General features: G+C 35.3%; 8 protein-coding genes and 1 pseudogene across 9 annotated transcripts in view; 4 read left to right on the plus strand and 5 right to left on the minus strand.

Annotated features, from left to right (window-relative positions):
- The window catches only part of LOC136807146 (homeodomain-interacting protein kinase 1-like), an 8,116-nt gene extending 405 nt beyond the window's left edge, over positions 1 to 7,711 (plus strand). The window contains exons 1-9 of the mRNA XM_067063722.1: positions 1 to 481; positions 2,310 to 2,433; positions 2,631 to 2,759; positions 2,955 to 3,047; positions 3,179 to 3,234; positions 3,877 to 4,005; positions 4,387 to 4,564; positions 5,000 to 5,022; positions 5,812 to 7,711. The exon at positions 1 to 481 is cut by the window's left edge and continues 405 nt beyond it. Coding sequence (XP_066919823.1) covers positions 1 to 481; positions 2,310 to 2,433; positions 2,631 to 2,759; positions 2,955 to 3,047; positions 3,179 to 3,234; positions 3,877 to 4,005; positions 4,387 to 4,564; positions 5,000 to 5,022; positions 5,812 to 6,982 — 2,384 coding nt within the window. The 3' untranslated portion in view covers positions 6,983 to 7,711. The remainder of the gene's footprint in view (positions 482 to 2,309; positions 2,434 to 2,630; positions 2,760 to 2,954; positions 3,048 to 3,178; positions 3,235 to 3,876; positions 4,006 to 4,386; positions 4,565 to 4,999; positions 5,023 to 5,811) is intronic.
- Positions 7,712 to 10,638: 2,927 nt separating this feature from the next.
- On the minus strand, positions 10,639 to 13,203 carry LOC136807147 (mitochondrial chaperone BCS1-like). The gene is made up of 4 exons (XM_067063723.1): positions 12,534 to 13,203; positions 12,189 to 12,252; positions 11,668 to 11,875; positions 10,639 to 11,012 (listed from the first exon to the last, which is right to left on the minus strand). Exons 1-4 carry the CDS (start codon positions 13,189 to 13,191, stop codon positions 10,671 to 10,673), a joined length of 1,272 nt encoding a protein of 423 aa, XP_066919824.1. The 5' UTR covers positions 13,192 to 13,203; the 3' UTR covers positions 10,639 to 10,670.
- A 12,964-nt stretch (positions 13,204 to 26,167) lies between these two features.
- LOC136807149 (uncharacterized) lies at positions 26,168 to 29,561 on the minus strand. The gene is made up of 6 exons (XM_067063724.1): positions 29,331 to 29,561; positions 28,959 to 29,063; positions 28,382 to 28,591; positions 27,873 to 28,175; positions 26,915 to 27,055; positions 26,168 to 26,530 (listed from the first exon to the last, which is right to left on the minus strand). The coding sequence occupies exons 1-6, from the start codon at positions 29,520 to 29,522 to the stop codon at positions 26,219 to 26,221; spliced, it is 1,263 nt and encodes a 420-aa protein (XP_066919825.1). The 5' UTR covers positions 29,523 to 29,561; the 3' UTR covers positions 26,168 to 26,218.
- A 663-nt stretch (positions 29,562 to 30,224) lies between these two features.
- On the minus strand, positions 30,225 to 33,767 carry LOC136807150 (uncharacterized). The gene is made up of 6 exons (XM_067063725.1): positions 33,498 to 33,767; positions 32,797 to 32,901; positions 32,223 to 32,432; positions 31,367 to 31,669; positions 30,997 to 31,137; positions 30,225 to 30,848 (listed from the first exon to the last, which is right to left on the minus strand). The coding sequence occupies exons 1-6, from the start codon at positions 33,687 to 33,689 to the stop codon at positions 30,564 to 30,566; spliced, it is 1,236 nt and encodes a 411-aa protein (XP_066919826.1). The 5' UTR covers positions 33,690 to 33,767; the 3' UTR covers positions 30,225 to 30,563.
- A 2,072-nt stretch (positions 33,768 to 35,839) lies between these two features.
- Positions 35,840 to 38,992, plus strand: LOC136807151 (uncharacterized). Its single transcript, XM_067063726.1, has 7 exons — positions 35,840 to 35,954; positions 36,540 to 36,566; positions 36,747 to 36,836; positions 37,218 to 37,318; positions 37,698 to 37,950; positions 38,175 to 38,335; positions 38,821 to 38,992. The coding sequence occupies exons 1-7, from the start codon at positions 35,849 to 35,851 to the stop codon at positions 38,917 to 38,919; spliced, it is 837 nt and encodes a 278-aa protein (XP_066919827.1). The 5' UTR covers positions 35,840 to 35,848; the 3' UTR covers positions 38,920 to 38,992.
- Positions 38,993 to 41,606: 2,614 nt separating this feature from the next.
- Positions 41,607 to 44,237, plus strand: LOC136807310 (uncharacterized; annotated as a pseudogene).
- A 1,490-nt stretch (positions 44,238 to 45,727) lies between these two features.
- LOC136807171 (uncharacterized) lies at positions 45,728 to 49,587 on the plus strand. The gene is made up of 7 exons (XM_067063751.1): positions 45,728 to 45,841; positions 46,283 to 46,309; positions 46,486 to 46,575; positions 47,024 to 47,118; positions 47,882 to 48,128; positions 48,441 to 48,601; positions 49,458 to 49,587. Exons 1-7 carry the CDS (start codon positions 45,778 to 45,780, stop codon positions 49,554 to 49,556), a joined length of 783 nt encoding a protein of 260 aa, XP_066919852.1. The 5' UTR covers positions 45,728 to 45,777; the 3' UTR covers positions 49,557 to 49,587.
- Positions 49,588 to 50,047: 460 nt separating this feature from the next.
- On the minus strand, positions 50,048 to 51,845 carry LOC136807172 (BTB and MATH domain-containing protein 38-like). The gene is made up of 2 exons (XM_067063752.1): positions 51,549 to 51,845; positions 50,048 to 50,625 (listed from the first exon to the last, which is right to left on the minus strand). The coding sequence occupies exons 1-2, from the start codon at positions 51,781 to 51,783 to the stop codon at positions 50,114 to 50,116; spliced, it is 747 nt and encodes a 248-aa protein (XP_066919853.1). The 5' UTR covers positions 51,784 to 51,845; the 3' UTR covers positions 50,048 to 50,113.
- Positions 51,846 to 54,987: 3,142 nt separating this feature from the next.
- Positions 54,988 to 57,478, minus strand: LOC136807152 (zinc finger protein ZIC 4-like). Of its 2 annotated transcripts, XM_067063728.1 has the most exons (2): positions 55,910 to 57,477; positions 54,988 to 55,642 (listed from the first exon to the last, which is right to left on the minus strand). In XM_067063728.1, exons 1-2 carry the CDS (start codon positions 56,958 to 56,960, stop codon positions 55,602 to 55,604), a joined length of 1,092 nt encoding a protein of 363 aa, XP_066919829.1. In that variant the 5' UTR covers positions 56,961 to 57,477; the 3' UTR covers positions 54,988 to 55,601. The 2 variants fall into 2 exon arrangements, with proteins under 2 accessions (XP_066919829.1, XP_066919828.1); XM_067063727.1 differs by having other exon boundaries at positions 54,988 to 57,478.
- Positions 57,479 to 62,419: the final 4,941 nt, after the last annotated feature.

Raw genomic sequence — 62,419 nt, forward strand, 5'->3', positions numbered from 1 at the left:
GAACATTTGGACAAGTTGTTAAGTGTTGGAAGAGACATACAAATGAATTGGTTGCTGTCAAAATTTCAAAGGATCATCCTTCATATAAAAAACAAGCAGAGATTGAAGTTAAAATTTTGAGTTTGCTGATGCAAGAAGATTCAGAGGAATTCAATTTTGTTCGAGCTATAGAATGTTTTTCTCACCACAATCACACTTGTGTTGTCTTTGAAATGCTCCAACAAAACTTGTATGATTTCCTAAGAAGTTCAAAATTCAAGCCTTTGAGTTTAAAATATGTGAGACCAATTTTATACCAAGTTGCAACAACCCTTTTAAAGTTGAAGCAGATGAATCTTATTCATTCTGACTTGAAGCCTGAGAATATTATGTTAGTTGAACAAGAGCGACAGCCATTCCGAGTAAAAGTTGTTGATTTTGGTAGTGCAACTCACACATCTAAGGCTGTCACATCAAGCTATCTTCAAAGCCGTTATTATCGGTAAGATTTTATTATCATAAATTTTCTTTTTGAAAGGGCCATTCCAGGAAATTTGTGTTCCCCCCTCGGACGAAATACATTTTTTATTTTTTTAGTTTCGCAAAAGACGTTGCTGTTTTTATTTTGATTGTCTTGTAAATTTTGAATTTTTGTTTAAAACTTTTTCCCTTAGAAATTCTGTATCGTCCGCCCCTCTGTTACAGACAAATTTTGGAATGGTCCAAAGGGAACTAATTTTTGCAGAATAGACCTTTTTTCAAAGAGGCCACCCTGTTGAATAATTATGTAGTCCAGCAGAAAAACAATGATAAAACCATGCATAATTATTACAATATGCATGATACAGTAATTATGGATGGCTCTATCATTGTTTTTATGGCTGGACTATTTAATTATTCAACAGGACGTCCTCTTTGAAAAAAGGTCTATTCTTTTGGTGCAAGAGATTGAAAAAGGACCTAACTTTTTGCAGAGCTTTTTTATGCCATTGGAAGCCACTTTTGTCAAAATTCTTTTTTTTTTCCTTAGGGTTAATTTAGGAAATTTAAGCAAAATTTATTTTGTGGGAAACTTAGTTTTTTTTGTTGCATACAGTACAGGGGAAAAATCCTGGGAAAGTGACAAGAATATAAGTGCGGTAATTGGAATCTTATGCAAAAGGATAGTACTTAAGTAGTGGTTTCGGTTAAAATTTGAATTTCTGTAAGGACTAGTTTTTGCAATAAATGGCCAAAATTTACAGAAATCATGAAAATTAATCCCAGCTTAATATGTAAAGCAAATTTGCAGATTCAAAGTATGATATTTTTAAGCTAATCCTGATTGTGTTAAAGAAGCCTAAAGACGTAATGTATAAATTTTGTGAAAAAACCTTGAAAACTTTTTGAAATTGTGACTTTCAAAGTAAATGTTTGTGGAGTACTTTTTGAGAAATTCAAGATTTCAAATTTTGTGATTTCACAAACCCTTTTTATTTCAATTTATTTAAAAAGGCAAGAAATTGAATTTGCTACACGCTTTTTTTTATAAGAAATATGTAAATCTATTTCATCATGAATATTCTTATTTTTTTGGTCCAAATCATCATATAATGTTAACATATTCTTAAGGTAAATTTTTGGATTTTACAAGTCATAGTCTCAAAACATTGAAAAGTAATGTAAAAACTGAAGACTTATGCATGAAAAAACAAAAGAATAAATGCAATATATTTTTAAATAGTACAAATTAAATGAAATAGAAAATTACAAATACAGAAATATATAAGTTCATAAAAAAAGAATTAAAAATTTTCATGATGACAATATTCTTACAATATTCTTAATTTTTGGCCATTTTCATCATGGACATTTTGATAAAGTTTATTCTTATTAAAAAAAAGCGTGTAACAGTGATTTCTAAAATCTACCTTCGAATACGATTCTTTTGACAATACTGTAAATGATCATGCAAAAGGCTCCCAATGTTTTATCCTAAACTTACGGCATTTGGGACATGCAATAAGTTACAACAAGAAGTGACAAAGTAATGTAACTTTATTTCTGGGGTTTGAATGCTAAAATTAAAATATCACTCTACTTCAGATTCAACAAGACATTAGCGAAAACAATGCCTGAGACAAAAAAAATGTGACAGACCTAGCTAAAAGTAACAAACCATATTGATTAACATGAAATGATGCTTAAAGCATTATACTTGACTTGTTCAATGATTTTTAGTCTGAATTTGGTCACGTTCTCACAAAAATATTCAAATGAAAAGTGATAAATTTTGGGAATTATCTTTTATTAGAAAAGCATGACAATGAAACTTTTCAATATTTCTTCAGTGCACCAGAGATTATCCTTGGGCTACCATTTGATGAATCAATTGACATGTGGTCTTTGGGTTGTGTTGCTGCTGAGTTGTTCCTTGGATGGCCTCTCTACCCTGGTCCAAGTGAATATGATCAGGTAATCGGTCTTTGGATGTTGTAACATCCTGTGAATTTGATTAAGAACTTTAAAAACAAGATACTTGAAGAAAAGTGAAAGCCTTGATTTCTCAGGCTTCAAAGGAACATTTGATTTTATAAATTCTTTCAGATTCTTTATCACTAGCATAGAAAAAGACTTAAAAATACCAACCCAAAATTTTGTTTCTTTTCTAGATTTCATACATTATCCAGACAGAAGGAATGCCATCACAATCATTGCTGCATATGGCAGCTGCAAGTAAAAGGAACCGATATTTCAAGAGAAGCGTCAACGCATTTGGTCATGAAGAGTGGAACTTGAAGGTAGCTTTTTTAAATATCTCCAATAGTTAGCCTCCTGAGAGCTGTCCTGAATTCTAGGAAAATAAAGGAGATTAAGTATTTCGAAATAAACATGTTTTGGTTATTCTTCTTCTTGTAAACCTGATATATCTAGTATTCACTTATGTTTCTAGGTAATACATGTTATTTGATTTTGATGTTTTCCATTAATTTCAGTCTGCACAGGAATATGAACAGGAATCAGGACGACCTCGTAAAGATGAAGGAAGTCGAAGATACATCTTCAATAGACTTGATGATATTGCTGAGGTATGAAATTATATTATTTGTCTTCTATTGATTGTCCCGCTTCGCTTTTTTTTCGTCTCTTTGATCTATAGAATTGATCTCCTTTTTACTGATTTCTTGAATTTCTTTTTCACATAACTTTACTATTTTAGCGAAACTTTCCAACAAATTTGACTGGGACTGATTTGATGGCAGAAAGAGTTGACAGGTAACATATTATCATGTCTTGATAAAAATGTTTGCAGGACGCAAATAACCTGTTGTTTTATGTTATGAATAGGTATTTATAATAATAGTTCTTTTTGGACCTACCCCGGTGGGGTTGGGGTGGAGGTCCTATAAATTAACCTCTGTCCGTTCGTTCGTTCGTTAGTTACCAACTTTTCTCGAGATTGGCACATTAGTTTTTTTGGCACAAAGATGCATAACTATAAACCCTCGAATGCGACGATGATTTTTTTGCATGAAAGTAGGTAAAAGATGGCTCAAGCATATTTTTATTAAAAAAGAATTTTTCAGCTCAAAAAACGCATCTTTATTTAAAAGAATCACTATTAATAAGCATACATCAATGTTCTTAGCCAAATTACTCAATTTTTTGATGAGATAGATATTTTTTTTGCTCACGAAGTCTTGAATATGAAAGAATATTTCAAGAGCATGAAATTTTGGTTTCTAAACGTTTTTTTTATAAGAAACAAACGACTAATTTTAATAGATCGTCACTATTTGTGTTCTAAATGATTGTTTAACGGTCATTTCATGCTCACGTAGATATCAATTATATATGTGTTAAATGCATAACTAGGTAGGTCCATAAAAGTATCACTTGTTAACTTCATTTTTTTAGACAAGTGTTCATCGAGTTATTGAAAAGGATGTTGGATCTAGACGGATACACGAGGATCAAACCAGCTGATGTTTTGGGTCACCCTTTCTTCACTTTCACTCACCTTTCACAATTCTATTACTCAAGAAAGTAAGCAATTTAGCGTTACCAGTTTTGGCCTAGAATGTTTGATTCGCCGAATCTTTGTTTTTTTTTATATGAAATGTATCGCTCGTTAAATGACGGTATTTCAAAGTAGGAATTTCTTTTTTATCATTGAACATTTTGTCCATTAAAATTCTTGTTTCAATATATTTGATTGTTTTTGACGACCACTGTTATCCTGATGGTCAATTAGAAAGTTCGATTGTAGACCAAAATATGTGACAACTGACTCCTTGTAAGGGAGCTCTCTCTTTCTAAATTACTCGAATAACATTGTTTAACCTTGTTTACAAGCCCTTTAAGTCAAATTTTGTTCATTTTTCGTCCAGGTAGGTCCAATAAATCACCAATAATTTCTTTTCTCAGTGTTCAATCATCTATTCACGTCATGGACACCATTGCATATTATAAAGCGCAAGCCCTTTCTCAACGGAACGCTACTACCATGGCAACGGCTAATTGTCGTGTTCAAGCCAGCTCTAGGAATGGTCACACCTCCTATTCCACTGTTCCCATGCCCAATAACAAGAATAATGTATATCAGGTGCGAACTTATTTAGTTTTGAAACCTACCGTCGACCCACTTAAGGTTGCACTTCCTGAACTAAGATTCCTCTGACTTTTTCAGAAACGTGTCCACTCTTTTTTAGGGTTATCCCAAATTAGTGCAAGGTTGCATCCAGGGGTGCAGAAAAATCAACTCCGTCCGGCTGAAAAACTGGATAGTTTTTTTATGCTCATTTTTCATCTATCCGGCTTTTTGGTCTTTTCCTGTCGAAGAGAAGCCAGCAAAATCTTCGGTCTAGGGGTGTTTCGACGAAAGCCCGAGTTCTTCTTGAAGATTTTTCAAGATTTTTATCTTGTAGTATCTGGGTATACTGTATTTTATCAAACATCAAGTGCCATACTCCTTTCATCCATTTGTGTCTCTAATTTTCATGGTATATCTAACGGTGGCCATTTCTTTATTCATTTATAGGGGCAGTCTTCAAAATATTTTGTGTAAGTAAATTCAACCTTATTTTTCGTAAAATGCTGTTTGATAGCATTGTTATTTGCTCGTTAAGACTGAAATTTTCTCTCGATATGATAAAACTCAACTACTAATCGGATTAAAAAGTTTTCCATTAAACGAATTACAGGATATTGTTAGTTTTTGTTAACGACATACTTGATATTCTAATAATAGAACACTGACATATTGACTTTTTGAAACGTGATAAGCCGTTACTGAACTAAATATAGCTCAAAGTTGTTGTTGACTGCCATTTTTAGATTGGAAGACATTTTCTTTTTAAGGAATTTATCTAAAAATAGATTTTCCCTTTCACCTCTTATAATTTGGAAAAGTAATTTAAAATTCTCAATTCACCAAATTGTCATTCCTCAAAGTTAAGAAAATATCTCTCCAAGACACACTGAGATGCCGATTTTTGGAATGCGAAAAGAGGCTTGTAAAATTTCCTCTACAATTCATTTCTACGACGATTTTGCATATCAATTTAATAGTCAGTTTCATATAGTAAAAAGCCACTCAAAAATGGTTTGATATCAGATTTCACCCCTATTCAATCGTTTACTAAATCGCTTTAATCGATTCAGATGAGAAGGAGTTTTTATAGGATACTTTAATCTGCTTTAATAATTGGTCATTTGAAGTAATAAAAATGACGCGTTCTTTAGAAAAAGTAACAAAGTTGTTTTATTACTGGTTAACGACCAATCAAATCAAATAAGAGCTTGTAAAAGCTCCATCTCATCCCAATCGATTATTCAACTCCGACTTTTCAGGCAACAGGCTCCGCCACCTTCATCCATTCCAATGCCACCACTAGCATGGCAGAACGTCCCCGATGATGTCGGCTACGTTTCTGAAGAACGTTCTCCTATGTACCGTAGCCCCTGTATGGACCCGTGGAACAAACAAGTTCCAAAACCGAAAGACGCCTTCGATCAAAACCGATACTGGAACCCAATTCCTTTCCCGAAATGGCAATTCCACTTGAACACTTCATCCAGCCCGAACGAATATCGAGGAAATCCTGGGAAAGATCCCTTGATTCCGTCCGGTAAAAGTGGAGTTATTTTCATTGACGATAGTCCGGTTGGATCTTGTAGCGTGATCAGTATATCAAGTTCCAGTGATGGCGAAAACGATTTGGAACAAAGTGATGTAAAAGACGTTAGTATGCTCGATTTGAAAAATAATCACTCTTTCACTGCGAACACACCAAGTCCTTTGACGCAAGATTTGGAATCCAAGAAATTTGTACCGTGCGAAGAGGCGCACAATAACGACCCTGCTCATTGCTTTACGTCATCACGCCCGAAACGAAGCCGTATCATTCCGCTTATGCATGATCCACCGGGTGTTCCGGTCGAACCTAATCATGTTTTCACTGTTCCGGCTCCTTTGCAAAATCTCGGACACCCGCTGCAAGCACCGTTTAAAAACTCCAGCAACGCCCGAATTCCACCACCGGCAGATGTTTATTCAGCAGGGCGAGAACACCGACATAATAGTCCAACATCAAACGTACCACATACGAATACGGTACATCACCCTTCTCAAAGGTTCCATCATAACTATTATTCGCAGGGCGCTGCTATCCCACCCCCGCCCAACCGAAGACCTTTTGAGGAGATGCAACAATCGCGATTTTTCGACCAACAACACAATAGCATGAAAAGACATAACAGTTCGTGTTGTTTTAATCCTATGATGACGTCAGAACAAACAAATGGATGTGGGCGTTGTTTTCCAGGTGCCCCTTCTTTCGAGGGCGTTCCACCCCACTTACGCACGGGTACTGACTATATTCCGTTTTCTGCGCCCCAGCCTCAGGTCGCACTACCGATTGGGCACGCACAACAGGCACCGGCTAGTCACCATAATGTAAGCGCTTCCTCCGCAGCATGTAATGTAACGAATTATTCATCTTTCACTTATTTCAGCAAGTAATATTTCTTCCTTCACTCGTTTCTTTTCGTTCTGCTCCTTTTACCTGTGGATTAAATCATTTCAAAAATTTTACTTAATTGATTATATACCTGATTTTACGATTTTATTGTTTTTATAAATATTTTTATTTTTTTGTTATGCCCTTCGAAATCAGATCTTCAATTTCAATTTCTTATCTATGGGCTGGAAAACCTAATCACTGACAAATCTTATTTTGCTTAAAGCTCTTCTTTTCCGCTTCGCACTCCTCTTCATTCTGTTTTCTCCTTATTTATATCCATTTATATTTTAAGATGAAAACATTATTTTATCAGTTTCATATTTATTTTAAGTAAGTAATGCTTTACTATAAACTTTAAGTATAGCAAGAACTTTTTTTACAAAGGTTCAATTTTAAAGAGTCAGGTCTGTCAACCATAGCATGAGCTACTTTAGACTGACATATTATCGACCAACATAAATATTGTGCACTTGAAATACCAACAAAATAAATGTCTTTTTTGACAGTGGCCTGTTATCGTTTATCACCGCAACCTTTTAATACACAAACAAAGCAGAGAGAGGGAGAGGGAGTATTTTAAGATAAGTTTATTGTGAGAGTGTGTGAGGTATTTAAAGATTTACCATGAAGTATTATTCTGATAAGTAAGGAGAAAATTGTAAAATCATCCTTTATTATTTTTGTACGGACCAAAAAAATGCCAAAACAAAACCATGATAAACAAAGAAAATTAAATGTCTCTTCACTTCATTGTTGTCTTCGCAATATTATTAAAGTCCTTTTGATTACCAAGGCAGCCCCAATTAAGTTTCGACCCGAAAGATGAGACAAATATTTTATCTTCCGTAGGCAAGCAAAAGTGTTTCCTTAGAATTTGCTCCTCATTTAGAAAAACGGGATTGAATCAAAGATTTATTATACACTGGATAAATGACTCATAAAACGGTGGAGAGCGACCATTGTATTTTCTTTGTTTCAGAAAACAATTGATGTTCTAGCTATGTCCGCAAAGGACAACTGTCATGGCGGCTAAAATGTATCTGATTTTGAAAAATGTTTATTAATCTCATTTAAAAAAAGTTCTCTAGCGTTTTTCTTTTCATACCTTTGCAGGGAAAAAACTTTGAAAGTAAGGCTAGAATACCAAGCCGGAAACATTTGTGAAATCTAATGTGAGAAAAACATCATTAGTCAAGAAAAATCAAACAAAATGCTTATAGTAGCACGAGATATTCAATTGGGAATATCATTCCAAAACTGTTACCACAAGAGCTAAAAGTAACAAATGTTAGACTTGAGCTTCTTGGTGTCACTGTGGTATGAAAATATTTTGGAGGCACGTGGTGGCAAGGTGTTTTTTTTGTGGTTAAAGTTTTAAAATTTCCGGTGTCAACATTAAATTTCTTATATACGACACATCTTTTTTACCTTTCTCACAACTTGAAACGTCATGCTCATAACGACTTATAATTGGCAATTAAATAGAAGAATCTGACTCTCACGGGAAAGTTTTAAGTCTCTTTTGGGAATTGGATGAGTGATTTTTTATATAAAACGCAATTAAAATGTATCGAAAAATCATTTAATGAGGGACGGAGAGTGAACAATAATATCATTACTGCGGACATAGCTAGAACATGAGAAAGCAGCAAAAATTCGGCAAAAATCAGGTACTTGTATATCCAGTGTATAATAAATCCTTGATTGAATCAAGCACTTTCTTTGTCTCGAATTTCACCAAAGCTGTGCAACTTATAAACATATGTAGGAAATCAGTGGTTTTCAAATCCTGCATTGGTAATGCTTGTTAGTCTAGTCACTCTGTTAAATATCTCTGCTCATATTTAAATCCTAAACAGCATCTTTGTATACTTCACAAACCAGAACTCAGAAGAATATACAAGTACAATTTTCCAATTTACTTCTTCAGAGCCCACTTATGCTAAGCCCCAATTGGTCTTTCATCCGTCACTGCCACTATTGCGATGTGTGCTTGTTGAAAAGCTAATTGTGATAGACACTTTTTTAAACATACACCCCTGTCTCAGTGACCCAGTGAGGTTTTCAAATCCACCGGGGTGACAATGAAAAAAATTCATCTTGGTGGGTGAGAAATTTTGATTCGAATTTCACCGGGTTGGAAAAAATATTTCATTTTAAAGCATTGGCGAGTCATGTTTTCACTAATACGCATTTTTTTTCTCGAATTTGACCGGCTTGCTCTCAATGCAATTTTGGACGGCCAAGACAATGAATTTCCAAGTTTCGGCTGGGGTAGAAAATAACAATTAATTTTGACCAGATTCACTCATTATCCCACCAGTTAGAATTAGGCCATTTTTGGCCCTACCCCGGAGGTCCTTTAATTCAACCTTCGTTCGTTCGTTTGTTCGTCGTCTGTTACCAGGCTTTTCTTAGGATTGACCCTTTAGTTTTTTCTGAAAACGACAGTTCCGAAAACGTGAAAAGTAAAAATCGGATTTCTTATTTGGGGAAATTCCCTTTTATCATTTTTAGGGAAAAGGAGCATTTCTCCCGATTGCCTTGGTATATTTTTTTCTGATTTTTTGCACAATGATGTAAAATTGTAATCTGATGGAGCTTGATTTTGGGGAAAAAATTATTTTCTGGACAAATTTGGGCCAAAAAGTGCCTAAAAGTTTTTGGGACTTTGTGTAAATTGCTTCATTAGTTATTTCTGATATTTTTTGCATAAAGGTTCTTTAAAAAGTGGCTGAATCAGTTTCGGAAAATTGTTTTCAGCCGTAGAAATTGGATATTCTTATTTGGGGAAATTCCCTTTTTCATTTTTAGGGAAATTAGCATTTTCGTTCAAACATTTTCATTTTCACTCAGCATGTTTCTCAGCATGGGAAATTTATAGAATCGCTCGACTTTTTAAGTCAAAGCAGTTTTGAAAAGCTAAGGGGTAGGGGAATCAAAATAACATAGGTGCCATTTTTTTTTCGGACACTTTGGTGTGTTTTTCAGACAAATATGACGGTCTTAGGCAAAAATCTAATGAAAATTTTAGCTTGAGAAAAAAGAGACCTGTTGTATATTTTTGGAAAACTCTCAAAAAATTAAGATTAGAGATATATTGCCAGTATAGGTGATTTCTGGAGCTTCAAAAAGTGCAAAAAGTGGACAAAATAGCTGTTCCTTGCTGAAAAACATTCGAGCTGTGATACTCACGGTAGCAGATTTCACTTTTGGCCACTGATACAGGGGGTGTTTTCAGCGGGAGAGCAATCATTACAACTCATTATGAAATTTTAGCGGGAAATTAACTTGTGGCAGGTGGCCAAGATTTTTCTTTCGTCATAAGTGACAAGGAACCTAAAATAAAAGTGTTACTTTCAAATCCCAAACCCAATTTTTCGACTATGGTAAGAGCACTTGAGCGATGGGATGCAAATCTGGACGAATATTCGCTAGAAATTAGTGCATATTATCAGTACAAGTTTTTTAAACGGAATTAGTACTAGTAATCGCACATGATGTACAATTGACGATTAATCACTAGTAATAGTCCGATGAGGATCAAATCTTAATTTTATCCTTGTTACGAGGTGGTAAAAATCACCTTGGTAGTACAAGTAAGAACTTGTATATTTTTAGGATGAGTCATCGAGGAAAGAAGAAAATAAGTCTATTTAGTTATACAAAATAAATATTCATTCTTCGTCATTCACCTAACAAATGCACATTTTTCAGAGCGTCTAGTTCAGAATTTTTGTGTAATAAAAAGTAGCCTTGAATTTGAGCTACACTTATATCGTCTTTCATTTTTGAAGCATTTTCACTAAAACGAACGGCCGCATCGTGTGAACATTCAGGATAAAAACGTCTAAACATTAGGTATAACTGATGTGGGGTAGCATGTCCAATCTCCTTTTTTACGTCGATTCGCCCGGGGCGTATGAGGGCCGGATCAAGGCGGTCAATGTGATTGGTTGTCATGAAAACGAGGCGTTCTTCAGTCGATGCGACGCCATCCAAACAATTCAACAAACCGCTAAACGTCACCTAAAAGATTTATCAAAAAGAATTTGATAGAGGGTGTCCCGAAAAAAAATATCGAGTTCGAACATGATTCTGAGTAGAAGGCTGTTGCGTGTGTTTAACAAAATATAAGAAAATATATACCAACACAATAATTGTTTTTACAACAGTCATTACGATTAATAAGAATTAACTTTCTTTACAATTTTCATGACGTTAAAGTTATTGAGAATTGTTTTTTGTAAAAGTTATTCATAAAAAATGTCTCGTGACAATTAATATGACACAGAGAGAAACTTTGAGAAACATTGCAAATTTAGTGAAACACACACAAGAACTTTCTTTCTATAGAAGTGATACGACTCGATACTTTTTTTCGGGACACCCTGTATAGGGAATTGAAAGAACCAGATTGCCGACTTAACTTCCAAACCACAAAGGGATTTACTTTGAAAGCAAAGAAGCGAAATTGCAGATTCTCATTGCAGCGTTGACAATCGGTGGTATTTGAAACTTTAAAAGATAACCTTTTGAACTTCATTTGGTTTTATAGATTACGTAAAAACTTAAGCCTTATCATCAAATTAAAGGCGGGACAAGCTTTGTATACTAACGAAACCAGAAAAATCTTGTCGTGCTCTTAAAACACTCTTTGCAAAGAATAAGATTTAAAACTTACATGGTTAGGATAGTATCCTCTTTCACCGCCATCTTTATTCCCATCCACGATGTCTCGCCTACTGAACGCAGCATCGATGTCTTCTAATAAAATGATACTCTGTTGTGGAGCAACACTCATCAAATGATTCAATCGGTCATCACTCAGCGTGCGATCACCCAAATTCATGACGCATATGTTATATTGTAATTCTCCTGCTAACGCCATTCTGAAATAAAGACAAGAGACTTTTATGAACATTACGAAATGTGTTACAGATCTTTCCAAAGGTGGGCCCCTGCATCGTTAATAAAGCGTTTCAATTCTGTACTGCTCCGTGTAGTGACAGAAAATAGTTTGTTTGAACGACTAAAAGACAGTCATCAAGAATTTACTGTTCATCTATTGATAGTCCCTTGAGATGAACAAAAATCGTTTCCAGGGGGCAGGGATGACGATCATTGTTTTCATTCGTCCAGCTCTTTTGACTGAGAAGGCCTACTATGTGAAGTTTTCTAAACCACAGAAAATGTATAACGTACATGAAGCTACTTTTTCCACAGCCTGGTGGTCCGTGCAAAAGATAACCTCGACGGTAAGGAATTCCTATCAAGAGAGAAAAAAATGGAAGATTAGACCTTTTTTCAAGTTATTACAGATTTCTAATAATAATCTCGTGACCACCAAGTCAACCTGTATAGTACTTTCTTCTTTACCGTTCAAACCATATTATAACAAAGCTACAAAACAGGGATTTTTCCGACAGTTATACAGACCCTTAATATACAGTGGTAGAAAATTGAGCCGAATTCAGTTTGTAAAACCTTACTCAATTTGTGCCAGTACAAACTAGTCGAGTAGCTTTTAAAACCAAAATATCTCCTAACCTCTTCTGGTATACCAAGCTTGATTTTTAATAAAATCCATAATATCAGCTACAATTTCTTCAGAAATATTCTCATCCAAAATCACAGAATCTAAAGGTCTTTTTTGTCTTGGAAAACCAAACTGTCTCCATTCAGCTCCCATGGGAATATACATTAATGTTTTTCCTGTCTGTTTAGATATTGCAAGTTCTTTAGATTCATTTAGAATGTCTGTAAAAATAGCTTTCGATCTTCCGATTGATGTGAAGGTTATTGTTTCCCAAGGAATTCCAGTAGCTAAGTCTCTCATTCCATTATCTCTCTGTCTCTCAACTCTGAACCAATGATTTTTATAACCAATAAAGTGGGCACCAGGGCTAGGATTATAATTAAAGTGAGTGGTGATTTTTCCTGAATCGTGCTGATGAAAAAGTGTCGAAACACTGAGATGCTGCATGTGGTTTTTCTTATTCTGTGTCATCCATTGCATAACCCAATCAAAACTTTTGTCTTTGTTGGAAACTTCCAATGTTATCATGCAATGACGTCTGAACAAAACAAATCCAGCCTGTGCACCTTTCCGGAGGACCGCAAGACCACTTCCAACACCAACCAGACCAAAACCAGCAGAAAAGTAAGGATTGTCTGTCAAAGAAGTTAAAATATCTGAAAATCCCATTTCTTTACTTTCCTAAAAGATATAAAGAAATTATCACATTGTAAAACGAAAATGCATAAAGTGCATTTAAACAATAGAGAGATCTCAGCGTTATGTCCAAGTTTCTACTGATCTCAATGCACAATGTAAACCAGAGCTTTATTGAGTTATCTCTCAAAGTGCTTATACCTGATGTAACATGCCATGGCTTTCTTAACTGAAAAGTATGTGAATATTTGAAATAATACTCAACAACACTGCATAACATACTTTCTTAGGCGAAAAATGAATGAATGAATGTTCTTGAAGTAACTTTTAAAATCTCTATGGACTTGATAAAGACAAACAATTGAAACGTCCCATACACGACTGTGTTTTATAAATGGTCAACAATACAAGCTAAAGCTAAGTCGTTTGTCAAAGAATTGTTTTATCCTTTGTTATGTGCAAAAAGACAATGCGTGAATGCATGAGATTTGGAAAAAAATTTCCATGGTTGCGTGAATCCAAGGTCCAATGGGCTCTTGTTAAGTTTGAAATAAAAAATTACTTATCATTGTTTAACTTCTTATAAGATCTGTGCTTAGCAAATTCTACTTGTTCAAAAATCATGGTTTTTTAAGATTTTCCTTCAGAAAACAGAATATTCCTGTGAAGGAGAAATAAATTCTAAATCACAAAATTGTATAAATTGTATACACAGCTCGAAAGTTACAAATCTATTACGAATCTGCACAAAAAATATTACAAATTTGTGCATCTATTACCAATATGCGCATACTTTAGGCGGACAAACTTTCGCGAGCAGAAACTTTCGAAAGGATGAAAAATCACGAAATTTACAACATTTACTTTCACGAATTTGGCGGAAAAATATTTTTCACGAGCATAAACTTTCGCAAATCAAGATGTAAAAGTGGGAATTTTCACATGAAAAAATGGGCTTAGAGGGACAAATACTTCTTTATTAATTGGCTTGGAAATTTTGTCCTTTGACTTATTAGTCTTTTAGCAGGCTAAAAGTGCAATAAATGTTACATTTTATTCAAAGTTTGAAGTTTTATAGATTTTCTATTTTGTCGTGAATTTTTTGCAAACATAAACTTTTGCGAACGGCCCTTCCTAAACTTTTTAAAGACATGTACTTTTGTGAAAAGGGCTATAATTTGCGAAAGTTTCTGCTCGCGAAAGTTTTTACGCCTAAACTAAAGTACACTCAAAGTTTCACGCAACTTTTCGTTCGGATCTTCAGTCAAAAATTTCATACCAAAAATTTGTTTCAGGTTCACAAAAATATACCGTCAACTGGGGACTATCTGACAAAACATGGGACGGCAATTTGGCCACCATTTCACCACCATTTCACCGAACCTCCAAAGTCATTTGATTTGAGTTAATGATCGGCGTATTAAAAAATACACGATTTCTCTTTCGCACCGAGTAGGCTTTTAAATCGAAACGTGGAAAAAATCCGTAGTGAAACACGCAAAAATGTCTGGAACGAAGAAGACCAAATTAGTGGCAAAACGATGGAGCGTTTGACATCACTCACGCGGCAAGTTACACACTTTTTATTTATTAATCCCATCGGGCGATAGGCGGTTAGGCGATGGGACGGCGGGTGTTCTCTAATTCTCCAATCAGCGTCCGGAAACGAAATGAAAACAAAAAAGTTAAAAAGGGTACGCTTATCAGTGAAAGTTATCGTGACATGTTACAGTATGACAGAAAGTATGATTGATAAACTTGGTGGAGTTATCAAAACAAATTCGTTGTCAAAAAGATTTAACAGTAAGTGAAAATACAGGCAAGATATCAACAGTCCCATGTTTCGACCAATCGTCCCAAGTTAGAGCAGTTGACGGTACTGTGCACTGTAAAGTCTTCGTCAAAATAATTGGCGTCATTTCAGTCTTTGGTGTCGCGGAGTTGTAAATTTATTTACATGCCAACATTTCGAAATCAGTTCATTCTCGGGTTGGTTAAATGTGGCAATTTCTAATTTTTCACTAAGGCAGAGTGAACATTTCATACCATTTGGCCTATTTGTTAGATTTAATCAAATAACATGGCATGGACCAGGGGTTTAGGTACCCCCTAAGAAAATAGGTACCCCCTGAATTTTAAGTACCCCCAAACAACAGACGTTAGTAGGTACCCCCTGTGATTGGTACCCCCTGTGACTTGAGTATATGTCAAGAAATGAAAAAATTGTATATTTTTATAATTAAAAAGAATAATGATAGTTAGATAAAAGCAAGATATAAAATATAGTTCCCCAGCCCCAGACCTTACTGTATAAAAGATAGGTACCCCCAGAGATCATAGGTACCCCCTGAAATTAAAAAAAAATCCAGCCCCCAGCCTTTTTCAGGAAGATTTTGGTTGTAGCCCCCCCCCTGTGGGCTTAATGGTATTAAATGTCGCAGCCAGAACAGGAAAGAGATTGCTTTTATAGCCATACAGTATAAACTTAAACTCGTATATCAAGATTACGGGATTTCGAGTACGGGCCAATTTTACTTTCATTTTGAGTGGTTTCATTTTCGAAACTAAACATAGAATAATTTTCCAAATCCCCCAATTCGATTAATGCAATGAAAAATGAAACTTTTCTATGTTTCACTTTTTGCACATATTCTTCAAAATGAAAATATTTAAAAATTTAAGTTCTTCTTTTATTCAATGATTTTTTATGGCACTTTGTTGACAATCTAACTCTCGCATCCAATTCCTACTTTCTTCAGTAAATTGAAGATGAGAAAAAACCTAAGCCACGGATAAGGGATTGAAACAAATACATGAAGGGTGGGATTTTACAGTCTTTTCGTCTTTCCATCCGTCATCTTGAATTGTATGCAAAAATAGAGGAATGAAAAAGCCGTGGTTGGATTTAGTTGGAAAATATGCAAAACATATGCAAGTTTACACAAAGATTAAAAAGACAATCAAATCATCTTATATAAAGAAATATTATAATCATTAGACACAAATCTAAAAATAGAATTTCAAAACCAATAAAACAAATCAGAAACTAATTGACATGAGCTGATTCTACAGCAATCCCACAAAAATTAACGCGAATTATCGATCTGTTACAGACATAGTGTCCTCCCCCCCCCTTTATAAAGGGGGGGGGCCAATTTTCTAAAATTTTGAATGGGTGAGGGGGGGGGGAAATGAAAGTTTGAATAGTAAAGGGGGGAAAACATCGATAGTTGGCAAATTTGGTGGGGGAAATCACTTCAATTTTATCTCAGCAACCAAGGTCAGTCCACATGATGTGATTAGATCATGATTTAAAAATTAACCAATTTTCGTTCCATTTTGTCTAGTATTCCTTTTGCAGCAAAATTTTACGTTTGTGTCAGGTTGAGATTTGAGAAATTTATACGGATATATGGGGGGTAAATGATATTTTCACAATTTTCTGGGGGGAAAGCAAAAAGGGTAAAATATTTTTAAAATATGCATGATACAGTAATTATGCATGGCTGTATCATTGTTTTTATGCTAGAGTACATTAATTATTCAACATGGCTGCCTCTTTAAAAAGGTATATGGCCGTCCCATGTTGCATAAGATAGTCCCAAGTTGGAGCAGTTGACGATATTCAATTCCTTGCCTTTACACTTTAAGCACACGCTAAGAACTCCTTAATTTCCAACTAGAAGTTATCTTGCGATCGCGGTGCATGCCTTTGTGGATCCGGGCTCGAGGCTATTTCTTTACATTCCAGATTGGATTCCAGGATTGTGCGATTGCTTGAGGAATTTCAAAAATTGAGGTTTTTGGTGGGAAAATGAAAAAAAAGGTTCCAATTTTAGCTACCAACCGACCGACCCATTTTTTATAGCTTCTAGGACACGAACAAAAAAAATTAATTGCTGGGCCTGGCCTATTTATCAAAAAGTGGCAAAAAGGTCTATGTACATGTACACATGTGTTGTGTCAACTTGTCAGCATTGTATTGTTGTAAAGGAAAAGATAAAAGAGGTAAGACTAGCCTAGTGCTAGTTTCTAATCCTGATATAGTATAAATTAATAGGAGTTTTAAGTTTAGATAGACTCTGTCTTATAGTATAGTCCAGATGCCAGAAGCTGGAGCTCAACTTTTTCTTGCCTTTACTAATTATGATGAGGGAAAAAGTAGAACCATCATTTAAATCAAAAAGCGAAGATAGTAAGTATACGGTAGATTTTCTGACTAGCAGCGCGGTTCCTACGGCATGGTATGACTTTTTTTTCGTGCATAACCTCTTTTACAAAATTGATTTTCCAGACAAACTTTCCTTGCTTTGGAAACCCAAACAGACACAAATATGACCTAGCTCGAATATTCCAAAACAAGCTCCAAAAACTTTCAACACTATCTACTAAAAAATATTCCAGTCATGTGTGTACAAGGTCTCAAAAGAAGGTTGTCTACTGCTCATTCCGACATCGAGTTATAACCTGACTAAAATTCGAGCCGTTACTAGCAACCCTGCGGGGCCCAAGGCGCCGAGTATGCACCCGGCACAGTGACAAGCCGTTACTAGCAACCCTGACCCTACCTAACTGTTAGTTAATCAATTCCAAACAACAAAACCCCCGGAAAATTTAAAATGTCGGAATGAGCAATAGACAACCTTCTTTTGAGACCTTGTAATTATCCTTTTCCTGTGTTTGTATACCCATGTGTTTGAGCAGTCGGGTTCAACTCAAACTAACATATCGGGAAGGTTTTACTTTACTACAGTCAAACACGACTGTGCAGTCTGCAAAGTCAGCACTTTTCTATTTTTGCCACCGCAGTGGTAGCGAGCGCAAGAAAAGTGGAATCGCAAAAAATTAATTGATTAAACAATTTGGGAATTTGGGAATGAATGTGTTGCTTTTCATAGGCGTTTCCCTGTGTCTTTCATAAGCACTAACATAAGCCGAAATAAGGGAGGGACTGCGAATGAGTTTGTGTATTTGGGTCTGAAATGAGATTATAATTTATTTGTTGCAATCTTTTCATATATTATCAATCATGATTTCAAAGCGTATACATATGTCACTAAATTTAATACCTTTCAGGGAAATTGTTAGTTTACTATTTTCTGCGATTTTGGCGGATCATTTGATTATGCATTCTTCTATTAGCTTAATAATAGCAAACAAACTTCGCGGCCTTTGCCGAAGCAACGATGTAAAAACTTGCCTTGATTCTCAAAAAACATCCGTGTTACGGTTGTAAAAATATTAATGACATTTTGCATCGTAAAAAGTGCAATTAAATAAAAACTTGCTTCATTTGCAGCCTTCTATTGGACAGAATCGATCACGTGATGTATATATTTTCCAAAATTTGGGTTAGAAAAAGTGTATTTTCCTATAGGCAGCCTCGCAGAAGGAATTTTTTAATTAGATATTATTGTTCTATACACATTCATCTGTTTATTTTGTATCATGCAACCTTCATGCACTTTTCATTCGTGAGATATCGCATTTCAAATCACACATATATTTTTCAGATAACAGCATTTTATGAGCGTTTATTTATCCAGATAACTACTATCCGTAGTCAATTTGTCTAAAGATTGGTACCTTTATCTTTTGAAAAAAATTCCAAAATTTGCAGTAAATAACAATTCAAATTTGCTATCAATTCAGTGGATGTCAAAAAGTGTGTCAAAATCTAGCTAAAAGCATAACACGCACTGCACACAGAGCTTTTTAATAGAGGGCTCATTTCAATAGGAAAACAATGGTTGTTCTCTTGGGAGAAGTGCCTTCTAGAGGTAGTTGGTTATCTATTATCTTTACATCGTTGGCCGAAGACTTTTCGTATTATAAAGTAAAGGTAGTAAAAATATTTTGCTATCAAAGTCAAAAATAATAACATCTGCGTTATTCCCAAGAGCAATTAAAAATGAAAAACTTTTTCTCTTTGTTTGATAAACGCGTTATTTCATCAAAACACAGAAACAATAAATCGTCGATTTGATTGCGAGAGAAAATACTAGAATCTGGTTGGATGCAAAAAAAACGAGCAGCAACGAATATTTGTTTGCGATCAGGCGCCTGTGTAACTATAGTGAACACGGAGGTTATCCCCCCTGACACACTGGTTACTGTCTCACAGCCCCGTTGGAACCTCTTCACAGGCTGGGGATGAAAATTTCTATCGAAATCCTAATAGAGGTCAATTTTCCAGTGGGCTGAAACTGTAGGGTATTAATACAACCCAGCGGCCAAATTTCACAGTTAATTACTCCTCATCTGTAAACGCCCTCGTCTTGAAAGTATACTCTCAAAGTGAATCATGTTTACCATGTAAATTGTTAGAAAATGTAAGCAAAATGGTGAAAGGAGTAGAACAAGATGAGATATTCTAAAGAATATCGATAAAAACGGGATTTGTAATGAATATTTCATCTCATATTACTCTAAAACCTATATCAGCACAACCCGCATGAAAAAATACCTCATTTTTGAACAAAACGTCCCACAGTTCCTCGAAGAAGATTATTCATAAAAAATATATTTTCATAGTCTACACAATATACAGCTCCAGGCTTTAAGGAGTTTTACGCTCGAAAGGAAGAAAGATATGACGTAGTCTAATGGTTTTATAGATCTCTGATTATCCTGTTGGCACAAAATTGCGAGGCTGCCAAAATTGCGAGGCTATCACGCCAATGTATATGAAATACACAGGAGTAAAATTTATTCACGATATATCGACCATCAAGATGGCATTTTTTTATCTTTAAACGGAAAACTATCAAACACCTCCTCTATTGTCCCTTTGAATAAGTTCGAATAAGCTTTCGATGCTCTTGATTTGTCTGATTGTCTCCAACATTTACGATAGCTGCACCAAAGTGGTGTAGATTTGATATTTCACGTGTATAGTTAAGTAAAAGGCACACGTTTTTCTGTCAAGTTTTGATTATTTTTCACGAGCAGATTATTTGGCTATCCATGAATTTAACGAAAATTAAGTGTTGAACCGAAATGTGTTGAGAATGTTGCAAATAAAAACCTTCATTTCGCTGTTGTTAGTTTATCTGGATGATATATTAACATTCTCAATTTTTACAAAAAATATTCACGATCTACGATCAGTGTCAAGCGTGTCAAGCGTTTAACAGGATAACCATTCTCCATGTTGAAGAGAATCGAAAAGCGTTTCATCTATCACAGAAGCGTTACAGATTCACTGCCATATTAAAGGTCGAGCTTTCTCTTTTCCTTTCTTGTCGTATTCTTCGTTGATTCAACTTGTGACTAAAAATATAGATGAAAACATCAGCTAAAAATCCCAGTCCGTAAAGTATGAGTGATATTTTACGGACCAGTAATGTTCGTTCCACACTATTAGTATGGGCTGTCATGGTAAGGAGGGAGCCGGATACTTCGAAAAGACAATACGTCGAAATAATGTATATCGGGATCCGGAATTTCCCTTTTTGTATCCGATGTAAAGAATTACGTCGATCGATTCTACGAAGTTTCGCGTAAACTCGATAGAGATACAAATAGATTAAAACAGCGTTTAGAGCGATCGTAATGTCCATTACAAAAACATATAATGACATGAATTGGATAATATCATTGATCGTGTAAACGAACTTTGTCAGTAAGAGTAATACAGCGGACAGTAAAGCTCCGAATATCCATATTCCAAGTGTTACAAGGTTTGTCAGTTTGTTGGTGATAGATATTGGATATTTGAGGTGCAGACGGACTTCCAGAAAACGATCCAACGCAATATGTTGCATTGCCAATGGGTAAACAAGCGCAAAGACAACACGAATCCCAAACTCGATTTCCAGCTCAACTTTACTTTTAGTTCGTTTTAAAAGTTCTTCAATTTGTAGTTTAACGAATGAAAGAGCGGTTAAGAATTCGATGATACACAAATTAATCAATATCAAACGTTGATTGTTTAAACGGACTTTCATTTCCCGTTGCTTCAAGATGAGGATGGAGTAAATCAGGAGAATCATACATAATGAGTGTACAGCAATTACAATGTAGGTTATTGTGAGATTAGATCCTGACAAAACCAGCATGACCGTTGACCAAATAAAATTGTACTTTTTCTCTGAGGTGTGATATTGTTTTTGAGTTCTGTCGTTTGCCAGACAATACTCTGCCTACGCGGTGTCTGAAATTTTTCTCATTAAAAATAAAGAGCTAAAAATGGAGATTACAGGCTGATAAATTTCTCAAGATGGCTTTTTGAAAGAAGCTTTGTCTTTGCTTCATCGCGGTTCGCAATAGAAAAAGCAGGTCCTTTTTACCACTACTACTCTATGTTTTTATGTTTTTGTTTGATATGTTTGTGAGGAGATTAAACAAACTTTATTGAAATTTATTAACCACCAAAATTACCAACCCCTTTTATAAATCACTAAATCAAACATAAAAAGAATGGTTTTACTTTTCCCCACTATAAAATGAAACTTCCTGATGATAAATCACAGATGAAACTTTTCATAACAAAAACTGATGTTCCTAATTAGTAAAACGTTAGCAGATCTGGGGACCTCATCGTTAGCTTTTGCATCCTTTTTGACTAAAGATTGAAAAAGGCCCATAAATCTAAAATCACATCTTCCCGATTTTTCAGTCTGACGTATAATTAGCTAAATACTATGTGAAATGCAAAACCTTCATAGATCATAGGAAATGGACTAGAGCGATTGTATTAAAGAAAATTAAGTTCTTCCTAGATATTTATCTTAAAAGGTTTTGTTACAAGGCAATATTTGAGATAACAGCTCTTTTCGGCTTTTTTCATCATATCATAATAAGCTACAACTAGCTGGTCAAATAACTTTTGGTAAATACCCCTAAAAATCACGGTTAACAAAAACCACTCTATCAAAAGCAAGTCAAATACAGTGTGTCCGGAAAAGTGTGGAACCGATGAATTTATTATATTCTTAAATTACATTGTATTTTTACTCAATGTCTATATCAAAAACCCACTTTCTACTACCTTTGGGAAACAAAGTTTTTCTTATTAATTTTAGCAGAATTTAATTGAAGGTTGGAAAAGTTTTGATTTTAATAGTTGTTGTTCCTCACGTACTTTACGTCCATAACTCACTTTAATCTGAAGCACTCATTTGGGCATTTGGAGCAACCAAAATGGGAAGAGCTTTAATTAAATATTTCATGAGCCTGAAGTTGATAATCATTGATTTGTTTACAGTATGTGGCCCCCAAAACGGCGATCAAATTTAAAATTTCTCTCAAATCTAGAGGAAAAAAGGTTTTACAAAGAATTTTGCTGCATGAAAAACTTTAACATCTCTACTTCATTTCCCAGAAGTTCTTTTTCAAAATTTTCAATTTTAACAATATTTTTCAATCGCTTAAAGATAGGTAGCTTTTTTCTAATGGCCCCCAAAACGGAGGTTTGCAATTTTAGCGATTTCTTGAGATATCTTTAAGATATGAATACAAAACTTTGACCATAGTTTGGAAATGTGATTTAAAGGGTTTTGGGCATAAATTTGTTTGATAAAATTTTTACAGTATACCCCTGGTTGTCAAAATACAGGTTTGGGGCCCCCAAAACGGAGGTGTAGTAAAAATCAAATTATTAAGCCCAGTGGTAATAGGGGGAAAAACTACGAACATATTTGTGTTTCCCCTTAAATTTACGACCCGATGGATGTAAAATTTATGATTTTAATGAAATATTTCAAGATTTTCGATATTGCAAAGTCCAAACTGAAAATTTAGAAATTTTCAAAATGACCATTTTGATTTAACAACGACAAGTTTTTGAAAACAAATCTCTTTTGAAAATAGTTCCATTCATGTATGGAATAAGCTGTGAAAATTTTAGAAAAAAACCTTAACTGAAACTGAAAATATCAAGCTTTAAAGATATTTTTCTCCTATATTTTGCAAAAAGATGAGAGAATTTGCCGTTTTTGCTGACTCAGCGAAAAAATTTTTTGTTATAAACTATTAACTCAAGGTGATAGGAATGGAATTCCAATATTTTTTTCTGTTTCTCATATTTAGTACTTTCGGTTTTATCAATGCTGATTCTAGGGTCCCAAAATACTGGTTGACCTTCAAGATGCTATATCTTTTACCCAGCCTCTAAAGTCACAGATGTATCTGCATTTTCTGAACGGTATTAGGTGTAGAAAAGTTCCTATACCCCGTTTTCATGACTTATTTTCAATATCCAAGGAGCTAGAGTGAGTTATATGCAATTTTTATCTAATTTTGGTGTTAAAATATTTCCTTTAGACGCAAATATGTTATTTTGAATCTGTCTCAAACCAGCAAAAACATGCTCATTTTTAAGTATAACCATCTTTCTTTCAAAATAAACAAAAATCGAATAATTCTGATAAATCTACAAGTCAGAATCTTCATTTTAATGACGACCTCCCTTTGCTTTGTTGCACCTTAGAATTGGCAGTTTTCAACCAAAAAGAGAGAAAATATCCAAAAGAATTTTTTGTCGACCCACCACGCTAATGATTCTATACAAGAAATATAGTAGAGATTCAATGGAAGGGAAGTGACTAGAGCTACAGTATCAAAATCCAAATTCCTCTTCCAATCATATTAACAAAGTTTGGTACATGAACTTCCAAAAACTGTAGATCTTCAAATCGTTGAAAGAAGGTGTTACGCAGTGAATTTAAAATACACTAATAAAGTTAGATTATTTTTTAGATTATTCCGGGGGGGGCACTTAAGGGTAGGTTTTTCAAGATTCAGTTAGTGCACCGGTGTGTTTTGACCAGTGCTGCACTGTAAGTGTATGTTTTTACTTGTACCTGCGCTGTAAGGGTGGCAAATTACTATGTTACACCCCCTTCTCACAGACCCACTGGAATCCCCTTTCCACAGAAAAAATTGGCCAAAATATCGTCCCCAGTGGAAAATTATACTCTAATTTTTGCCCCCACTGAAAATAATCAGAGAGAAAATCCTCACTGCAAAATCTTGTGCTATTTTTTCCATCCCCACTGAATTCTCTGGCTCAAAAAAAATGGAATTCAAATCCCCAGCCATAAAAAACATAGGAATATCAATCCCCATCGAGTTTTGCTTCGTTATTTTTACCCTCGCTGGCTAAAAAAATCCTACCGGGTCGGTAAGAAGGGAGTGTCTTGTTCCTATGAAAATTTTCAAATGAAATAAATGAATTCTTCCTTCGTAAGAAAGGAAATAAAACTAAATCATTCAGTAGCGTGCAGCTCTTGTACATGGGTATATTTCCCATGTGTATGTCTCAAAAATTACCTTTTTGAAAGGCTCGGGTGAATTAAGGCGTGTCTAGATTTTTAAAAATGCCGAATCCCAAATTTGCGATCAATATCACCCATTCTCAGGGATTCACTTATGGATTTTTAGTCGACCCTGAAACCTTAAGGTATAGGCAAACTAAAAATGCGGTTGTGACGTAATTAAATAATAACCTGATTATTAAGGAAAGTGTGAATTATGACGTTATAAATCGTAAAATAGCTTTAACTTTATAAGTCTATATGTCGAATCTTTGTCAAAATTGGACTAAAGATGCATCATAAAAAGATGTAAGATGGCGGAGAAAATTCAGGAAAATCTACGAAAACAGCCGAATTCAGCATCAATTTACGACCTCTGCAGACCATCTGAATGTGTTACAAGTGAAGAAGGAAGATCCAAAGACACACTTGATGTAAGAAGTGCAATCGAATCTTACACTACATTTGTTCAAAGCTCCCCGTCTATCAAATCCAGTTATGTCTAACGTTAACATAGCTTTTATTTGTCAAAATTGTGTCGTGATCACTCCTGATCTATTGGAACGGGTCAATTCATGTGAAACGTCAACAGTTTCAGGATTCCGAAAGGAGATAAAAGCTTGTGAGAACATAATGAAAGCCCAGGACGTAGAAATCACTCAAAGTCCAAAGACGTTAATAATATGACCAGCGAAATAAAGGATAGTTTTGAGACCAGAATGGCAACAATCGAAAAGAAGATGGAAAACATCATTGAAAAGAAAGAAGAAGTAAGACCACGAAGCTAGGAAGCAGTCGCGTCGAGGCAAATCGAGAAGAACATAGAAAATGCATTTCGAAGAGAAAAACAGGAGGAACGACAGATTCAATCCACGGCATGCAATCTTATTCTTCATAGTGTTGACGAATCCACTGAAGATTCAGAGGAGTCAACCAAAATCTTCGACAAAGAATATCTTCATGAAAAAGTCTTACCTATGATGCTACACTTTAAGGAATATAAAAATCGAAGAAATTCAAAGAATCGGAAAATTTTCGAAGGAAAGAGAAGATGAGAAACGCTATCGCAATAAAAGTCCGATTTGCAAACGAAGAAGACAAAAATACAGTGTTAAAGGCAAATCACCAAAGGAGGATAACCCTTAAGATTTACCCTCCGGGTGACAGAAGATCTTACGAAAAATGAAAGGAAGACAATCAAAGAGTGTTGTATCAAAACCCAAGAAATGAATACTTCAATAAAATGAAAATTTTGATGACATCAGCAAAAAAATGCAAAAAATCAAAAAATCTTTTTTCAAAAAGTTAGATGCATCTTTGGTTCAAATTTGGGAAAGATCGGACATGTAATTTTAATATAATAGCGATTTTACGATTCATGACGTGACCAAATTCGATCAAATTATGACGTCATGATTGAAAAGGTCTGATGAAGAGAATGATGCACTTTTTGTTGGTTTCTGCAATGCAAGGGTGTCAAATTTCGTAGCTTATTTTCTGCACTGTGAAGGTCCTATTTTGAAAGTAAATTTTTGGGCCGAACGTGTGATCGTTTTCAGAACGAGTGCCCCCCCCCCGGAGATCATTCTACAATCTTTACCGCTAACTACATATTTCACCCTGAGTGATTTAAAAAGAAATCTTAAAAAATTAAAAATTAGGGTATTTAAAAATCATTAATTACATAAACTATTATCTAATATAATCTAGTATAAAAATAAATTAACTTTAAAAAAATAGTTAAAAAATTAACAGCAAATTCCATTTCCTTTTTTATGAACACCCTATATGTATGCATTGGACTAAACCAAGGTTTCTTTATAAAATTTGATTGGTTCCCATTTGCCAGAATCGATGACCGCCCATCCTATTTTTGCTTCGATGGCGCCACTAGGGTGTTGAACAAGGGTGGTTAACCCACCCATAAACGCCATTGAATGTTTTTTGTTTGTCACCGTGTCTTTGTAAACGAAAGGGGCGGAAGAAAGGGCGGGTGGAAATAATTCTAATTTGATACCTCTCTTAGTTCCAGAAGGAGGTCCATCAGCCCAAGCAAAGTGTTGTCCTTTCTGCTTGAATTTGTTTTTATGATGTTCAAACTCTTTTACCCCAAGCTGTAGAAAAGAAATTCACACGTTTTTTCTGCGAACATTTTAACAAGAATAAGAGACTTTAGCCGAAACCTAAGAACAAATTATGAGAAATCCTAACCTCATGGGCTCAAGAAAATTCTGGTTTTTCGGATATCCTGAAATAATCTATCAACCATTGTTGATGAACTTAGATGAAGCGACAACAGCATCGATAGGTGCATCTTATCGAAATCTTAAATTTTCTTGACTGAGGGTCTAGCAGCTTAATATAACAGTAAACACGCAAAAATCGCGCCACTTTTTTATTTCACTTTTGACTAATGCAATAGCATTGCTACTTAAAAGAAACTAAATTAACCGATAATAGCCAACTATGATAAATATATGCAGACAATAAAAACAAACCTTTTGCTGAAAGCTTTCCATATGGTGTTCAAGACATTCATTTTTCTGTAATTGTTTCTTGGCAACGCCATCTTTGGCTTCTGCAAACCGATCAAAATCTTCAAAATCAAACCCTGCAGCATTGAGGTAGGGAAAGAAAGCCTGGAAAACGAAGAAGTTGTAATATCTTTTTTGTAAATAATAAAAAAGTGTCCCCCGCCGTACAGGGTGTCCCTAATAAAAGTATCGAGTTTGAACATGCGATTGAGTAGAAAGTTTTAAGTGTGTATTCACAAAATTGTATTTTAAGCTCTCCCTCTTTTTTCTTTGTCATTACGTAACAATAAAAACAGACTCTGCCTGTTTACAAATGCAACGAAATTACGATCATGAGAAAAACGCAACAATTAAAACATGTTTGTAAAGAATCGTATGTAAAACTATGAAAATAATAAAAATGGAATGTATGGAACAATAAAAAAGTAAAACGAGGGAATTTGAATTTTTTTTAATTTTGATTTTTAAAGACGTACATTTATGCAACAGGGGAATAGTAAAAGGGCTATTGATTAATTTATACGTTGTAACTACCTTTTGTAATGAGCCAATGTGATGGAGAACGTTCTTATATTTTAGCGATAACACACACAAACTTTTTTACTCAATCGCATGTTCAAACTCGATACTTTTATTAGGGACACCCTGTAGAGTGCAAAAAGTGGTAATAGTGCAATTACCGATTAATCGCACTGGTAGTTAGTAGTAAAAATGCAATCAATATCTAATCTATCGATAAATAATCAAGAAACAATCTCATTAATCACTACGCCCTTCAATGTTCTTACCATACCACCAATCGTACTAAAATCATGCCTGAATTTTGCGTGTTTATGTACTATTCTCTGCAAAGAGAATTTTCAAAATAACCGTACAACTACAGTATTGAGTTATGCATGTCATAAAATACAGTACGCATTACCTGAATCCAGCCAGTGACGGGCTCGTAAACAGGAAAACTTGTTCCTACATTAATGTTACAAAGTGATTTCCAAAAATTCAAGTCAGGTTTTCCTTCAGAAGCAAGCACGAACTGATCCAAAGCAGGCAACAAAGCTTTCAACCACCATTCAAGACCATATTGTTTCAACAGTGCAACTTTCGACCGGATTTTCTTCCAGTCATCCGGTTCACCGGTGAGGGTGATCTCCGGAAAGCCACAACCACAGCACATGCTGTATGAGAAATAATGTTGGACTGCATCCATCAAAGTGATGTGTGAGACCTGGTGTTGAGAGAATTACTCGAAATTGGAGAAATAGCATTGAAGACATCAAGGAATGGAAAGTATTAGTTTTGAGAGATAATAGCTATTTGTCGTCCTATATATTTAGCGTTTTAATCCTAAATCGAGCAAAGCGTTGTGTGTGGGCATGTTAAACTTTGTCGAGGTACAGGTAAGAAGAAACAATTTATAAGCAAGTAGCTTACAATTTTTTCAACAGGACCAGTCGTTGAGAAATCGCTTTCAATCAATTTGACAGTCCCCTCGACTGTATTTGCTTCGATCTTTTCACTGAATTCAGGAAAAACACCAGGCCAGTCGTTGTTTTTGGATCCTTTGACAAAGTTTGGTCTTTCAATTTCTATCATTTTCTTTCCTTCATGATTAACAAATTTCTTGCGGAGTTCCTCTGCATTCTAATGAAAGATGATTTCATGATCGGAGTTCAGCACGATAGCCAAACAATCAAGAGGTTGACCGCTAACATGCTTAACTAAATAGATTATGGTAAGAAGTCGCCTACTCCCCTTAACACTTTCATTAGATGAATGTATATTTCCGGACAACGGATTTATATAATGGATTTTGAGAAGGTATGGTTAGGAAATTCAAAATACATTACCGTACTTCTTTAAGATAGTTGGTCAAAATATATGCAGATGCCTGTTTTCACTAGCAATCACCCAGATAAACTGAAGGTCGAAACTCCATTCCTTACTTTCATTTCGTTGATATGAAAAAGGAACATAAGAAATATGGTAAAAATGTCGTTGAAAAACATACCTGATCGATATGATTGGCTAAACCTTGAGCAATTGTTAACCAAATGACATCAGGAGATAAAATCAACGGATGATGACCATAAAATGCTGCGTGAACTGATTTCACCTGAAAATGGAGAATTTTCACATATCCTGTGTATAGGTTTGTATTGGTTAACTACACTCTTTTTAACATGTAACCTTTAAAAATACGGAGCGACAGCGGCAAGTCATACGGGGGCTCAAAATTTAATGACAGAGAACATTTCTTTTAAACTAACACTTTCCCCGTGCAATCCCAAACCCTCCCTCTACAACTAAACAGCATTTTCATTTGAGTAAAAAAGCAACTGAGATAAGATGTTTCTCTTGTATCCAGTGATAAACACCATACCAGTAGGTTTTGTTTGGTGAAGGTTTCCACAACATTTTTGGGAGCTTCTGACATCGCTTCAATGATACCATGTTGTTTCCAAGCTTCTTCTAAAGATTGACCTTGTTGAGGTTCAAACATCCATGAGTGATTCTTTCCGTAACTTTTTGGTCCCGCTGATTTCACATCTTCAACATTAAATGTAAATGTCATCTTTTGTGATTTATTTTATTCTTTTCCGCTTTATATTTCTTTTCTGAAAGTAATGAGTAGGAGTGATAATTTTTTCTTCAAGTATATGAAGAACAACATTTTACCTGAAATAAATTAATAAAACAAATACAAATAAAATTGCCCCTTCAAAATAAGTTGAAAATACGCTTCGAGGTCACTTGTAGGTTTTTTGTTGGATAACACGTTTTCACAATTTTCAGTCATTTTCTGGAAGGTAAACAAAAAGAAGAAGTAATGATTTTACATAACAACAGGGTATTGCAAATTTTGTGATTTGCGTCGGAAAAAGTAACTTTTATCAAGTACACGCTTTTTTAATAAGAATGGTGTAAATCCATTTCATCATGGATATTCTTAACTTTTTTGGGAAAATCATCCTAAAACATTCTTACAGAGGCATTCTTAGGTTAGGATCCTAATTCAGACCAGATTTAACATTTACTACATACGTCTCAAACATAAAATGGCATTTTTGTGAAAGGAGTGAGCCTTATTTGGGGGTAATTGACAATTTATAATTGGAAATGCTCTAAAAATGGCATTCTTATCTTGAGTAGCAAAATTCCATGATGGTGATATTCTTAGCATTATTCTTAATTTTTTGGCTATTTTCATCGTGGATATTCTTATAAAGTGTATTCTTATTAAATTACAAACAATAAATCAGTACAAAATTCAGAATCCGTAAAACTAAACTCTTTCAATATCTCAGAAGATATGCATCGTGGAAAATGAAATACTCGCAAATTGTCTTAAAATAGATACGCGTTCTTAAGTGCTCCTATCATTACATTGTTTGTGCAAAAAGTTGTGTAGGAATCAATAATTGGAAAATAAGTTACAAAATATTACAAAATTATACAAAAAATCAAATACCTCTAATTACATAAATTACAATATGATAAATCTATTCTCATTTTAAAGAAGAAAGAAAGCAAGGTCTTCAGTTTTTCTTTTTAATTGGTTTTAAGAATCAGTACACACTACAAAAAGTGAGAACAGTTTCAAGAGTCTTTTAATTTATTTAATCTGTTCCCATTTGCCAGAATCCATGACAGCCCATCCCATTTTTGGCTCAATTGCACCATCAGGGTGTTGAACAAGGGTGGTTAAACCACCCATAAACGCCATTGAATGTTTTTTCATGGTCATCATGTCTTTGTAAACGAAAGGGGCGGAAGAAAGGGCGGGTGGAAATAATTTTAATTTGATACCTCGTTTGGTCCCTGAGGGTGGATCAGCGAAACGAAATTCTTCCCTATCTCTTGGCTTGTTTTTATCAGCTTCAAATTCTTTTATGCCAACCTTTGTTATGATGAGAAAAAAAAACATGTATAAGTCTTCCAATGTGCAGTAGAAATAGGATTTGGTGCCTTCTCTTTTTCCTGGGCTGAAAAATAGTAGACTTATGAAACAAACACAGACAATATAACACAGACAATATAACACAAACCTTCTGCTGGAAGCTTTCCATATAGTGTTCAAGACATTCATTTTTCTGTAATTGCTTCTTGGCGACGCCATCTTTGGCTTCTGCAAACCGATCAAAATCTTCAAGACCGTACCCTGTAGCATTGAGGTAGGGAAAGAAAGCCTGGAAAACGAAGTAAGATAATGAAAGTGAATTGATTGTGCAAAATATTCAACCCCTTCCCTAGAGTGTACTGTTACATATGTTTTTACTATATTTCAAAAGTTTTAAGGAAGGTTTTTTGATTTTTCTAGCGAGATTTGCACATTTTTAAGCAAACATTTTTAATCTTAAAAAACTTGACTAACAAAACTACAGTGAGAGCGAGGTCACATGATAGAAAGAAAATTACCTGAATCCAGCCAGTGACGGGTTCGTAAACAGGAAAACTTGTCCCTACATTAATGTTACAAAGTGATTTCCAAAAATTCAAGTCAGGTTTTCCTTCAGAAGCAAGCACGAACTGATCCAAAGCAGGTAACAAAGCTTTCAACCACCATTCGAGACCATATTGTTTCAACAGTGCAGCTTTCGACCGGATTTTCTTCCAGTCATCCGGTTCACCGGTGAGGGTGATCTCCGGAAAGCCACAACCACAGCACATGCTGTATGAGAAATAATGTTGGACTGCATCCATCAAAGTGATGTGTGAGACCTGGTAACGAAAAGTTGGCTTATATCAGAAAAATAATTTCAAGGTAGAGGATATTGATACCATCTACATGACCATACTGTTACTACCTTAAGGGAAGAAATTTTCGCGAGAAGAAATTTTCGTGGAAGAAATTTTCGCGGAATTTAATTTCGCCGAAAATTTCAAAATTTCAAAAATTTCAAAATGGCAAATTTCGCGGAACTTAATTTCGCGAATCAACCCTTAAATTGGTCTTTTTAGGGCAAAATAGGGCTTTTCGTAGACAAATAATTCCCTCAACCGCGAAATTAAATTCCATGAAACTTTTGAAATCGGCTCATTCGCGAAATTAAATTCCGCGAAATTTGCCATTTTGAAATTTTGATTCGCGAAATTAAATTCCGCGAAAATTTCTTCCCTTAAGGTAGTAACAGTATGGTCATTTTGAACGAAATTTGTTTGCAATGACAACGCGAAGTGTGATGGCTTTGAACTTTACAGCATGATTTCCTCCTACTCCGGTATCTACGGCACTGCTTTAAAAAGACAACAGGAAGAAGCTTTATACACTTACAATCTTTTCAACAGGGCCAGTCGTTGAGAAATCGCTTTCAATCAATTTGACAGTCCCCTCGAATGTATTTGCTTCGATCTTTTCACTAAATTCAGGAAAAACACCAGGCCAGTCGTTGTTTTTGGATCCTTTAACAAAAGTTGGTCTTTCGATTTCTATTTCTTTTTTTCCTTCGTGATTGACAAATTTTTTGCGAAGTTCTTCTGCATTCTAAAAAAGATTATCATAGAGATATGTAATACCTTTCACAAAATGCAAACAGATTTTGATTTAATGAAGGCCTGTATATGTACTAAAGTCTGTCTCAATAGAATCTCAATCTCGTTCTTTTCTTCGTGGTTCTTATTATTAAATTCTTAATTATTTCCAGATGAGAGTTCAGCACGAAGTATGATAAGCAAGGACCTGAAAGATTACTGGCGTGACAGAATGAAAAGGAAAGTGAGCAGATCCATAGAATGAGGGTTTGGTAGCCATAGGTTCATGACAATAATGTAGGTCCATATTTTGTTGGTAAGAATATTCAGCTTTTCTGGAAATGTTTAACAAATACTTGTCATTGAAAGAAGTATACCTGATCGATATGATTGGCTAAACCTTGAGCAATTGTTAACCAAATGACATCAGGAGATAAAATCAACGGATGATGACCATAAAATGCTGCGTGAACTGATTTCACCTGAAAATAATAAGGGAATTAATATTTCAACAGTAGATCAGATTCCTGTGTCTCTATTTAACTGACGGAAATTGTTCTTTTCCGTATAAGTTCCTTTTAGGAGGCAACAGTTTCCGTCCTAAATTCTCAAATCTCCTTAACACCAGCCACAACTGAAAAGCGCTATGAGTTTTACTGTGTACCAGATAATGGCAAACTGGTTTTGGTTCGAATGTGTTAATTCAGTGATTGGCGTTTCTGAGAAAACTGCTTTGAAACTTTTTCTTGTAAATTTTTTTTTATATTTTGGATTGAGTTTCATAACTCAATCTTGGGTTGAGTATTTTTGCCGGTATACGGTAGTAAAAAAGTGCTTAGAAAAATCCCTGGTACAAAGAAATTCATACTTCAGTGATGCTAATAGTAAACAAGGCCAGTATAATCTTACTTCACCCACCTGTATTGTCGGATCAATACCTAGTCACCAACATGACTCTTAAGTTTCTGTCTACCGAATTCTCCTCACATAGGACGGGATTGACCCGGGGTAAGGAACATTTACATATCAAGTCTATAAATCGTAGCTATGTAACAAGAGTACAAAATGGAGATCATACCAGTAGGTTTTGTTTGGTGAAAGTTTCCACAACATTTTTGGGAGCTTCTGACATCGCTTCAATGATACCATGTTGTTTCCAAGCTTCTTCTAAAGATTGACCTTGTTGAGGTTCAGACATCCGTGAGCGGTTCTTTCCGTAACTTTTTGGTCCCGCTGATTTTACATCTTCAACTTTAAATGTAAATGGCATCTTTGGTGATGTATTTTACTTTTTTTCGCTTTATAATTCTTTTCTGAAAGTAATGAATAGGAGTGATAATTTTTGTCTACAAGTAGATGAAGAACCCCATGAAACCTTCAAGTTCAAGTAAGAAAAGGATTTCCTTAAGATTTTGCGCCGCTTTTTAAGCCACTTATTTTCTACACGAGTTTGACACGGGATTGAAAGTAACATCAGAATTCGAAGAATGTGAAACGCAAAAGAAAAGTGCTAGATTCAACCATTAATTTTAAAGCCCCGAAGGGGCAAGAGATGAAAAGCAAGACCCCCTTGGTTTTCACACAAACACTAGAAAAAAAGGGTACTAGATTCAACCTGTCATCCTAAGAGCGGAACAAATTCTGAGATTACTTTGTCTCACTCGAGAAAAGCTGAAGGTTCCTCTTTAGCCTATCAGGCTTTAAAATCAAAATTAATAGATTCAACCCGTTATCCAAAATGCATCGTAAATCTTGAGGTATAATGCTTGCCTGTGAAAGGTTAAAGATTCATCTCTAACCTTTAATTTCCATTTCCCATAACTTTCAATTGTAATATTTATGTCTCAATTTAAAATACGATTCAAAAAATTCAAAAGCTAACGCTTTTCTAACATAACAAAATACAAGATCTCTTTCCAACTGCATATCTCTCAATCTACTACACTTCCTAAACCAAAGAAGCAAATTTCATGATCAGGCATATTTTGAATTGTCGAGTCGCTTTAAAAGTCAATAAATTCCTTAATGATGATGTAATGTTTGATTACGTCATCATTTACAGATTATCAAATAGCTCAGCAGAAATTCGTTTACTTTATTACAAAAGTTAAGGTTTTGAGCTGTTGCTGTCATGGAGATATTGATATTAGATTTCAGTTATTCAAGATCAAGTAATTCGCCTTCACAGTTTCTGTGAACTCGTGCAAAATGATCACTACGTGATGCATGAATTGCCCCATACTTCTTTTCTTCAGGGGCCAAGATAAGGTATGTCGTAGACATTCAGGCTCAAAGACCTAATTTCAGCTTACACCAAAGAAATATCAAGCATGTATATTAGCTTCTTTTCAGACTGATTCAGTGGTGGGTGTGAGGATCTTTCCATCCGTAAATGTAAGAGACCCAAAGCTGTTTCCTTGCAGGCACTATCAAAGCTAAATTATTGGCATCCTCAAACGAATAATACCTGCGTTTTTATAGAGGTCTTTGATTTGGACGAGATACTACACTATACTTCACGCCGTGTGTTCTTTTCTATGCTGTACAGATTTATTTTGTTTTGCGAGGCTATCGCTAGATCAAAGGGTCCAACGTCTAAGCTAGACAGGAGACACGTCCTGTATTTTTAGCACTGTCCTCACTTACTAAAATTAAAATAAGCTGCGTTTTTTCTAAGAAAGTAAAGTGAAGTAATAACTCGTTTGGAGCTGGGGGAAATTCAAACTCATAGCCATAACCATGCTATTCATTTCACCATCAGTATATGGAAGAGAAGAAATCATAGCATGGATCTGCAGGCTAGGTCTAAGCGTGATGCACGATTTAGGGTTCATCTATTGCGTGCATAATTATCTAATTTTGACGATCACAAAGATTGGGGTATCGCTGGTGGCCTCTTATCAAATGACTTTTAAGGAATGAAGGAGCGGAAAGACATTAGGAAGCTACCTCTGAATGATTTACGCCCTAAAATTCGCCCCATTCTTGACGATTGAAGTTTGAAATGAGCACCCAGTGATATAAGACTGACTCTTGGTTAGTCCTCGTGAATCCTTACGTTAAATTCAGCATGTGTTAGGTCATTGGAAACAAATTGAACAATCAATTTTTAAGAAAATTAACAGTTTTAACAGTTATCTTATGGAAAGGTGTACCAACAAACCCCACTTAATAAAGGGCCAATAAACACATATAATAGCCTTGTTATCGTACCTACGTTATTTCAGCTAGTCTTTCTGAACTTTGGATCCTAAAGATGCATTTTTTGTGTTTTTACTTTGAAAAATATGAATGAAACAAATAAAAAATTAATTTAGATTCGAGTTGTTACTTATTTAAGAAAAATATTTACTTTAAAAGTTATCTTATGGAAAAGGTGTATCAATACACCCCTACACACGTCATGGCCTTAAAATAACCCTGACTCGTATGTTATTTCACTTAGTTTTTCAACTCTGGATCTTGAAGATGCATTTGATTTTTGTGTTTTTATGTTTGGTAGCTTCATCCCAAGCTTTCCTGTTCGGCAAGACACGTAAGTAGGAAAGGATTTATAAGCGCTCTTCAAAACAACCCCTGTGTTACAGGCAGGTGTATTACGGAACTCCCTACTGGAAAAAAAATGATACGATCGTAGCGCAAAGGTAGACAATGCAGCTACGGTGTACAAGATTGTGGATTCAATCCCCGGCCAGGTCAAACGAAAGACTTTGTACTGAGTTTGAAATTGTACATGACGCCTCTCTGCTTAGTTTTCAGCAATAAAAGAGAAGGATCAAGTAAGGGTAAGTGGGACAGTCCAAGGAAAAAGAGTATCGCCCTACTTTCGGGTAGATAACTATCAAAAGAGGAGCTTTTGGGTCGCCTTCAACTGCGGTCGTAGACTACTGAAAGAATAGATCAAAATTATACTTAGTCTATTAAATTTAGTCATAACTTTTGTCTAGGAATCTTGCTTTGACAAGACCTTACGTATTTCAATGGGTTATTATCGTTTTTTCTATTGATAAATCAGCGAGTTGACAAAGAAACGACCATACCCAGAGAATTCGACGTTCTACTATTCGATAGACTCCCTTACTCAGAGAATTCCCACTAAAGACTTCTTTCACTTTTTTAGCGTATCCTGATTGGGATGAGCTAAGTGGTAAGACTAATTTATTTATTTATCTTCGTTGATCTGCACCAGAAGGTACGGTTATTGACTGAAATACACTGAAAAAAACATAAAAATTTACGTTTATCAAAAATTTGAATGAAAAATGTTGGAGTGTGCTATGATTTAAGGTGATCAATTTCCATAATAATTTTTCTTCAATTTCAACAGTGACTTTTATGAAGTATTCTGGGCTTCCCAAGACAGAAGAAGATGCACGAAAAGAAGGATGGACTGCTATTGGCGATGGTTGCGTTACAGGTTTGTCATCACCATTTATCTCAATCAGTTTAATTGATATTCAGTTTTTGGCAGCCTACTACTGGACAGAACGCACTTTAGACATCTGTATGCTTTAAAAGACAAGAGGGTTCGGCTGGCGACACTTAAAAAAGTTAGAGCAATCACAATTCATCCTCCAGGCAATATCTTTGCTTTCGATAAGAAATTCTGTTTTTGATTTTCGGTTATTACATCAGCAGGTCGCATTTGAGCTCTACAGAGAGAATATTTGCCTTTTTGATCCTGAATACTTCCACTCATTTATATCTTGCCAACGTGGTATTAGTAAATAGCTCGAATTAACCCCTGGAGTGACCGACCCAACCCTTCATCACTTCAATATCTACTTTGTCACCACAGGTACCTTTTATAAGGGTCGAAGATACGAAGGACCAGGCAGTAAAAATATCAACAATCTTTTGTATGATTTGAACGGAAATGTGGCTGGTATTCAAACAAAGGTCATTATGTTCCTAAATAAAAAAACGGCTCCTACTTAGTCCTTAGACAGATTGTCCGGAAAAACGTAATTTTTCGAGATATCCCATCAGCTAGCCATAGCTCAAAACCACTACATTTAGAAAAGTGACACTGAAAGTTTTACAATGATTGTAAAACTTTCAGTATCACTTTTCTAAATGTTATGGAGTCGAAAACTTTTATGCTTAAAAGCTATTTTAGAACCACAATTCACGTTTGAAGTTTGATATTTACAGGAAAAAATTGAAAATAAAATACTTTGTTAACATCTCAAACAAAAATTCTCAACAGGTCATTAAGATAGAAAACCCTTTTCCAAGACGCTTTTCCTCAAAGCAATACAACTTTATCTTTCTCTAGTTTGAAGCTGATTTCACAGTTCCAGGATCATTCAATAAAACCCATGTCAAGGAGGGAAACAAAATCGTACTGACCGCATATTTTACTAACCCGAATACAATCTGTTCGAGAAATCGCACAACCACACCAGGTTATATTGGAGATAACCTCTATCTTCCTATGGAAAACGGACCAGTGAAAATCCCGTTGAAAGAATCAGATCTTGTCAGTGGAGACAATAAGTGGGTCAAAGGAAGATGCTTCTATGGAATGGGTAAGACACACTTTCTCCTGTACTAAAGTCTATATCCTCTGTCAAGAACAACGAGACTCAAAATTGCCAAAAATAAGAACAATTTAAGAACAAGACTGAGTTTCCTTCAAAGAAGGTTCTTGAATAAAATTTCCTTGGCCTGTAGAAAATTTGTCAAGAATAAAGGAGCAATAGCCACAATTATTTATATCAAACAACTCAAATGTCACTACTAATGTTTCCAGGTCAGCACTATTGGTATGACGTTACGAAGAATATGGATTGCGATGATTTCGGACCTTGGTTTTTGTTGTACAATGGTGGAAATTTGAATGCCTTTGGATTTGCAGGGGTTGGAAATATAGTGAATGAATACGTTGAACATCCAACCTTTGACACCATGCAGGTGAGAGATTATAATCTTTGCAGGATAGACCATTTGAATTTAGGAAACTTCGACCGTCTTCAAGCAAGAAAAAGTGAAGCTATAAGATTTGCACCGCCTATGACGGGTTTGATCTATCTAGTTTAATTTTACTTTCAATCTGGCGACAGAGTGAAAACCACGCGGGTCACACGTTCCCGATGGGAAATAAGTGGCTTCTATTTTCCATTCAAGAGTTTCAAATCCATCCTCTTTGGGGGCATTAAACCCAATGGGATAGACGAGTGATAGTAAGTGCCGTGCAAAGTTTTGATGATTGTACACCTGCCAGGGTTGTTTTGTCACCCCGATCAATTTCTCTGTTGTAAAAAGTAGATTCTCGGATTCTTGTTAATAAGCTTATTTAGATTCGAACCTGCCAATAGCAAACACTTGATCCCTCTCACAGTTCGACAATTAGGGGTTGAAGAGTCAGATTGAACATGGTTTCTCATTTTCTTTTTCAGCATTTCTTCCGAGAGAAACCTCTCTGTTTGAAAGAATACCCTCACTTATCTACGCAACATATATACCTGCAAAGGAGGCCTCATTTCAATTTCTGCTAGTGTAGAAAATTATTTCATTTTGTAAATTATTATTTTTGATAATCGTTTATAAAGAAATACGTGTAGAAAAATCTATATTTTCAGCCCCACTTTATTTCATTCCACTTAGTTGCGAAACGATGTTTTCGTTCATTTCGCGTGAAAGTGGAGACCGGCCTTTACGTTGAATGAGCTAATAAAAATCAACTTAAGACTTAATTTGTTTAACAATTGTGACATCATTTCATAATTTCTATGACGTTTTTTCAATGTTGTGACTCCGTTTTTCATACTTTTGGAGCCATTTCTCATTTTTAACTCAGTTTTTACCTCGATATTTGCAGAAATTGAATTTTTTTTTTAATTTTGATTTGACACCTGCTGGCCTCAATTTAAGTTTAGATCTTACCGTCATAGAACATTGAATTATTACTAAATAGGCTCTAATGAAATGTTTTACCACGCAGGTGTTGCATGCAATTTGAATCAAGGTGATACCAAGAAACTTTATGCAGATAAACATTTTGAATCTCCGTGCTAAAACAATTTTAATGAATTCCTTAATTATAGAAACTACATTAAAATTTGGAAGATTCACTTTGACACTAAGCCGATTGTTAAATGAAGAAAGAAAGTACTGAGGTAAAATAAAGATAAACCGTATATACATTAAAATTTGGAACGTTTATAAAGTTTTTTGCAAAATAAAGAAGAAAAATTGATGATTTATATTTGTAATTTTCTGTAACTTTGCTGAAATCTGAAATGTACTCGTCTAGATGCATTTAGATTTCCAATACTTTTATCTTTGCTTAAAAATTGAAAGGTCTTTCAACATAGTGCAACAATCCCATACTGTATTGGGTAATCAGTAGCGTTCTCAGGGGTGTCGGAAAATTTGTGTAGGAGAATTCACAACATAACAAAATTGTGCTCTCCTACAAATATTTTCCGACATCCCTGAAAATGTAGACTAGTGAACCACGTCGTTGTATTTCGCTGCAACTTTTGCTTGCAATGGGCTCACTACGTTCGCTGAATACAACTTTATGTCTTTCCAAACCACTCTCCCACTCTATTTTTATAAAAACTCTTTAGAAGCACTGCTACTCCCCACGTTTCTATGTCCAAGGAAAGGTAGGCGCTACTGTCGGGTAAATGGGAGAGGATTGGTTTCAAACAGTACAATTATGGTTGAAATTTATTGAGAATTTCGGTTATTTTAACGTTTTTCAAGATTTAAAGTTCTGGCGAGAAAGTAGATTTTGGGCTATCTTATTAATTTAATCAAATATTTCAATTTGGGAGGGGTTGGCAGAGTTCCAGGCAATATTCCGAGCCTTATTGGACTATTTTTGAACTTTTGGATACTCAGATCCTAAGGTCCTAAGTCTCAAATCTAGCGTTAAAACTTAGAGTTAAAACTCTACCCTTCCAACCTAAAGTAGCTACTTTAGAGAACTTACAAATCGGTTGTGGTTTCAAAACTTCCCGGTGATTTTCCTATTTTCTCAAATATTAGGACCTTGATTGTAGACACCGAAGCTAGTCATGACAAATCAACTTGCTGACATTTGAAAACAATTCGCATTCATCTTGCCATTTGATTGGACGATATTTTTAGTGAGGCACTCTGATTGGTTAAAAGAATGGATAAGGTGTGAAAGTCTCACCTAGAGAATTAACACTTCTTTAATTCTAATATACTCTAAGGACAATTTAGACTAATTCTAAAATTATTAAATGACTGATATAATGGGTAGTGACAATTAGTATTCAAGGGTGGGTTTACGGGTGTATTCACACTGTTGCTTGAAAGTTGCTTGATGCACGATCTCCTTCTTTGTCTTTTATTATCCAACTCTGCATGATCGTGTGATCGTGTTTCAAGCAAACTTCAAGCTTGATACAACGGCCTTAACGTGGGGAAGATCGATTACGTTTATAAAAGGGTTCGTATAAGTGACATGGAGCTTTTGTTTCGTTTATTTTCTGAATTGTTATCGACTGGGATTAATTATCAAAGGGAGTGTTAACGGATTCTCCCCTACAGATGTAAATCATAAATTTGTAAGGCCCAAAGGGCTAGATGGCGTACTTTTGCTAAAAAGTGTGCCGTGGCTAGTCACGTGACATTACAATAGAATTTGAGCGCTTGACCAATCAGAAGCATTGCGGGTTTTCGAAAACAATAACAACAACATTTTTCCAATATTCACTTTTTTTTGCCTAGAATGGCTTAAAGCACGACGTCTAGCCCTTCGCGTTTTAAAAATCTATGATTTAAACCCACCCTAAAAGGCACATATCAGAGAGGCACAGTTCATTCATCATTTTAAGAAGCCTGTGATAGATATGTATGTAATGTAATCTACAAAGTGGGAAGGAATTGCTCATCATTACACAAAAAAAGCCTTCTTCAAGTGTTCAAAGTTTACAATATTTTATCCTCACTAGTATTTTGTTTTCTGTCAGGTGCAACAGAATGTCCAACAGAAACTTAATGGATAAACAAACAATTTTCTTTTGTTGACGATAAACGTTTTTTGTCAGATATAAGGCTTGTCTGAAAAAATATTGTTACCTAAAGAGAGGCTTATAATGCCTCACCCTAGGTGCTGAAAAACAATCAGGCTGTCTAGACAGAGAAATCTTAGCACGATTGCGTTAGAGCTATCTTATTTTAAGCTTTATCTAATTTTAGTTCTAACCGATACAAAACAATCTCATTGTAGAAAAATTATCAGAAAAGTCACCCGGCTCAATCATTCAAGCTAGAAATTCGACTGGTGAAAAGAAAATGATGAGATCGTACATTGCAATATGTTTCTTGTTTGGTTTAACAAGCGCTTTCATATTTGGAAAGAAAGACCCAGGTAATACACAAGTACTGCCAGATTTCTGAAGCTAACTTCTTTTCTCTTAATTCAAATTTTTCCTTCTTCTTCGGAAGTGAGACAGAGAAGACATGCTCTAATGCAATCAAAAGTAAAGCACGTATTCAACAGGTCTATTGAGGGTTAGGCTGCTTGTATCCTCTAACGAATTCGTGCTTCTTATTATATGCTTCTATACTACCTGCGGTTTTGTAGAGGTCTGCGATTCGAGACGCCTTGGAGTTTTTGCAAGATACTTCACTAATTGGTCATTTAAAGTGATAGAGATGACGCGTTCTTTAGAAAAAGTAATAAGATTTTTTTATTACATCTTATCGACCAACCAAATCAAATAAGAGCTTGTAAAAACTCCAGCTTTTCCCTGCGATTCAGACTAATTGAGGGTGGGTTGAAAGTCATATTATAATGCCCTGAATTCAACTAGAAATATGCTAACTAACTGTCGGCTTCTGTCATCTTTTTTTGTAGTTTATCCTGACTGGGATGCATTGAGCATCACATTTGGAAAATTCACCAGTCTTCCACAAACAGAAGATGAAGCCGTTAGCTCTGGAGAATGGACGCCTTATGGCGGTTGTGGATGCAAGAATGGTACGTGAGTGTAGACCAGGGTGTATAAAATGGGCGTAATTATACATGGCGTAAATTTTGATTACCCTCACTAGCGGGTGTGTGGGGTCTTATTGGTGGGCTTTCATCAAAAGCCAAAATATTTTCGAAAATTAATACAATAATGGAAGTCCTTTTAAGACACGCCAGGGAAGAGGAGGTTTGATGAAATGAAAGAATTAGGTCTTCTTGCAGCCAAAAAATGCTTATAAATTCTTTATTTTTTTTAGCGACGAAACCATACCAAGGTAAACGATACAGAGGACCTGGAGGGACCAACAACCTTTTATTTGGTCCACATAAAAATGTGGTTGGCATTCAAATTGTATTACCTGATAACTTCAACATTGCAAAAAACTGGAAAGGAGCTCACGTTAAAGAAGGCAACACCTTCGTTATGACCACATATTTTACTGACCCGGATTTAATCTGCTCCGGAAAACGAATCGCACCAAAAGGTTATGTTGGAGATAATCTTTATATTGTGATGAACAACGGACCTGTCAAAATCCCGTTGAAAGAATCAGATATTGGAGCCACCAAATGGACCAAAGGAAAATGCTTCTACGGAATGGGTTAGTAAGATGGACCTAGAGTCGAGACTTTACGAGAATAGTCCAATATCTTAAAATTTCTCAAATGACTGGAATTTTAGAAATAGTTTTTCCTAGAAATAGTGTCTATAATTTTCACGAGGTTCACAGCCTGCTGACTCGGTTATCTATAAACTAAACAGTGGACTTGAACCGAATCGAGCTTTCTTTCCACAACTGGAATCGAAAATATCTTGCAAGTTCTTATTCGAACTGTAAGATCTTGCGAGCTCTTATTCGAACTTGTAAGATCTTGCGAGTTCTTATTCGAACGTCTAAGATCTTATCAAAATCTTATCAACTTTTTCTTTCTTGAATCATGTTAAACTAGGCCAATCTTGTTAGCTTTCTTACCGTAATTTTCTGAAACTAAAATGGCTGTATAACATTATGATAAGGTCTTGGGCGTTCTTATTCGAACTTGTAAGCTCTTGCGAGTTGTAAACGTGCAAGATCTTGCAGGTTCTAGCAAGAAACTTTAAATAAGAACTTACAGGATCTTGTAAACTCTTATAAGATCTTGACAATTTTTTTGACCAGCAGAAATTGAAGGTACTTGCTACTACTTCAGGTTTGTTAGGTCAATCGTAAATAAATAAAATAACTGCTCGAAATTTTTTTCGAAACGTTTTTTCTAGGTCAACATTACTGGTATGACGTCTCCAAGGATATGGACTGTAATGATTTCGCGCGCCTTGGTTTTTGTTGTATAATGGTGGAAATTTGAATGCTTTCGGATTCGCAGATTTCGGTTTATTGGAGAACAGTCGAGTGGAAAACCCACCTCAATTTGCCATTCCTGTAAGTGCATTATATTAGCCCTTTTTCTGAAAAAAATTATGAGTCAATGTTTTTCTTTCAATGAAATCAAGATAACTTTTGATTGAAATTTCAAGGTTGAGTATTTTTGAAGTTTGTTCCCTTCTCCAACAATGAATGATTACTTAGAAGTTGTTTTTCCTTCGTAAACATTTGTTAGAGATGTTAAGTTAATAACAAGAAGCTGTATAAGCTTTTAATATAAGTTAATATTAGTCACCGTCCTTAGTAAATGAGCGAAATGGGACAGATAATTTAATTTTAAATGTCATAAATTTTTTTTGTTTCAGCTCTTCTTTCAAGAGAAGCCAGTTTGTCTGGAGAGGAAACCTCATGACCTCATGACCACACAACATATTTTCCTTCAAAGAAGACCTTATTTCAACTATTGTTAAATTGAAAGATATAACCATGTGTTCGTTTAAAATCTTCTATACCCTATCTGTTATTTGTTTGGTACCACCCATATAAACCCACCCCAAATCCGCCATAAACCCTGATGCCGTCAATTTTAGTACTTTTCTAGTGGCAATTCACTTTGTTGTACCCCCTTCTCACAGACCCGGTAGGATTTTTCAGCCAGTGGGGATAAAAATAACGAACTGAAAATCGATGGGGATTGATATTCCCTTATTTTTATGACTGGGGATTTCAATTTCTTTTGTTTTTAAGTCAGGAAATTCAGTGGAGATCGGAAAAATAGCATATAATATTTTACAGTGAGGACTGGTATATTTGATTAATTTCAGTGGGAACAAAAAAATTGGAGGATAATTTTCCACCGGGGACGTTATTTTGGACAATTTTTCCAGTGGGAAGGGGGTGTTTTGTTCAAGGGAAATTAGGTTGTTCCGAATTTCATGAAACAATATCTTTTAGATGTGTTTGTTCACTAGGTTGAGCGCGTGACAATTTTACGAAAGCTGTTAAGAATTATGGTATTCTTTGAATTAGAAGCACCTCTATAATCAAAATGCTTTTTTGTATTTCTTTTAAAAAAGTTGTTTAGCAAGAAGCTGTCAAAACTGTTTATATTGGTTTTTATAAAAATTAAATCTACTCTTTTCCACTGTGTTAGTTTTAGCTCTGAGGGCCTTTCTATGGGCCTTCTCAGCCAGTTTGCTTCTAATGACCTCATTCCTTCATAAAGCATTGTCCTACCTTCAAGAAACATATATAATGTATATAATTTTCTCACTTTCTCACATTTCACTTTCTCTGTCAAGCCCATAAAAAAGCCAGTTCTAAAGCGTGGTAACTTTTACATTTTTGTACTTGAACCTGTGGCTCAATGGTAGAGGAAATACCCACAAAATGACAAGGTTGTGAGTTTGAATGGTGACAGGTCCAGGGCTGGTCAGAAGAAAAGGTTACATTAGAGCGACTGTAATCACTTGACAATGATTGAATTTGTTCTCATTTTGGTCTGCTTTCTTAATAGATCTCGCAATTAAGTCAAATAAAATACTTTTTAAATGTTAACTTTTTAAGCGTCAAAGAAGCGCTAATAATGCGTATTTCAACAACCAACATGCATGATTTGGCAGTAAAAGGTGCAAAATCCTGAAAATATTGTCTCCCAATAGTACCATCCGCGAAATTGAGTCCCCGCGAAATCATAGAATTTCGCGTATGAGCTGAACTGAGAAATACAACCCCACGAAAACTTATCCCAGTAGTTTGTTCTTATAAAATAAAGGGTATCACCTTAATTTTCAAAGACATGCAGAGGAAATAGTCAAGAAACACAGAAAATTAATTAAAAAAGGTGTTGATATCATAACACCAGTATGGATCAACATCCTAATTTGCTCAACTGGCTAAAGTGTTATTCTAACATACAGGTGTTCCAACAAATTTTAACAAACTTGCAAAAAACGATCAATAAATGTATATATTAGAAACATTTTGTATGGAGTGTTCAATTTCAGTCGCAGTTTTGGACTTGAAATCATCTCAGCATGTATTCTATCTTAGCACTTTTCTGTTTGGTTGTTTCAACCCAAGCCTTCTTCGGCAAAAGACGTAAGATCGCACCGCAGTTTTTTAATTCAATTTTTTAATCTAGCTTTTCTTTGATGGGAAGAAAGCCTGATTCTCGAATTTGTCCGAAAACGAAATTCGGGAGCGTTTGGCTTTTGTTGTGGAGTGTCTTTCCTTTTTAGAAGCTAGATATTCCAATCTTCCTCCATGTGCACCAAAACCAGCAATTCATGATATTCATGACGTAATGTTCTCTACGGAAAGACCCCGGTTTTAGCCAGTAGTGGCAAATTTAAACTGGACAAAAGTTGTATAGAATTTGCCACTACTGGCAAAAACCGGGCTCTTTCCGTAGAAAACATTATGTCATGAATATCATGAATTGAATTGCGGTACTAAAGTGATCTTTTTATTCAAAGTCTAGAGGAGTTGAGACCTCGCAGCAATCTTCCATCAACTTATATTAATTTTTTTATTTTTTAGCGTACCCTGACTGGGATCAACTTAGCGGTAAGTTTTATAATTATAAATTTACAAAAGGGAAAAAATTGTTCTGTTTCTTTAGCAGCTATATCGTAAATGATAAAAGAAAAAATTTGTTTGGAAATGTCAGTACCTTAACCGATAGGGAAGAGTCCAGAAGCAGTAGGTTTAAAACTTTACTGACCGATGTCTTTTCTATTCAGTGACTTTCCCTAATTACCATGATATGCCACAAAACGAAGGAGAAGCACGAAGTCAAGGATGGAAATTCGTCAGCGATGGATGTGCTTCAGGTTTGTTTCCTTGTTAAAAAATATCTATCTAACTTTAAAACAAATAAACCACCAACACGATCTGAGTACAGAAAAGTACTTCACCCAGCCCTCTTTCAAAATTGCTGGTTTTTTACAGCAAAGAGTACTTCAAGGACCTCACTTTTAGACCTTTTAGAATTTGATAAAATCTGAAATAAAGATGATTAAGTTTCTTTTCCATGAATTTCTCGAAAGACCCTTTTCGCATGTTTATCATTCTGAAATGCAAAAATGCTAAATACCTTATTGGGGAAAACTTCGTCGGGGAAAACTTTCGTCGGGGAAAATTTTCGTCGGGGAAATATATTCGTCACTTGGCCAAAATTTCGTCACTTTTCCCCGACGAAGTTTTCCCCGATAAGGTATTCCTTATTCGCGTTCCCGGGAAAGCTTCCCCTGCTTATGTAACCTTCGCTTTCTCATGCAGCTACCAATTTCAAAGGCAAACGATACAGTTCACCGGATGGACCTAACAGCCTGTTGTTTGACCCAGTTGGAAATATGGCTGGAATCCAACTTGCTGTAAGTGGTTACAATTTTGGTAAACTCAGTGGTTTTGGTGAATTGAATGTATTTTTTGGGGAGAAGGAGGAATAGACCTTATCGGAGTTTTTGATTTTTCTAAAAAAGCGATGCATTGTGGGATTGTTTCGAGTGTATTACAATAGAATTCACTCGATGAATTCCTAAGAGATTTCTATTTTATTACACTCGAAACAATCCCACAATGCATCGCTTTTTTAGAAAAATCAAAAACTCCGATAAGGTCTATTGGTATCTATAAATGGAGAAAATGAATTAAACACGTTATCTTCTTTGATGAATCATACAAACACTTAACACCCGGTAAGAATTTTTCTGCCAGTGAGGGTGAAATAATGGACTGAAACTCGATGGGGATTGTTATTCCCATGTTATTTATGGCAGGGTACTTGAATTCCATTGTTTTTAAGTCAGAAAATTCGGTGATGATGGAAAAATAGCACAATATTTTTCAAAGAGGATTTCTTTATTTTGATTATTTTCAGTAGGGACTAAATTGGAGTACAATTTTCTACTTGGGATGATATTTTGACCGATTTTTTCCAGTGGGAAGGGGTTTCACCGGGTTAGTGAGAAAGGAGTGTAATCAAGGAGAAAAGAAATCTAAGATAGAGCAGACAACATATTTCAAGACCATAATTTAAGCTCGTCCCAAGCAATAAAAAATAAACTGATTCTTACCAGAAGGTCCTATACATGTACCATGTACCAAATAATAGCATCAAAACATACTTTATTTTAGTTCCCAGACAATTCTAAGAGTCCAAAAGGATGGTCAAAAGCTTTTGTTAAAGAAGGAAAATCAGTCGTCTTGACCGCATATTTTACTGACCCAAATTTAATCTGCTCCGGAAAACGAATCGCACCAAAAGGTTACGTTGGAGATAATCTTTATATTGTGATGAACAATGGACCTGTCAAAATCCCATTGAAAGAATCAGATATTGGAGCCACCAAATGGACCAAAGGAAAATGCTTCTATGGAATGGGTAAGAATATTTGTATTCTCTATACAAAACATTCATACACAAAAACCAATACTACGATAACTTTACGGACAAATCTTTCTTGGGAAAAAACTTTGCAATTCATGGTCAAGATAACGTCTCAATTTCCAACACCTTAATGTCTGCAATGGTATAAATCTTTTTGGAAATTTCGTAATTTTACCGATTCGGGGCCATAATCGCGACAGACACCGGAGAAAAGGACAAAGATCAACAGGTATAAAGTGAATAACGGAGGGTTGAACTTTAAAACTTGAAAGTTCTCAAAGTAGACAACAACCGTTTTTTTCTTAGGACAACATTATTGGTATGATGTTTCCAAGGATATGGATTGCCAGAATTTCGGCCCATGGTTCTTGTTGTACAACGGTGGAAATTTGAATGCTTTTGGGTTTGCAAACTTTGAAGATATGGTCAACAAATATGTTGAAAACCCACCGCAAAGGGCTATCCGAGTAAGTATAAACCGATTGATGGAAGCTAGAAAGGGTCAGAATTTAGAACCAGAGGGGAAATACACCTTTTCGATCGTAGCCGCCAATTGTTGCGCGGGCATTTTTTTGTCCGTTTTACCACCCTAAAACCGTCCTAGTCTTTTTTTCGCACCTAAAGACAATAGAAAAAAGTGTAAAAAAAAGGATTGGATCGAGTTTAGGGTGGTAAATTAAATAATAAAGTGGAACGCGCCTGACCGCATCGCATGGTCTGTCAATCAAAGTCGAACAAATAGCTATTCAAGTTGATCGAATATGAATCACTGGAATCAAATCGACTTTTTACGTTTTTCGGATTACGATTCAATTGAATTTGCCCAATCGAATCAGATCAAAGGCATATTCGCTTCAATTAGTCCCCAGGTTTGGGCGGTAAGACCCAAGGTTCAATCTTGAATTTGGAAAAACCTACCTTTGTACCTTATAAAATTTAAAATGTTATACCATGCTCTTCATACAGACAATCTGACAAACCTTTATTCAAGCAAAAAATAGTAAATGTTTCCGTATGTCTAAATCAAGGCCAATCCGTAACACAGAATCCATCCGCCAAAATAAATTCCCACTAAATTTAGGTTTTCAAGTTAACTGCCAAATTAAATTCCCTCTGAAACAACTTTTTCGGTCATCCACCAAATAAAATTCCCGCCAAAATTTCTTCCTTAAGGTAATTGAAAGATTTTCCATAACATCGTAACGGAATTTTTAGCAGGGAGAAGCCTTTCTACATGACCATGTGAATAAGATGACAAGAAAGGCGATGCGATGAGTCAATAAGGCTATGGCTACTGATCTAACACTATTTATTTCGTTTTAGCTTTTCTTCCAAGAGAAGCCAGTTTGCATCGAGAAGCAACCTCATTTGACCACGCAACACATCTATCTTCAAAGAAGACCTTATTTAAACTTTTGTTAAACTGAAAACAGAATTCTCAGTGATAAAACAATATAGTTTCTTTTTTCTTCCATTTGCTTCAGTATTTCACCAAAACTGTTTTAGTCACATACCAATCAAAAATGTTGAAAAATTAAATGGGCTTTTCCAGAAACTCCCCCCGCCTGTTGAGGAGGTCCATTTCCGTTCCAAGGGGGTAAGGTTTGATATGTGGCGGATTTCCATAGGGAGATAAAAAGTCTGTCAAAAATAACTGGAATTCCATGGGGGGGGGTAGCCTTTTTAAATCCTACTAAAATTCAGAATTCCATAGGAGTTTAAACCTGAAATTGCCTGGAATTCCAAGGGGGTTAGAGCATTTCCAGCCACAGAGGGATGGACCTTCTCAACAGGGGTATACGGTTTTTTTCTGGAAAAGCCCAATGTAGGATAAGTTCTGATTTTATAGTTTAACAAAACGCATACCTCTTTATACATGGGCAAATCTTTCACTCCAGTTTTCGCAACTAAAATCCAATGGGAATCCAAATCTTACATTTTCTAATAATTTACATGGTTTTGGTTTTGCATCAAACTTTTCAATCATTCCCAGACCCCTGTAGATGCTCGAAAAGTTCACCACATTTGATCTTAATGAATTTCTCAAGAGCGTTATTACAATCACCACACGATTTTGAATAACTCGGGCAGGTGCAACCACGGATGGGTAGCTTATTATAACCCCAACAACAGTTAATGTCGTTAACAATTTCTAGAGTTTCTTGGCGCTTTTTATTGTGTTGTTCCTTTATCGAGCGTACTTCCCGCACGTGCTGTTCTTTCAAGAATTTCAAATGTCCTTGCAGAATATGAACTACATTTTCAGTTTCTATTTGGTCATAGTGTGGATGGTGCCTTATATCTTGAAAACTCATCCTTGACAATGTAATGGTACACTTATCAACAACTTTTTTTAGTTGGAATTCTTGCGCTAACAGTAGCAGATCAACAGAACTTTGTTTTCGTAGGAGATTTTCTTCGACTCGTTTGCCCAGAGGATCAATTTGATATTCTCGTGAAAGTTGTAACAACGAACTGACATCTGTATCATCTACAAAAAAACAAAAAGGGTGTCAAAAATATAATTCACTCACTTTGGTAAAATCAGTATGAGATTGATTAGGGTCACTTTTGGAATATCAAGTGCCCCTTGATTCACACTCTGACATAGACACCCCTGAATGTGAATTTTCAGTATTAGATCGTACACAAGCTCCTGTTTGTCAACCTTATGGATATCAACACAGAGAAATCAATGGTATCAACGACATTTCTTGTATTGGTAATCAGCCTAGCAGGTAATGGATAAAATATCTCTTTGAGTTCCCTGAAACAAATCACTATTCCCCTTAATTAGGATAAAATTCTTCTCTACAAACAGTTGGGTGTTTAAGATAAAAACGATATTTATTTCCGAAAACGGCAATTTTTTCAGCGATTAAATGCTGAATCAGCAAAATGTGTTGTTCTTATAAGGGCAAAGGTGTCAGAGGTGTTTGAAAATTGTAAAAATTGCATCGAGAAAAAGGTTTTTCGGATTTTTAAAAGTGATTTTTTCAATTTTTCATTGCTCAATAACATAAAAAGTTCTAAAATAATATGTAAAAAGATCCTGCATCGATGCCGAAACACAGCCAGAAAGAGAAAACAAAACCCCCGTTGTAAGTTTGTTTATATATGACTCGATTTTACTATCTGCATTTCCAACGAAAGCCAGTTGAAAACAAAACTAAACGAGGCATAGTGGGCCTACTTATCGCGAAGGTGTCAAATACCACGTGTTCAATAATAAAATCAACTTTTATTTCAAAAAACGGCATCAATTGCCGAAAACACATTTATTTACTTCTTTTATTTTTCTGCTGATTCAGCATTTCATCGTCAAAAAAATTGCCGCTTTCGGCGATAATTGCCGAAAAGAGCAATAATTGCCGTTTTTATCTTAAACACCCAACTGACAAAACGGGCACCTACCAGTAATATGTGTTGGAAATGGATAAATATTATGCAACATTTCTTTGATTTTGTCTTTCTTTTTTCCCGGTAGCCGAATTTCGGACGAATTTCCTTCTTTGAAATCGGACGACAACATTGTTCGAAATACGGGTGAGCACATGGATAGGATGGCTTTGTGTACATGCAATGGTTCATTTTCAACCAATATTACCGCATCACTGTTGTTCCAAGGTTCCGCGAAATTCTGATCCATCTCACTTTGCTTGTTTTGATTTTTCTTATGTTAGTGTTTGTTATTATATTTTTAATTCTGAGAGTGAGAAAAATAGATATAACATTAAATGAATATTGCAAGAAAAATATAGTAAAGAAGGCGAAAAGCAGCGATGGGTGCAATAGAGTAGCAAACTAGCTTATTATTAATCATGTCAGAGGGCGGGAGTTTTTGGTCAGGAAAAAAATTGACTAGAGTCTACTTATGGCTGAGTTTAGCTTTTTGATAATTTTTGACGACGCAGTCCAATAAAGTAGACTAGAAGCCCTGATGAAGTCGAAAGAAAAACAAAAATTCCAAAAAAACTAATTGGAGTTGAAAAATATAATTAAGAATGAGAAACAAACGTAAAAAAGATTTGAAATCCCTTATTAAAAGCACTGCTTCATCCCATTTTGACCTTGCAAAAACAACTAAAATTTGGCAGACAGTTCGCCTAAGAAAAAGCTCAAAATTGAGAAGCTGCCATTACCGGGTCACTTTATCACAGCATACAGTCTTTCACCTAATGAATTAGCGGGGATCTATTAAATCTCGCAATCACACATAAAAGAGACTTCCTGGGTAATCAATATATTGAGATGGTTTCGGTATTTAACAATCAACTTATCGCCTTTTTACACCGGCCTACTACGCCTTGAGCATTTCGCAGCTTTAGGACAAAGAAAAAAAAACGGTGTAAAAAAACCCCAAATTTTTCGCTTATTCTGTGCTTTATAATCAAAACTTCACAAAACTTTATTGAGCTTATCAACAATTTACCAGCCAAATCAGAAAATACTTTCCGCAAATTTCATCTTTAATGACGAAGTCGCCTCAAAATCAGACATTAGCGGATTAAGGGCTAGTGTAAAGATACGATAAAGTGTATTTTTATGTTTATCCAAATGTCTTTTAATACGCTTTAAAAGAACAAGTAAAATTTGGCTCAGCCCCAGCTGTTCTTATTTTCTGACATTTTAGTCTTAAAGGGGGGGGGGGTGTACGGGGTTTGCGATTTCCGAAATACCGAACAATTTTGCCAAAATTTCCGAAATTCCGTAAAAAAATGCTTGCAATTCTTCGGATACCGATTTGTGGGGTATTTCCCCTCGTTTTGACTACAATCATGGCCAGAATATATTGAAAATTCCGGTTATTTTAACGCTTTTCAAGATTTAAAGATTCGGCGAGAAAGTCGATTTTGGGCTATCTCTTTGATTTAATCGAATATTTCAATTTGGGATGGGTTGGCAGACTTCCAGACTATATTCTGAGCCTTAATGGACTATTTTTGAACTTTTGGATCCTCAGATTAATCTAGCGTTAAAACTCAGAGTTAAAACTCTACCCTTCGAACCTACTTTAGAGCACTTACAAATCGATCGTGGTTTCAAAACTTCCTGGGGGAATTTCCCTTTTTTCTCAAATATTATGACCTTGATTGTAGTTTTTCATCAAATTAGATTTTTCATGTATGAATTCCGAAAAAGGGGATAAAAAATTTATAATACCGAAATTTCGAAGCAAAAATTCATGGATTTTCGATACCGAAACAATTTCAGAATTCCGAAATAACGAAGGAGTTTTGCCCGATTCCCGAAATTCCGAAGAAAAAAGGGTTGATTTCCGCAATTCCTAAATACCGTACGCCCCCCCCCCCACTTAAAATGTTCTTAAATATATGGAAGACTTACTTTTTTAACAATTTCTCAGCATACAATCACACAAAATTAAAAAACTAAACACGGTTGGAAAGATATTTCCAATGAGAACAATCGAAAAGATAAAATATTTTTTGAACAATTTAAGAATGAAGAAGAAGAATGACCAAACCGAATTGATGAATTTTTATGATGACTTTCGGAAAAGCGTACGTACGCGGAAGAGGGGACTGTCAAAGCGTACACAAGCGTACACGGGGAAGGGGGTCGAATTTTGCTCACTTTTGATCAATAAGAAAACATCAAAAACATCAATCAAAAGAATTTCAAAATGAATCATTTGTGGTCAATTTGCCTTGAAAAGTGTGTAGGCATATGAGCTGAGTAAATTTCTGTAAAAAGGAAGTTTTTTTACCTGACAACAGTAAAGAGATGTGACCACGACCGACAATTTAGGTAAAACTGTTTACGGAAGATACAAAAAGGGAGCAGAGAAATTACCCTACCCCCACTCCTTCCTCTAGGAAAAAACATTGAAATTATAACAGAAATTGACTGACGCATAAGTTCGGTCTTGATTTCAATGATATCTTTTTTCTAGACTATGCTATAGTCTAAGATGAATTCGAATAAAAAAGAATAACCTCAAACACGCAAATATGCAGTCGGGAGGAAATTTTGTTCGATGAAATTTTATCATAATAAGATATTACATGGACGGTAGCAGCATCGTCTAAGTTTTTTTCAAGATCAAAGTTAAAGAAACTTAAAGATTATAATAGGTTGATATATCGATAACACAAGTAAGATGGGTTTAAGGTTCTTTATATTTTGATTTTTCAAATAGGAAGTTAAAAAAAAAACTAAAAAAAGATAGTTTGAAAAAAATTAAAAAGCGTACGTACGCTTTTCGAAGGACCCCGTCCCGCTTCAGAGCGTATGTACTTTTTGAATGGTCCAGTGGCTATAAGATTTAAAAAAAGTAAAGTGTTCAGATGCTTTTGAGACAGATTTTATTATGATGTTCTTCAACATTAAGAACTCTAAATAGCCTCTAAGGTAGTATATTCTTAGTGATTTTTGAATTGTCCCCAATTTGTTTAAATCGATTTCAGCCGCGTGCCTAGTTAAGAATTTCTCCACAATTTTGATAGACATGTTTTTTTATAAGCATTGCGCTTATAAGCATATCTAGGCTCATATATGGCAAAAATTTAAGTATATGCTAAACATTATTTTGAGCCTTCATTTTCAGAATTTGTTTGTTTTTGGCTGGATTTTCAAAATTTCTCTAAAATTTTGCTTATGATATAAGCATCCCTCAAAGCATTTTTCAGCGTTATAAAACTCTCGATCTAAGCATTTCCGAGCCAGCTTTTGGATTTTGTATGCTTATAAAAGAACATATAGGTTAATAGTATTATGAAAGTTTTGAATCGAAAAATGATCGAAAACGAGAGGAGATACTTTAGTTAGTAAAAGTGATTTTTAAGAAAAATTTTTTAGAGAAAAAAATGACCTTTTTGAAAAAGAAAAAAAGTTTTTCAGTGAGAATTTGAGATATTTCTTTTTAAAAATGCAAAATACAACTATCATAAATAAAATTACAAGGTGTACAAAGTGTGAATTCATATAGAATAAAATAAAGTAAAAAAAACGACGATAAATAAAATGCAGAATAAAGAGACCAATTGTGAAACTTAAGATGTTGTTGTTGTTGTTTTTTTTTTTAGTGAAGAATTATTGCATCATTTAATAGGCCAACCTACGGCTCTGTGGTAATTTTTGCCGAAATTGTCGCTAAAGATAAGTGCGGTGAAACGAACCCCGCGTTTTTAAAAGAAAAACTCTAAAAAAGTATTTGGCTCATAAGCGTAGGCTAGTCCCCTAAAATAACTCACTTGAAATAGAGTAAGGCAAGCATAAGGCGATCAAAATAAAGAATAGCAAAGCAAAAATACTTTAAATAAGAAATAAAGATACTAAATAACGATTCATCATCCATTGCGCTATATTACATATTTACATTTTTCATTTAATAAGAATTAAAGTTACCCAAAAGTCTTTGTTTCATTCTTTTTGCACCCTTTCTTCCATTGATGAACATCGGGCGGTCAGACGGGCGGATGGATGGGTGAGTGTTCCATGGGTGCGTTAAGATGCCGTCAGAAGGGATGCGTTTCCAGTGCCATGGTCTAAATGTTCAGATTTTAATTCGTTGAGTTGTTGTTCAGGGGACATTTCTCCTGGAAGTGGACTTCCAGCTTCAGAGTCAGAACCTTCCCCGTGCAATTTGGTGTGTTTACGAAGTGAAGAAGGGTGTGTATAACTTTTGTTGCATGTGGTGACTCGACAAGTGTACGGCTTATCAGAAGTGTGAACGTGTGAGTGTTTCTTACGATCGGAAGAATTAGCGAAACGGCGCCCACAGCCGCTGAATTCACATAAAAAAGGACGCTCACCCGTATGCGTCCTCTTGTGAATCTTCAAGTTCTCCGATCGGGCGAATAATTTCCCACAACCGGGAAACGGGCATGGAAACGGTTTCTCTCCGGTATGCACACGCAGATGATTGACTAATTTGTACTTGGCTTTGAACGGTAGACCATTGCGCGGACAATTTTGCCATTGACAGACGTATAAACCATTTCCAGTGTCGGCAGTTTGGACGTGTTCTTCATTGAGATGGTTGACGATATCTTGCATTGTTGTAAATTGACGTCCGCACGGTTTGAGTTTGGCGAAACCATGCTGTTCAATCCACATACACGTCATGATATAGTTGCTGCCAGGATGCGGTCGAATGTATGGATAGAACATCCCTGGTGCGGTGACTTGGTGAAGAAGTGATTGATCAAGGTATTGGTTATGGAGACTACCCGGTGAATTGGAACCATAGCGAGCTGTACGTCCACAGAAATCAGAATCTAGAGAGTAAGGTGAATGTGCGAAGCTGGATGTTGGATACGAAGATCTGGTGGTCGGTGGAGGTGGTATGAAGGAGGAGTAGTATGGATGCGTGTTGGATGAGAGATCGGTTGTTGTAGACGCACCTCCATTCAAACTATGGTTGTTGGTCAATTGGTTGTTGTTTTGGTTTTGGTAATGTGAGTAAGAAGATGACGACGAAGATCGGTAAGAGTGTGGCGAGTATTTGCCCGAGGATACTCCAAAACCAGTTGTGTTGGAGGTGTTGGCACTCATGGAGTCATAGTATGGGAGATTTGTGGCACTGTTGGTCAGACTCTGCGATAAATGATGAGCGGTAGTTGAGTCTTGCTTCGGTGTTAAGTGGGATGTAGGTGACATGTAGTCTGTGTGTGAAAGATAATTCGAAGCGAGCGCTGCGGCCGAAGAAGCACCACAATTGGAGTGTAGCGATGTGTTGTGGTAAGTTGTGTTGTTGTTGGTGGCGCCTTGCAATCCATTGTATAAAGTAGTTGCGATCTGTCCAACTGCTGTCGAAGTGTTTTGCCTCAAACCACGATATGCACTATCATAAGTATCACTCATCGCGGTACGACGTCTGGTGCTCAATGTTTATATTAAGTTAGAGGTTGTAAACTGTTCAATCTCAGTGCCGCTTACTCCGCGAAGCTGCTTGATGTTGTAATTCTTAGGAACAGCACCGTTGACTCTGCACACGCTGTAAGCTTCCCACTGCACCAATAAGTTGATGTGTTCACACGCCTTCGAAAACAGTGAATGTTTAAACTCCTCTTTTCTCTTTGCATTCAGTTGATATTCACTGGCCAGCAGTATGAGAGCGAAATAACTTCAGCTTTTTCGACCCTACCAATTTATATACGCAGCAGGCCAGCACCTTGCTTCTCGCAATACATTGAACACAATGAACAAATTTATTTGTGTATAACAAAATCTCAAGCAATTGTTGGACTGAGAATCTTCTTAATCTCTTGAGTATGATAAAATGAGAGATCTCCCTTTCTCTGCTGTAACCTTGGGTCAGTTGCAAAAACTTTGCGGTCAGTAATTTATCCACCTTCTCCCGAAGATTTGGAAAGAAAGAAAAGAAAGACCGAACGGCGATCAGAGTTGAACTTCATATCATCTTTTTTAAATTCACAATCTATTTTAAACTTTTGTAAGTGGGAAGAAAGGAGCCTATTGTTTAAGGGGAAACAATACTTCAATGTGACATCATATTCTGAAAGTATCAACTTTAAGAGGACTTCATTCTCTAAGAGAAACCGAAAGAGGGAAAATGGTGGGAGTAGCCTCGCAGGCAGGACGCTTATAGATTAAAAATACACAAATGGGAAAATTTGGGCGGTTGATAAAAATAAAAAAATGCGGTAAAAGAAATTGTTGATAGTTTCAATTTCAAAGGCTTTGTGAGCGCGCTAACTAAGAAAATGGTTATAAATTTAATGAAAAAAATAACTTTTAAAGATAGTATTTTATATTGTAGAGAGAGAGAGAGCTTCCCTCCTAAATATCAAACTGATGAAAGTAAATAACACGGCGAGAGGTTTTTAAAATCGAACTGTGTGAGGTATTGTAATGGAGGGATTTTGCTCAGTGCCATATTTCATTGCGCTTCTTTTTATAACAATTTCTTTTCTTTGCCTTTAAAAAAAAAGCTTTCTAAAGAAACAATAGGCCTCATACTGTTGCAAGGGCTGAAAAATTTCTTGCCGTTTTAAAATGGGTAGAGCATAGAATGAATATGAGTTTTTTTTATGACCTTGACTTTCATAAAGGATAATTACATCTCTTCAGAGTTCATCTTCTATTATTCCGTTATTTTTGTCCCACAGTTGGAGTTACATTTTGTGGCCAGCATTTCAATTTCAATCGAAAAACAAAAAAAATATATATGTATAGAAAAAAACTCCATCAGTTTTTCTTTTTTTATTTCGAAAATGAAAAAAAAATTAAAACTGTTACTAAAAAAATATTATTTTCGCTTTCTCAATTATCCTCTTAAACTCATCGTGCTCAAAAACGGAAAAAAAAAATGTTTTTTTAAGAAAATCTGAACGAAATCTAAAACCATGGTTCGAAAAATTAGCTGTGAATAGCGAAATTCCGCTCAATTTTTGAAGATCAAATTTTAACGAGCCTTCTATAATAAAAGTTTATCGCTTCGGTACAATGGACGACATCACAGGAGGTCTAATGTTGAAGTTAAATGGAGCTCATCAGCCGACCGCGTGATGCACAGCGGTTTCGCTTTCTTTAACAAGCGTTGATTACTATCTCACCCAGCGCGACCAGCTTTCCGCTGGCTGGGTTCTTCACTTTTCAATACTTTTTCGCGGTTTTTAGCGGTTCCCTAATAACCAATCGCAATTAACCTCGTAGCAAATTGGGGCGCTACAATCAAGGCCCTTTAAAGAAAAGTAAAATCTCCTCGTGTCTTACACTTTAATCGATATTTATATGTCTTTGATATTTATTTATAAAATTTAAGGAAAAAAACATAGAAGTCCCAGAGAAAATTGTGAAGTGAAATGATTCATTTTCCGTAGCTGACCAAAAAAAAAAAAATTCAAAAAAAACTAACTTTAGAAAATTTATTTTCAGGGGTATAAAGAGAGATTGTTAAAAAGTGTAGTCAAATTTTGCTAAATAAGAAGCGCTCAAATGAGTAGATTATCACAAAGATGGATTTCAAATTGACCTATAGTTAAGAGATTCTTAAAAAAAAATGAACATTTCCATGATATGAAGCGAAAAAAGGAAGCGGTGGTTTCAGGGATCTTAGTTTTTTAATTGTAACTTGATCAATGAATTAGTTTGAACGTTCACTTCTACATCAACTCTTTTCATTACAGAAACATTAAATGGGTGGCACGGTGGTACTGTGTGTATTCAAAACACCTAGGGTGCAAGGCTAAATGAAAAACCACCATTTAATCATATTATTTCAACAGTATATTTTTAAACTGCAGTTAGGATTCTATGAAGTAAACTCCTTCGCAATATAATAATGATGTTGCTTTTTTCATTAAATATAAAATGGAAATCAATATATCATTAAATGGTTGCGGTCACTTCAAAATTAATCCGAAGAAAAATATTTTCATAATGGGAGGAGAGGAGGTCTGGGGGAAAATTTTGATTGGTTGAAATTGGGCTTTACCAGAAAAAAAATTACCCCCACTGTCGAGGATATTGAATTTTCGAAGTATCGAATCCCCTGGATATCCTACTTTATTGGTAAACACCACTCTTAAAAATATGCTCAACCCCCTGGACATCCTCTCTTATAAAGAAGCTTACCCCTGGATATCGTATTTTTTACTTGAACAAAATCATTAACCCCCTTGATATCCGATATCCTCAACAGGGGGCACGGACTATTTCTGGAAAAGCCCATTTTCCAGGAAGCAATATCTGTGACCCTGACCGGAATGCCGAAAAATGTGAAAAAAGCCTCAACAAGAATAATCATTACTTTCTCAGAGAAGAAAAAGGTTTTAAGGAATCAAGATATGTATTCTTCCCACATGATTTTCATTAAGACAGTGATCCTGAGGGTAGGTGGGAAAAGAACAACTGTGCTTAATGGATGCTTCTTAACTAGACATTGTAAAGAAAACCTCAACTTAATGTCACAAAACACGTAACAAACTTGCGAGAAGTTCTCTCACAATTCCTTAACTTCACAGCAGGGATTAAGACCTTTCCTTTTCAAAGTTTCTTCTTTTTTAAACAAGGCGGTTTTTTTAAACAAAAGGAAGAGCTTACAATGAGAATGTATGGGACAACCTTGCAAAACCAAAATTTTTGTCAGTTTTTCAACACGAAAATGAGGTACCTAAGGCCAAAAAACACCATACGATCGATCCTAAATTTTCTAAATTAAAATATGTCCCGCTAAGCATCAATACCGGCATTCCTTAAATCGTTTTTTTTTCTTGCGGTTTTTTATAAGAACCGTTAGGCTCAAATTAGCAGAAGTTGTGGAGCTTTTAAATGTTAATCAATTCTGAATCTGTTATCTTTATACCAAAATCAAAGAAATCATCCGCCCGGACGCCCGGATGGTTCATCTTCCTTAAAGGAAGCGAAAAAAACACAATCATTTACACTTATTTATTAAAGGCCGTCCCAATGTTCTTAAATTTGAGTTTAAAGTCTAAAAAAATTATAATGTTCGGATCTTAAACATTTTGTGAGTATTCTTGTGCATTTTCCTAAGAAATTGAGTGTTTTAGAGTCTGCGAACCCTTCTTAACTTATTCCTAACATTTTGACCATCGAAGCATCATGTTCTTGAATAGCTTGTTCTTATAAAAACGTGTATAAGGCTATTTAAGGGATCTTGGTGTCCACTGGACTTCTAGAAGGAAATTATCGACCACTAAGTGTTGGCCTTTACCAGGAATATGGTAAGCATCATATAACTGACCGTGCAAGTGCGCATATATCATCCCTAAACTCAGCAGATTGAGCGTGCAAATTTAAAGAGAAATTTATTAGGGATTTCGGGTGAAACAGATACTTTGTAATAACACGCAGTTGAAAGGGGTGTTCTCATAATCCTGTTAAGGATTTGTAAAGCAAAGAGAAGGATTTGAAAGTAAAAGAGGTTATACCACAAAAGTGTGTGCTGAAATAATTTTGGGAGAAGATTAACAAAAGTAACAGATTGTTAGAAAAGCAAAGGATAGAGTACATTAAAAAGCAATGATTAAGATCACGATTAATTATTGCTTCGTTAAGAAATCTCATGCGATTTCCGGGGTATGTCCCCTTGGTTGAAATGTGTGCAATTTTATTAAGGGAAAGTGACTCCCTAAAGATGAATGAAGAGACCTTACATTTGGTCCAAAAGTCATAAAAAAATCAAAGTCTGTCCAAAGGATAGAGTACATTAAAAAGCAATGATTAAGATCACGATTAATTATTGCTTCGTTAAGAAATCTCATGCGATTTCCGGGGTATGTCCCCTTGGTTGAAATGTGTGCAATTTTTTTAAGGGAAAGTGACTCCCTAAAGATGAATGAAGAGACCTTACATTTGGTCCAAAAGTCATAAAAAAATCAAAGTCTGTCTCAAAAATACACGGATACTTACTTTTTAACAATTTCTCAGAATTTGAAGGAGAATTATTTAAAAGATAAAACCCAAATTGGAAGAAAAAAATAGAAAAATTGAAGAATTTTTCTACTGGTTATTACAATTCTTTGAAGTGTTTTATTTTGGCTTTTTTTTGTCATATTTTAAAACATTACAATGTACGAAAAATCAGAAAAGCCAATCGTGAGAAATGCTCGTTTTCCCTAAAAATGACAAAAAATATTTTCCGAAAAAAAACTGTTTCAGTCACTTGTTAGAGAACCTTTTGTTCTCTATCTAGCTGCCAAAAAATTAGAATTAATGAAGTGATTCTGCACAAAGTCCAAAAAATCACTATTGTTAGGCAGTTTTCGGCCCAAATTTGTCCACAAAATTTTTTTCTCAAAAATCGGGCTCGGTCACATTTTGGGTATTGCCATTTTGCTTCATTGTGCAAAAAATAGAAAAAACTAATGAGGCAATCCTGATAAAAGCTGGTAACAGAGGTACGAACGAAGGGACGGACGGACCAACGGACATGGGTTAATCTTCTATTTATACCATAATAAGGCTAGTTCGGAAAGTTCAGCGATCATAAAGAGCTTAACAGAACACAATCTTAATAGAACAATAAAATTCAAGCATACGCTCAAATCCATTTCGAAATACACGCAAAATACACACGGTCAATTCTATGAAAAATATTTACAAACAAATTCACAAATATTTTAGTTTCAATACCAATCGAGTTTGTAAACATTTAATTTATTTGTGGTTTTCAACTACTTTCATTTAGTTTGAAATCAATGATTAAAAGCCTATAAGGCGATCAAGTTTTGGTAACGTATAGCAATCAACGGAGTTAAAAAGATCATCTAAATCGAATCTAAGTTACTTTGCAATCAACATCGACAGGAGCCAAAAGTTAGGAGGATTAATAG

This window comes from Clytia hemisphaerica, unplaced genomic scaffold (assembly GCF_902728285.1).
Source record: "Clytia hemisphaerica strain Z4C2 unplaced genomic scaffold, Clytia hemisphaerica genome assembly, whole genome shotgun sequence".
NCBI lineage: Eukaryota > Metazoa > Cnidaria > Hydrozoa > Leptothecata > Clytiidae > Clytia > Clytia hemisphaerica.

Bases quoted from the DNA above. Each gene is read 5' to 3' on its own strand.
- LOC136807171 (XM_067063751.1), top strand. From the start codon at position 45,778: ATGTATTCTATCTTAGCACTTTTCTGTTTGGTTGTTTCAACCCAAGCC. The intron at 45,842-46,282 runs GTAAGATCGCAC...TTTATTTTTTAG, and splicing joins AGCCTTCTTCGGCAAAAGAC to CGTACCCTGACTGGGATCAA. The intron at 48,602-49,457 runs GTAAGTATAAAC...ATTTCGTTTTAG, and splicing joins CACCGCAAAGGGCTATCCGA to CTTTTCTTCCAAGAGAAGCC.
- LOC136807147 (XM_067063723.1), bottom strand. From the start codon at position 13,191: ATGGGATTTTCAGATATTTTAACTTCTTTGACAGACAATCCTTACTTT. The intron at 11,876-12,188 runs GTACGTTATACA...TCTTTATTTCAG, and splicing joins TGTGGAAAAAGTAGCTTCAT to AATGGCGTTAGCAGGAGAAT. The intron at 11,013-11,667 runs GTAAGTTTTAAA...TAAATCTTTTAG, and splicing joins GAGGATACTATCCTAACCAT to GTGACGTTTAGCGGTTTGTT.
- LOC136807150 (XM_067063725.1), bottom strand. From the start codon at position 33,689: ATGCCATTTACATTTAAAGTTGAAGATGTAAAATCAGCGGGACCAAAA. The intron at 32,433-32,796 runs GTATACTTCTTT...AATCTTTTTTAG, and splicing joins TAGCCAATCATATCGATCAG to AATGCAGAAGAACTTCGCAA. The intron at 31,138-31,366 runs GTAATTTTCTTT...TTCGTTTTCCAG, and splicing joins CCGTCACTGGCTGGATTCAG to GCTTTCTTTCCCTACCTCAA.
- LOC136807149 (XM_067063724.1), bottom strand. From the start codon at position 29,522: ATGACATTTACATTTAATGTTGAAGATGTGAAATCAGCGGGACCAAAA. The intron at 29,064-29,330 runs GTATGGTGTTTA...CTCCATTTTCAG, and splicing joins TCACCAAACAAAACCTACTG to GTGAAATCAGTTCACGCAGC. The intron at 26,531-26,914 runs GTTTGTTTTTAT...TCTTTTCTACAG, and splicing joins TGGAAAGCTTTCAGCAAAAG to CTTGGGGTAAAAGAGTTTGA.
- LOC136807151 (XM_067063726.1), top strand. From the start codon at position 35,849: ATGTTATTTCACTTAGTTTTTCAACTCTGGATCTTGAAGATGCATTTG. The intron at 35,955-36,539 runs GTAAGTAGGAAA...TCACTTTTTTAG, and splicing joins TTTCCTGTTCGGCAAGACAC to CGTATCCTGATTGGGATGAG. The intron at 37,951-38,174 runs GTAAGACACACT...TAATGTTTCCAG, and splicing joins AAGATGCTTCTATGGAATGG to GTCAGCACTATTGGTATGAC.
- LOC136807152 (XM_067063727.1), bottom strand. From the start codon at position 56,960: ATGAGTGATACTTATGATAGTGCATATCGTGGTTTGAGGCAAAACACT.
- LOC136807172 (XM_067063752.1), bottom strand. From the start codon at position 51,783: ATGGATCAGAATTTCGCGGAACCTTGGAACAACAGTGATGCGGTAATA. The intron at 50,626-51,548 runs GTAGGTGCCCGT...GTTTTTTTGTAG, and splicing joins ATTTCCAACACATATTACTG to ATGATACAGATGTCAGTTCG.